Here is a 72089-nt window from a genome sequence, read left to right on the forward strand (position 1 = left end):
TCCCGCAGCAGCGCTCCAAAACTTACTTTTTCGTCAGTATAAAGTAACCCTTCAGTGTCAGGGTAGGTAATGGTTTTCATGAAACGTGACATTATTTTTGTTTGTCCAAAATTTTCCTTGACGCATTACAGGGGATGTCGTTTACGCAAGTGAGCATACCTTATGTGGTTGCACTCGTTGTTTTGGTCATATTCAAAACAATTGTTGTCCAGTTAACTGAAAAAGCGCGCTATACAATATTTTCGTCTGAAATTTTGGAATACACAATCAGTAATCATTATTAAACATTACATATCGGGTGATCGAAAGGATTATAAAGTTATTTTTATAATTTTAAGGTGAGTTCGTGATTATTTAGACTGAATTTGGCCAGATTTTAGTGATACCTGTAGTGTCTGTAGGCACAGCAGGCAATAAAAAATATACTTACTTAGTTCTATTCAAATAAGTATAAATAAATAATACCTCGCATCTTGTCACGTAGATTTTTCTAAGATGTACTAATTGAGTTTTTTCCTTAGATTGTGTATAACAAAGTAATTATAATTATCCGTTTTACCTACACTGATCTTCCGCCCTTTTGTGTCCTATACAATCGGCACACTGACGCTTGTCATTTAAACTTTTATTATAAGTACTCGTATTATACTTAAGTATGAATAAAAAATATCTAATAATAACTCAAATTTATAAGGTTATAGTTCAAATCCATTAAATGGATAATTAGCAAAGCGATCTGTTTGCAATTTATAATCTTTCCGTGCGTTTTTTGTGACATTGAATGAACTTAGGTAGCTGGTTAGATTTGTATCTTCCGTTAATGAGAGTTTTGTCACTTTGTCACTACATATTTAAGCTTCTGCCCTTGGGCAAATCAGTTAAGAATATGACTGTAGCCTTTGCACTACCGTGTACCGCGTCAGTCATTACCACTAGAGCCTTCTCCGTTGAACAGACTATAACTAGCTTTAATAAGTAAATGGTTACTCAATCGCGATTTGCAACAATTTTTCCATTAGTTGCAGATGAACTGTCGGAGCTGTAGTGAAATTAATTATTATTAACACTGTTTTATGTTGACTGGATTACAATTTAAAGAAAGTTTGTTTTAATCAAATTTGTGTGAAGTGATATACCTGTGACCTATGTGCGTTATAAAATTTATAAGAAATTTACGAGGTAGGTACGTATTTAAGAAAAAATAAGGATTGCAGTGTTATTTACTTGTGAATTCTCGAGTGCATAGGTTGGTATTTCAAAAACAGAGATACGGTACGGTAGACTATTTGTCTGTTAGGTTCAAAATGTGCAGCTTTAGTGTTATAACTACAAGACTATACGCATAGTAAGGAAACTTAAGAAGAAAACCAGAGTATCTAAAATTATAAAAAACACAAAATTGAATAAAACCGGGCAAGTGGGAGCCGAACCTATGCATGGAGGGTTCTGTATCAGTCACATAATAAGTGTACTTACTTTTTTTAAATGGCAGTTTTTTAAGACAGTCAAAATAGTTATTTTTATAAAATTAATAACAGTTAAGTAATTATTATAACAGAATATAGTTTTTTAAAGCTTCAAGGGACGTTAGACTTTAATAATCAATACCTTTATGCTTTAAACTAAAATCGATACATCGACGCGTTCCAGAGATAAAGACCCTTGACAGACAGATGGACGGACAAATAGCGATCCTATAATTATAAAGTTTTTTCTTCTGAGAAATGGAACCCTAAAAAATAGTAAATAGGCCTTAAGTTAGTGGCCAAGGCCGTGGTGGCCATATTATGAGTTGTGTTTTGTATGAGAATTTCCGAAAAAAATGAAATAAGTATATGATCTTAACTTTTGAATTAGATGTTGACTTTTTGCAAATTTTATAGTCAACCCTTGAATCATAAACCTTGGTCGCACAGACCGCAATTGATAGATAGAATAATGATGTATAGAGATAGCTAACCAAAACTTATTTATTGCTCTAAATTTTGTTTGCGAAATACGTAACACGTTTATAATAAGTTAATAACCATAACATTGTACTATAGGTACTATAAGTTCATAACCTGATATACTTAGTATAGATTTTGATAAAACGATAGATTAACCAGCAAGTTTTTTATTTAAAAACAACGAATAAAAAAAAGAATTACCTATAGGTACCTAAAATGAATACCTAAAAGGGTTAGCTATATCAAAATAGGCACAGTGGGTTATTCGAACATGAATGAATTCGTTTCTTGTCACATACTTTGATTCAAACTCTTATTAAAACACGAAACACAATAAATCTTCAACACTATTCACTATGTTTTAAGGTTTATTTTGTACTGATTCGAAATGCATTGTACCTACCATATCTTTTATACGCATTGTATTAAAACAATGGGTAATTATTCGCAAATTTATATAAATTATGAAAATTGGACTATATTGCATATTTATTCGTTGTTTAAGCCTATTCCGACATCAGTTTGATAACGCACTCGTGTTTCAGGAGTTATTCTGAAGACATTTAAACTTAGTTGAGGTTTTCAATTAGGTACTTACTTACCTACTTATTTATACTTAAGTAATTATTATTGGAGTTTAACTTAGCAATGGTAAAAACGGAAGCTATAGGAAATAAAACAACTGTTCAGCTGTGTACTAATGATCAATTGAATGTCATACATACCGGAAGGATAATGCATGACATAATTGGAATATTGCGTTTAATTAAATTGAGAATGTAATTAGGTAGAAATAAATACAACGTTTATGTTTTCGTGACGCATAACTGAAACTTTCAATAGGCCCCATTTGTTTTCAGACATTGGTGATTCAAAATGGGCATGATAGAGGATTCCGAGGATCTGTTTGACTTTTCCCATGATCATGACCACAGCCATGACAAGACTGAAGTAAAGCCGAGAAAGTATGAAGTGGTATATACTAATCTATTGACTTTTGGTTACGGTCATATCGGCGCTTTGTACGGACTTTACCTCGCTTGTACCGTCGCTAAATGGACCACGATATTTTTTGGTGAGTTTCAAGAATAGAGAGATATTTTTTTGTTTTACCATAATCATTTACAAGCACATTGCAAAAATGTGTTACCTTGCTATAACTGCAATTTTCTTTCAGCCCTAGGCCTGTACTACGCAGGAATCCTCGGCATAACAGCGGGAGCGCACCGGCTGTGGTCGCACCGCACCTACAAAGCCAAGATGCCCTTGCAGATAATCCTCATGATCCTCAACACGATAGCGTTCCAGAACACAGCCTACACCTGGATCCGGGACCACAGGCTTCACCACAAGTACAGCGACACGGATGCTGATCCCCACAATGCGACCCGAGGGTTCTTCTTCTCCCATGTCGGCTGGCTGCTGGTCAGGAAACATGAGGATGTCAAGAAGTACGGGAAGCTGATCGATATGAGCGACATTGAGAATAACCCGGTCTTGCGGTTTCAGAAGAAGTAAGTGTTGTTGGATGACTTAAATAATAGAAGGTTCCAAGGTTTTAAGCCTTGTGACTTCAACGTTTAGACATGGAGTAAGTAAACTCATTAAACCTTTTTATTTCAGATACGCACTGCCGTGGTGCGGGATGGTCTGCTTCGTTCTGCCGACGTTAATCCCGATGTACTGTTGGGGGGAATCCCTGAACTGCGCCTGGCACATCGCCGTGGTTCTCCGCTACGTGGCCAACCTCAACGTCACATTCCTCGTCAACAGCGCAGCCCACATCTGGGGCTACAAACCCTACGATAAAAACATGCTGCCAGGAGAAAATATCTCGGTAGCTATTGCCTCTTTCGGGGAAGGATTCCACAACTACCACCACACTTTCCCCTGGGATTACAGGGCGGCGGAACTCGGCAATAACAGGTTAAATCTGACGACTGCGTTTATAGATTTCTTTGCGTCTATCGGATGGGCTTATGACCTGAAGTCGGTGACCAAGACACACATAGAAGCTAGGAAGAAGAGAACGGGTGATGGGTCAAATTTTTCGTGGTTAGACAAGGAAACTGTTACGGAGGATCAGAAAGACAGATAGTTATTTAAAACGCCATACACTGTTCTTAGTAATCTTACGGAATTCTGACAGTTATCAATTTTAGACAAATCAGAGATCACAAACCTTTTTGGGCTGGGCACTTTTTCAATACGAGTCTGGACATCTGAGACTATAATATATTTTTTTTAGTCCCTGTATCCATTTTATTAAGTGCGGCGCTCCAAATTAAAAGGGGATTTACCTACGGTGAGAAATAATTACCGTACCTACCTAAATATATTACAAACAGTGAAAAATACAATTAAAGATAATCTCAATTATCTTATATAATTATCGCTGTCGTAGAAAATATATCTAAAAACAACTAGTAATTATTTTTGAAACGGTAGCCGCGCCGATGTCAGGGCGATGTTGCGTTCGTATTTGAATAGAGGTAAAAAAAAGAGATGTCGCTCTATAAAATTGTATTGTGTGCACTGACTGGCTTGCGTGTCGTCACAGCAAACTGTGAGTCTAAAATGTGCGGTGGAGGTACCAAATTAGCGATACAGGTGAAATTGTGTCAGCGACTCATCGCTGGGAGTAAGACAGCAGAACACGTTTACCCCATCGGTCATCGGTTCTTCGACAGATGTGACCAGCCCCGGTTCCCCTCATCTGGCCTAATCTTTATAGCCCTAAACTCGTTTCGCATACCTCGTAAGGTCTAAACTTTTTTGGTAGAATCATCACTTCGTCAAGACTTATGTGGCATAAGACTCGTTTCGTCTAAAACTCTTTTGGCACAAACTTGAAACACCTAAGTCTCGTTTGCTCTAATTGTTCGTATTGGTATAATCTTGTTTCTCCTAATATTATCTTTACAAATACTATATTAAGTATGTTTTAAATGTACAAATTGTGGTATTTTTCTCCTACATCCCGAAAATCACGATATTAAATTATCAAAATATCGAAAGTGAATGACCATTATAATTATTACAACCGCCATTAAACGAGGAGGACGAGCAAAGCGAGGAGGAGCGTGTTAGGTGCACATTATCGTCAAAAGCAAAGCGGAGCGCAGCGAAGCGGAGCGGAGCGGGCCCACATAGCGGCCACAAATACAAGGCACCAGTTTGCGCTATGTAGGGAGACGCTCCATCAAAGTTAAAGCCAAACGAATATGATTACTTTATATAGCCTATGCCATAGCATTATTAGGCTATTCAAGATTTGGCTATACCATTATTAGGCTAAACAAGATTATACGAAATAACTTTTTACTAAAAGAGATTTATGCCATACGATTTTCGGCGAAACGAGATTTTGACCAAACGTTACTATGCAATACGAGATTAGGCAAATAAATCTTAGGCCAAAAAAGGTAGAACCGACCAGCCCATTGCCACTTAAGCTTACTAACTCGGTGAGCTATGTCGGTGACTTTAGTTACTTTAGTGACTTTACTTTAAAAAGAATAGTGACAATCGGATCAATCGTTTCGGAGATATGCGTGGACAAACATACATACCAACAAGCATATAAACGTACATAGGTACATAAACATTTATAAAATTTTGAATATTTGTTTATTAGCCCTAATACTCGTATATTGTCATATGTCAATATGGTGCAGTTCCAATAATCTTACATACATACCGAACATATTATATGTACTTACCGAATAGACAATCTTTTTTTGAAATTGATTAAAAAGGTTTATTATCCCTGAATTTAGTAGGAAGTGATGCCATGCTAAAGAATAAAATAAAGCAATTAAAATTAATTCGATACATGGGTCGTGAGTCGTGATCCTACTTCATATTATAAATGCGAAAGTTTGTAAGTGTATATGTGTATGTATGTATGTAGGTATGTATGTGTGTATGTTTGTTATTTCTTCACATCAAAACGGCTGAACCGATTTTAATGAAATTTGGAAAAAAGTTAGCTGACACCCTGGATTAACACATATGTTACTTTTTATCGCGGAATTCCCACGGGAAAACTTATTAAGGCGAAGCGAAGCTCGCGGGAACAGCTATTATATTGAAATATTTGTTATTTTTGTATTAGTTTACTTGAGCAAGTAAATATTTAGATTTATCTTTTTGTATAAAAATATTAAGAAAAAATTATTGCCCAGAAATGGATCGCAATTTTTCATTTTTTCGGTAAAGAACTTTTTTAGTAGCATCACTTATAAAATGTCAGAATTCTTTCCAATTAAAAATCAGAGAGTAGTGTTTATGATGATTAACTAAATTGCATTCTATGTAATTGTCAATCGTAGGTATATGAGCTGAAATATTTTATTGCTTACATCATGTCTTACAAATGAATTTATGAGTTTTATGTCAATTTTTTATCAAGGTAAGCAATTACTCAAAATTTCACTAACAACCTATATAGTTAATGAAAAATAAAAAGCTTGTAAAAATATGGAGTAGATAATATCCAATCAGAATGAAATATATTTCCATTCTCTGTTAAATACTTTCCGATAAGTAATTTTAGCAGACATACGATCAATGCGAGTGCTAGTATTATTATTTATTTATATTTAAGTTCATAAAATATTATAAATGTGATAAGTAAAGGTATTGATAAGATTAAATAAATTTTAGTAGGTAAATACGGTTTCTTTTATTTCATCCACAATATTATACTAACAGGTAGGTCAAGTTATTTAATTAATTACTTATAGCAAATTTTGATAATTACATTCCATCTTTAGTGGTCCACTAATTAGCCAGTTAATTTACCATAGGCAGCCTTTATCAAATCAGCACCTCTCTCGGCCACCATAATGGTAGCCGCGCAGGTCTCTCCCGATATCTCTTTGGGCATGACACTCGCGTCTATCACCCTCAAGTTGCTGAAGCCATGAACCCTCAGCTCCGTGTCTACTACACCCTCCCCGTCCTCTCCCATCGCGCACGTTCCGACCGTGTGGAAGTTAGAGGTGGTCGTGGCTCGGACATAACACTCCCAGTACTCTCTACTATCCATACTCAACCCATCACACTCTGGCAACGGTAACTTCACCACATCCGTATCACCATCTTTAAAATATTTAGCATTCTTCAACATCGCCGCATTCATGACTGCATCAGTTAACTTTTCAAAGTCTTCTGGGTTTGTAAAATAGTCGAATTTTATAATTGGTGGGTCGTGGGGATCGGTACTTCTTAATGTGACGGTGCCAGTAGATTTGGGAAACTCTAAGTTGACCAGCGCGAAAGGTGTTTCATTAACAAGCGTCTGTTCGAGTATGGAAGTGCACACTTCAAGTTTAAAGTTGAATACATGTTGGCAAAACGTGAAAAGAAGTAATGATGAGGCACCAAACATGCATTGAAAATGCTGTATTTCAGGGGCAGTGCCGTTGAGACCGTAAAATCCTTGTATACATGGCAGAGGAAATGTCCCTGATTCCAGCAATCCAACAACATTTTGTGTGGCTGAAATAACAGAGGTTTTTCCTCTTAGTGCTACAGGAGAAAAAGCGTGATCCTGCATATTTCTTCCAACTGGAAGGTTCGCTTTTATTTCTATGTTTAACTTATTTAATTCCTCTTGCGGTCCAATTCCAGATAACATCAACAATTGAGGAGAATTGTATGTGCCAGCTGATACAATAACTTCAAGATTCGCAAATATTTGCTTTCGTTTACCCCAGCTCTCGATTTCTACACCTACGGCTCTGTTGCTGGATTCTTCTATAATAATTTTTGTGACTAAACTTTTTTTGAGGATGTGAAGATTATTTCTTCCTTTGGCACTCATCAGATAAGTCGAAGCTGTACTTTGTCTCACTCCAACGTAATCATTTACAGTGTAAGGTATTTGACCAAACCCTAGTTCTTCAGGGTCATTTGTATCAATTACTCTTTTAAAACCTACGTCTTGAAATGCTTCTAGAAGCGTGAACTCTTTTTTAAAGGCCGGTCGGTCTTCATGGCCTGTTAAAACTATCGGGCCATCATTACCATGAAATTTTGCATGTTCACTGTTCAATATTGTTTTATCTTTCATAGTTTCAGACTTTTTAAAGTATTTCAATACTGTGTCCCAGTCCCAGTTCGATTTATTCCATTCATTAAAATCATACTGCCGCCCTCTGAAAACAAAAACACAATTTAGGCCCATAGCATCCTCGTACCAGTAACACCGACAAGACTCTCCCCTAGCTACATATCAACTGTACCTTCACCACACCTCACCGAGGTGACACCGTAACCGGTACGGTGTTACCGGTATATATAAGAAGAAAAAGAAGAAGAATAACCTCGACCAGACGAGATGGTTAAGAGAGGAGGTTCCGCCGAGCATCTTCCCGGCCGTGACCAGGGGACGGTTTTGCCCCAACGCGCTGAACAGAGGAGGCTGCGGCTCCCCTCGGTAGTCCCAGTCATAGGGCGAGTGGGGAAACAGAATCAAAAGACCCGGAATCTGTAAATAATACAAAAAAATGCAAAAGTTTTTGAAAACAAGTTTCGGAAATTCCAGCTATTACCTATTCATTGCGGTTGTAGCTTGTATGAATTAAAATATGTAGATATATAATCATATTCATTAAATTAAAATGCATGTAAGAGTTTAGATTGATTGTGAGCACACAATAGGATTTAATTTAACAGATAACAATGGAGATTTATATTCTTTCCCACACAATTTAGCATTAAGTGTTGACTAAGCCTAGATAATTGCTTACCTAGGTTTAATTATAAGAACTTCCTCATAGGCATGAAACAAATATCAACAAACAAATAAACCGGCTTTCGGCGCATTATTAATTGTGTCCTAGTGATTGAAACCCAAAAAATATAAGTACACTAGAATCTGATAACAACCAAAGAGATCTCCGTCGAAATGCCTAGATGTATTTCGACAGTCACCTCTCTCTTTGGTCTCAAAAGTACTTAACAATGAAATGAAATTTTTAAAAGTTCTTTGACAGGTAACTTACAGTGCTGAAAAGGGGTGGGTCGCCTCCCGCCTCGATCAGTAGAACGGACCAGTCGCCCACTTCCGACAGTCGATTAGCCAACACGCAGCCGGCCGTCCCTCCACCAGCGATAATGAAGTCGTATGTATCTCCATCTGGCAAAAACCTATTAAATTATAAGCTTTGCTTATGATCAATCAAGCTTTGCTAACAGTCAATTATCTTATTTTTCTTTTTGCCTGTCACCGCGATGGAAACATTGGCCAGATTCGATTTCAAGCATATTTATGAGGTACACTAGTACCTACAGGGTGCAGGGGATCGACGATCATTGTATTGTGCGTGGCGATTGCGTGACAAATCTCGTTCGTCAGAGAGTGACACCCCCGTTTATTCGTCATTCGTGTAGACTTTTCTCATACAACTCAACGTCGCTGATGATTTACAAAAAGGGAGTGGATCGACAGATAGTTTTAATTTTCCTTACTAAACGTATATTTTCATGTACGAAGTAAATTTTATTTAAGTCAGCTATGATCGTGACTTGAAGTCGTGTTATTCGTGAACAGTAACATTTTATCACAGCTTGTTAAACTGTTTATCATCATTTCTTATCATGCTACAGGTTTGGATTCAACAGTGCTTTTGTTTTCATAATCCTGTGATCTCGTTTGAAGGAATATAATATCATGCTTTTTGTCAAACAAATCGTGTGAAAACTCAAAGACTTCCTTTAGTTGCACAATGTTCCTATCCCCAAATGTCCCATACTTTTTCCACGCCTATTCTTACCTGCCACTTGAGCGCTCTCAGGCCACAAAGGCTGCAGATCTTCCTTTCCCTCCGTAAGGACACTAAACGAAGCTAATATAGTTGTCAAATTTAAGGGAAACTCTAGTTGAGGTAAACTTGGGACCCCACTTTGTAAGTTGTTCGCTACATTACCGAGAAAACCCATTTTACTCAAATTAAATACGCATTACAACTGATGCAAATGCTATATACTGGCAAAGTAAAGGATAGTTTCCTTTTTATAAGGCCATCAAGTTTGTACAGCTGATCGTTTTAATAACAGATCAAAATAACGATAAAATTTAATATTTACTTATATAACAAGGTCATTTGCGGTGGAGATTTTAAATGGCGAAAATTAATGTCTTTGATCAACTGATGCTATTTTTGTAGAGTTATAATCGGCATCATTAATCAAGACAATTCAATATGTGAACATTGAAAATGTACCTAATCCTTATCCGGCGACTACAGAACTTCTAAAAGTCATCGTCGCAAAGGCCACCAAATTTTAAAATACAATTGGAAAAATAAAGACACAGTTGCAGTGTTCGGTCACAGACCGATTTATATTTATTATACTTATTATAATAATAGGTAGGTACTTAATTAAATATTTACTAACTTACAGTAATATGGTTATTGCATTTACATACGCCATAATATAAACTCTCATAACAGCATACGCGGATGCACAAACAGTAACCATTTATTTATAGACTATAGGTAGGTACTTAGTTAAATTTAACTGCTTTACTAAAACTCTCTTTGAAGACGGAGTTTCGTTTGCTCTTGTTCTTGTTGTAGCTCTGTCTGTAGAAGGACCCGAACAAGTAAATGAAGAAGATGAGGTTGATCAGGATGAAGATGGCCACTCCCTTGGAGGGGGGGCAGGCCGAGTACTTGAGTGCCAGCGGGAACTGAAGCATGATGGAGAAGAACTGGACCTGGAATATAACAAGTATTTATTACATACACTCATGATCAAGACTGTAAACTGCGAATGAGAAGTTAGAGGGGCAATTCAGTCAATTAGAATTTGTTTGAACTGGCACGGTGGCATCCTTGTATTAAGAGTCTCGTCATCAGTATCACGCCATGAGACAATCATAGACTATGATTCATAGTATTAACTATAAGGCACACATCTCCAAAGGCGTGCACTTGCACTTAAGACACTTGAGAAATTCGTGCCAAAATCGAAGCAAAATAAAATTCTTTAATACTTTATTGTTGGGGGACACTGATAAACAATATTTCAAACCAAACTCACATCACCAATAAACTTACCAGCTGAAGCCTAGTAATATACTTCTTATACGGGTTGAGATGCTTGGCTACTGCCGGCCCCAGGGCAGTCAAACCGTAGTAGGCGTACATGAACACATGCACCAGAGAGTTGAGCAGTCCCATGAACACCACGCTCTCTGACGGAGTGAACTTGAGGAAGGCCCAGCTCCCCACCATCATGAGGGAGTGGTGGTACACGTGGAGGAACGTCACCTGGAATTAGGTCGTATATTTGTAGATATTGATAAGCAGTTTATAAAATAACGTGAGTTTTCTCTTAGATAATTTTCATTACATTCATTTATCGCATACATGATGTAGTAGAAGTGGCCCAAGTTGCTATAGTGATAGCCGACCTCCGATAGTAGATGACACCTTAAGAAGGAGATCTAGTGTAGTAGAGCATCTTAAAGTCTTCGTGGTCAGTTAAAGGTCCGACACCTTTTATCTGGCCACGAAGACTCCTAAGATGCTCTAAACCTAGAGTTATTTTCATATGCTTAAATCAATTAGGTATAATAGAGTAAAATAATAATTACCTGGTTGTTTTTCTTGCGCAGTACGAAGAAGACAGTGTCGAGTAGTTCAGAGATCTTGGCGAGGAAGTACACGTAGATGTGTGCCAGGATCTGTGGAGAAACTGACTCAGATAATTATGATTTTTACTATAATATAATAGGTAAGTACATATATCCTAGATATAACATGTTTACTACGGTTTATATTAAAGGGTGATTCATTGTGTATTATAAATATTAACCGGTTGAATTCCGCGAAACACAATAGAAAATCTATTATATTTCTCGCGATATCGCGGGTCGCGACTACGGGACGCAAAATGATAAAGGAATGAAATTACCTCTTGCCGCAGACTGCTGCTGTCGGTGATGTTGCACTGGGTGCTTATGAAGTCCGTATTCACCAGGTGTCTGAAATACTGAAAAGAAACGATACCGTTGTCATAACCTATTATTATACACTCACGACTACTCACGAGAAATAAAAAAATCTCAGTACCTATACTATGAATCGTCAAAGGCAGGTGGAACTTTTCCATTGCTCTTGCATGGAGTGTATTTTGATGAAATGTAATTTAAAATAAATTAGGTATAACATATTTTGGCCCTTTTAAATATTTTGTAAATAGAAAAAGAGATAAAACATACCCTTTGAGCTAAATATGCGGAGTAAATAACTTGTGCTATGTTGTACACCATGAGTGTATTTTTAAGTGCAAACGGTTTTCTGTTCTGCATCAATGCTGGACCGATTTTGAATATAAACAGCAGGTACGATGAGATTATGAGTAGAACAGGCACCGGCGAGGACATTAGAGGATACGAATCTACTTCAGGATCTGTGAAAAAAAGTTATTGTTAAATTAAGTAATTCCAATTTAATATACTTATTATAAGTGATATGTTTTAAGTAACCTAATTAAAAAGTATAATTTCATGTAGAGTTATAGGTTACTGGGCTTGCTTTTTTAAAATAAATCCGGTTAGTGGGGCACTCATTAATTATGTAAGGATCCCGGTTTTCATTGTTATTATGGTACTTATGAAGGGTTTAAGGTCAAAGTCAAGAACTTTCTTATTCAATATATTTGACCCAGTTGTATATTTTTTTAATATTTGTTGAAGAAGAAAACAATATTGGAGATGGTTATACATATACACTCGCGAGCAACCAAATCGACTCAAGCCTTGACGGCGCAAACATACATTAATACAAGTAAAATTATGAATAGAAATAATAAAAATGATATGTCATTTAAAAGCTTAAGATGTCAGCTTTAATTTGATATCATTATTATTGAAATCCATTCATCATTTTTGAAATAAATGATGTCTGAACGCAATTGTAGGAAAAACGGGAATTTAGGAAAAAAGGGTATGGGTATCGTATTATACAAATTAAACAAAAAATGTTAAGATAAAAATTTATTTATTTAAATCAATACTTTGTATTGCCCCCTCTTGCCCTAATTACAGCCTGCAGCCTGTTTCTCATAGACCTTATCAACTTTTTGACAGTTTCCTGAGGAATGCCGTCCCACTCCTCTAATAAAGCTGTCTTCAGCTCGTCCACGCTTGCAGGGACTGGATTCCTGGCCCGAACTCTTCTTTTGAGCTCGTCCCATAAGTGTTCGATGGGATTCAGGTCAGGACTGAGCGCAGGCCAGTCCATCGTGCGCAATTCCTTCTCTCTCAGAAACTGCCGACTGACTCGTGCCGTGTGGCAGCGGGCATTGTCGTGCATTAGCACGAAGTCTTCACCGACAAATTCTGCATAGGGCACAACATGACCGAGTAGAATGTCGGTGATGTACCGATCAGCTGTTAACCCGCCTCCTCGGCCGCCTCCAGGCACGAAAACAAGTGCGGTTTTTCCCTCTAGAGAAATACCAGCCCACATCATGCAGGAACCGCCGCCATATGCTACTGTTTCAGCGAAACAACATTGGGCAAATCGTTCCCCCGGACGCCGGTAGACCCGGCCTCTCCTGTCACTGCCATGCAGACACACTCTGCACTCATCAGTAAACAGGACCGACCGCCATTGCGCAATGCTCCAATCGAGATGCTCTCGAGCAAACTGAAGACGCGCTTGTCGGTGGCCTGCAGTCAATTTGGGGCCTGATGCAGGTCTTTTTGGTGTCAAGTTGGCTTCCTTCAAGCGTCTTCTCACTGTCCACTCGCTGACAGCCACTTGTCGTACACGTCTCAGTTCTTGCTGCACATCAACGCCCGTAAGGTGTCGATTGCGCAGCGAGGTTGAGACAATGAAGCGGTCGTCTCTCTCTGAAGTGCAGCGGTGGCGGCCCGTTCTTGGTCTTCGATTGAAGGCACCAGTCTCTTGGAACCGTCTGTATACTCGGGATACAGCAGACTGGCTCAAGTGGAGCTGGGCAGCGACTGCTCGCTGACTTAACCCTTGTTGCAGCAAGGCAACAACTTGAGCAGCTTCTTCTGGTGTGGTATCCATGGGTTTGCGAAAACAAGGAATACAATGCAACGAGATGTGTACCGGTCAACTTGCAACAAGCGACTGATAAGGTACACCGGATGTGGAAAGGTTTTATAGCGGGATCAGGTAGCGCAAGGCGTGGATTCCTAATGAGGTAATTAACACTGACGGGCAATTAAAATGCGTCATTAAATCTGCGCTTAGTTTTTTTTTATGGTATTGATCTTAATTGAAAGCCTAATTCTTCAGCTTTCGAATGACATATCACTTTTATATTTACCATTTATCGTTTTAGGAAAATCAATGTATATGTGCGCCGTGAAGGCTTGAGTCGATTTGGTTGCTCGCGAGTGTAGGTAGAAGATGCCGAATACGGACTAAACATTAAAAATTTAAATGGTTCGATCCCAGTATAAAGTTATAATACTTATAAAACTTACATGTACTCGTGAACATGGAGACACCCCAGTCGGGGCTTCTTAATCCAATTTTCGTTGCCATCTTATATTTTATTCAGGTTACAAATAAAATTGCAATATATTCTGTAAAAATGATGACCTGAAAAAAGAAAGATGATATAAGTAAATAATATTTTTCATTATAGAGAAAGATTAATCTTGTATCGTGATAAGCTTACCGAGTTTGTTTATATCCTTGACTCCATCCAATTGTCTCTCGTTTGACTGCAAACCAGAGCATTTGCCACAACCCACCAGGTCTAAATGCAAACCTCTGTTTGGTGCTGCAGTCCAGGCAGAAATGATTATATTGAGGCTACGCCCTGCCAAATTATAGATGCCGACGTCACAGGAATAATTAGGTTTGTATTTCATGCGTACATTCGTACACGTTTAAGTGGAAAGTGTTTTTATTTTCGCACGGCTTTGGGTCTAAAGGGTATTCTACACTGCCAGCTAGTGGGCGAGCAAGCTTTGCGGGCAATAATAATATCAGGTAAGTCGATAGCCTCTGATGTGAACCGAAGTATGTAAAGGGAAACGATGTACGGGCGCTTAGCTCGCTCGCTTAGTTACCTTGCGGTGTGGCCTGTGCTTAAGCGCAAATGATGTGCAGCTCAAGTATGTACCTACCACCGACTCTGGTTTATGTCACTGACTATCACATCTAGTTACGCTACACTACGCATCACATAAACCTTGATCTACCTCTATGTTCGACACGTGTTTCGATTGATCACTCAGCCAATAGTTGATAGGTAACTTTCCTACAGACTGTGACGTTCAACGTTACCTACGTCAGTAGCTGACGTGTGGCTGTAGGTACATCCAACGTACCTGTGTTATTATTTACCCACTAGCAAAAAAGTGAGGACCAAGAGAAATATACCGTATTTAAAGTTTTATGGTCCCTCAATCGGGTAAGCCGGATCAGTAGTTCATTTATTGTTGAGAACTATAGATTGTATGTACCTATTATGGTATGGTATTGGTAGGTACTTGGAAGGGAATTATATCAATGGTACCCTTATTAAAGTATACTTTACGTATAAACATTTCATATGTCAACGCCATCTGTTAAATACACAGAGAAGTGATTTCAATTCAGATGGAAGCAGCAGAAAAGCGCTAGAGCGGGGCGCGGCGCCCGGTTCTAATAATTGTACTTACTTTGTTCAGTTGGTTTTATGCCGACGTCGACAGATAGCGTTTTTAAACAGTTTTTAAAAACAAGAAAATACCAAACCTAATTTTAAATAGAATATATCTGTGCTTATCCTATCTGAGAGGTATGGCTGGTCGGCCAGGTAACAAAGTAACATCCTGAATGAGATGCCTCTTTTCATGAAATAGATGCCGGATAATACCAAGAAATGCTATTATGAAAGACGTGCGGCTATAAGATAAAGGAAAACATTGTTAGAAAATCTACATACCTACATGTGTGAATCCATCAACCTGCAGTGGACTAGAGTGGTGGTAGATCCATAATCCATAAGTAATTTTACACCATTTTGGAAAGGCTCGCTTCATCAAACTCAAACTCAAACTCATCAGGAAAAAACATAAATATCGTTAATTATTTTTTATTAATTATCAATTTATCACAATTAGAGTTAGGTACTTGCTGTTAAATATTCATAAATATTGTTCAATACCTGAATAAACAAAAAAACGTATCATTTTATTATTTTCGGCAACGAACTATTTTACATTGTCTTCAATCAACAAAACAAACGCTTTACATATATTAACTATACTTTACATAATCTCTTAACTAAACATTTATACACAACTATTTTACATTCCTTTTTATTGACAAGTCTCCTTTCCTACTCGCAACCGCATGAACAAGCGACGGAGACGCCTTCTTCAGATCATAGGCCCACCCGATCTTAGCGAATATATCGATGATATAACTTGTGGCGTTCATGTGGTTCCCGAACTCCGCCGCCTTGTAGTCCCAGGGAAAGGTGTGGTGGTAGTTGTGCCAGCCCTCGCCCAGCGCGAACAATGACACCACCCAGTTCTCTACAGGCATTATTGATCTGGAAACAAATTAATAAGATCGTTATTAATTTGTTGTGACAGTATCGGCAGTATTTGGTGTTCCGAAATATGTGAATCAAAATCGAATGTTTTGTCAAAATAGAGCCTTCCCGAGTGATGTGAGTGTCTTTACTCTATTTCCTACCTACGTCGTGCACACTATGAAAAGCCAGCGAGTTTACGCTTACTGCTGGGAAATCCTTTCACTATACGATGACAGCCTCGTCGGGAAATGTTTTCTACATCTTACGCCTTACGCTTAGTTGTACGATGGAGTGTCATATACTTTAAATATAAAAGCCTCATAAAAGCAGAAAATTAAAAAATATATATTTATTTGAGGTCGACCTTACTCTATAGCTCCTCCGTGCTCTAAAAACCAAATAACTCACTTATCGTAAGGCTTGTTCCCCCACATATGGGCAAAACTATTGACGCTCCAGGTGTAGTGAAGACTCATCAGCACGCGGATGACGGTCTCCGTGTAGATCGTCATGAGCCAGGAGTCGCCGAACACGTAGTGACTGATCAGAATTGGGATGACGTAGCAGAATGCCAGCTTGAAGAACAAGAAGTATCTGTGAATGAGGAAGATAGTTGAGAAATAGAATAAACCGCTACAGGAGTTTTCTAGTCATGGGTCCTGGGACAAAACGCAAATTATAGACAAGATAATAATTGACAAAAAATATATAGAAATCCATCTAACATCGCCAGATTCGGTGCACGAAAGGAGCTTGGTACTGGGGAGTGATGGTATGGCTCACCTAGGATATTCTAAAAAGCTAAATAGATTTACTAGATTTAGCTCGATGGCCATCCAAAGCGGTACGGTTAACCGTTTTGAACTTTTTCCCATTCAGTTAGGTAAGGACAAAAACCAAGTAGTCATGCCCTATTAAGGCTTAAAAACATATAGTTCCAAAAAACTTACTTGGTGTGGAACCGGACAAGCGGATCGTTTTCAATATCGCTCATATCAACAACTTTGCCTTTCCTGACGACGTCGGGGTGCTTCTTCATCATCAGCCAGCCGACGTGCGCGAAAAAGAAGCCTCGGTTGGCGTTGTGAGGGTCCGCGGAGGTCTCCGAGTACTTGTGGTGCACTCGGTGGTCGCGGACCCACTCGTATATTGTGTTCTGAAATGGCAGGGAGGTTTAAGGTAAGCGTCCATCTATCGGTATCCTACTGTAAATGTAGGTGGACGCTTACGTTTAAGAGCCAACAATCCTGTTAATATTCAAAACGTGAAAGTTTGTAGGTTTAAATTATTATTACTCCTTCACCAGATCGTTTTTTTTTTAAATTCGGCTCTTAAGAAGCTGAATACCTGGATTAACTCATAGACTACTTTGCTTACCGGAATTCCCGTAAAGAAAACTTTTTAAGGCGAAGAGATGTTCGCGGAAAATCTAGTAAGTATTGTATGGATACCACCGCAAGTCAGATAAATTTAACCAAAGTCATTTCAACAATGAGAATGGGATGTAACTATGTACGTACTACGGGGTATTTCTGCACTGACGCAGATGAAACTTACCTGTCCAGCCATGGAGTAGCACACCAGCAGTATAATCTGAAGTGGTAGTTTGGCTTTGTAGGATCTGTGGCACCAGTAGCGGTGCACGCCCCCCGTCACGCCGAACCCCGCCATCCAGCCAAAGAACAGGCCTGAAACGACAAAAATATTTTAAAAAAAACTTCTGGAACTAACGACTATGGTCCGAATTTTAGATTTAATGGTCTGCATAATTTTGTTGTTGTATTAGTCTGTGATATTATTCCTCACATACAATTAATCTGACTAAAAAGTGAGCACAGCCAGTCATACTTTTTTTAATTAATCATAAATGCGGGTATACCAAAATTTTTGTACGTTAGTTTTTGCTCACGCATTCTTGTTATAAGTAATTCGGTATCTCGAGCGGTCGGTTTTGCCTGAGCATATCCTGCTACATGTAGTTATAATTATGTGGCTTTTGTGATAAATATCCCTACCAGCTGATAGACATAAAAATGAATATTAAGTATTGTAATAAATATTGGAAGAACCAGAGTGAGTGATCGGGAAGATTTTATCGAATTGGGCCCCACGCTCAGTCGTCGGCCAGCCTGGATAACTCAAGGTATATATTCATATTCTAAACTTAGATCATATCAAACATCTCCAAGTGGTTAGTCAGAGTTTCCTTCTCGCAAGCCAGTCACCCACTTTTCGCAGTAGATGCCTATATAAAATAGTATTAGCAATCACGTGGTCGCGTATGCCGTTTTGCAATGATTATTTAATTGTGCAAAAAAACTGTAGGTAATCGTAAAAACTGTAATCGGACATGGCCGTTTTTTTATTTATATAAAAAAATAAAAACTAAATGAGCTTACCGTGGACATAACTAATCAATGGAATATGTATCCTGTGCATGAAACAGTATGTGACGCATAGCACGTAAACCAAATGGTATGTCGAGATCAGAAATATATTAATCCACCTCAATGGGGTTTCAAAACCCACAACGTCTCTTTCCCATCTCCTGATGGTCTTCATGAATCTGTACTCGTTCTTTGGCAACATGACGTCATAGTTTTGTTGCTTTAGACGTTTTTCGTGATCTAAATTGTTATTGCTGTCTATGCATTTTGATTCGTTCTCTTTCGTAGTTATGAGACCCATTTCGACACCGATATTTATTTACTTAATACGTAATTTCTTCAAGTAATTAAGTATGTTTAGTTTAACACTATTTAGTTCAATATTAATAATGATTTCCTTTTCCTTAAGTGGAAGTCATAATCACAAAACTTTGTACACCGGAAAGAAACTTAAACGGGAGATAAAAATATTATCCCAACTATAAAACTCCACTAAATGCTGCCGCTTAGGCCGGTTGTAACTATACTAATCGATGTACTTAACTGTAATTTAATAAATTGATTATTATGCTAGGCACGGGGTCACAAGTCACTGGAATATAATTAAATTACCTAAGTATATTTATAATTAATTCAATATACCTACTTAAAAAAATTGCGCCGCCTAATAGGGAATTCGGCTATGTATATTTTATGGAAATTAAAGAAAAAATAAGAATATTTTAATCTTATTATTTTAATCAACTGTTCAACAGTTATAACACCTACGCCTTTTATTATGCTTTGTTTAATTTTCGATATTCAATAAGGCCTTATTCGCTATAAAGTAGCGTGAACACAGGCTGTAGTATGATTTTATCCCATTTTATCTGGTACCTTGTGTAAAATCTAATCTCCGACATAAAGGTATAGTATAGTTTATAGCGTAGGTAGCATTAGGGAATTTTCAAATTAGGTAATCTTGTTTTTCTAGTCTCTTCTTTACAACTTACAGGTTCATAGGTACATACATAAAAATCTTTACTTTTTTTAATAATACTTGTGTGTAGATTAATATACGTTCACGCCTGAAATATTAATACTAGCTAATGTATCATCAGACAGCGTTACTGTTAATTATATTTGGCAGGCGCTTAAGTGATAGATTATTCTTATAAACGAGATGAAGTACGTATTTTGTGCTCTAATACAACACAAAATTAATAAAGAGCAATTATTCTCACTCCAAGGAAGACAGCAAGGAAATTGGCGCAAGTTAAAAAATCTGTTCTTAAGCGTTCTTTTCCGGGGGGAAAAGAGAGTTTTTTTTTCTTTTGGCAAAGCAACTAAGTAAGTTAGTTAAGCTAGCCGACTAATGGGGTTGAATGAGTCCTCGTCGAAAAGCGTCCGCTCAAAAAAATTACCTTATTCGGGCCGTAATTCGTATTTATTTCGTAGCGACGCTTTTTATTTTCTCGGCTTTTACCGGCTAAATTAAGTTTGTTTTCACTTTGAAAGTACAAGGAGGTGTTTTAGGCAGTAAATTTAATAAGTACTTGAGTTTAAACAATAAAAAATATTCGATTTCTCTTAGAACTTTTACTGCTTCCTCCATAATCATTGGTGATGGTACTGAAATGGTATCATTTTTTGGGCTGGACATAGGTCTCTACCTAGGAATGCTACTCAGCTAATACGGACCTATACCAAGTAGCATCATCATATTACATAGTTAACTTAGAATTACAAATTGGAGCTACGTTATTATTAAAAAATATGTACATATTATTTAATTGGATTAACATTAATTATTTCAGTAGAGTAGTGAGTGTTAACTTGTCTACTGAAACAAATAGGAAAACTGTTGTCTAACACTACTTGAGAATGGTACATAAATAAAACATAAGTAATAATAAACCTCCCTTATTATTTCAGCAGTTAGAAGTTAGAAATATTATAAAGCAAAATGTCCAAGTAAACAATCATGTCCCGAACTATGAAGTTGGAAAATGTGGTTTTGTTGGAAAGTATTTGTAAATTCAGCGAGGCAATCACAGTTTCCATTAAAGGAGTTGAAGCGCCGGTCTAGATTCTAGACTCTAGTCCTAATCCAGTTTACACTCTGCAGCCGCGTCCAGTGGGGCTACTCTATTATACTGTAGGGTTTTGCTCCAATTTAATTTCGTTTTCCACATAATATGAGCAGAAATTTTTTATTCTATGGTGCTTGTAAGTTTTCCAAGTTATAAAAATAGTGAACTTAGGAAGGTACGTGATAACTGGATGTTTTTTTGCTAAAATGTAGTAAATGTGCTTTAATTTGAGTTTTTTTAGTATGTTACTATTAATAATTTAATTATAACTGAATGCATTATCATTGTCATGGTTGGATATACATAGTTATTAGTGTTATTACCGAAATAAAACATGACAAGGGAAAAAAATCAACCCTCGACTTTCACTTTCACTCTATTTTACGAAATAAAGCTCGCGAGCAAAAGCTAGTCGTACAGAATGATGGTTATGAAGTGATGTCAATCTCCAATAGTGGAGTGTTCCCGGCTGTGGACGAGGCTGGTAATTAATACTGTCTCTTGAAGGTTTCAGAGCTGCTTTGCCTCTTCAAAATATACCGAACACTTCAGCGTATATTGTCTGAAGGGACCAACTGGGTCTTCTTAAGCGAGTTGAGGACCCCTGAAATTCAAAGCCAAATTATCTTGAACCGATTTTCTATCTACAATACCATACATAGGTATAAGTATAAGTCAGAAACTTTAACTGATTAAATCTAGTCTAGATTTACCTAAATTACATAAAATGCATTGTAATAAATATAAACATTTTTCATAGATATACTAAGTATATACAAACATAAATAGCAAATGGCGTCATAATTATTCAAAATCAATACAAAGGATCGCTAATAAGTAATACATTTGAAAGTGCGTAATTGAAATAGACAGTGTTATTTTGCATCGTATAAACTATGTGTGAAATGTTGATTTCCCAGGCTAAGCTAGTTTTAGATTAGCTTTTCCCCGCAACCGCTTTGAGTTCAGTTTTCAGCAATCATTCATGGGTATAATGTGTATAAACGTGGCCTAATGCTTGTCAGTCCAACACATCCATTACTAATCCTGTCGTTAATCGAAAACGTTTATACTAATTATTAAAATAAACGAGGTTCGTATACTGCATCGTTGCCGGATTAGCGCGGGGCGCGGTCACCCGCACAGTGCGACCACTGTGGCTTTGTGACTGTAATACATACGATTAGTACCCATTAAGTCCACCAACCCGCACTAGGCCAGGGCGGTGGACTAGGCCTAAAACCCTTCCTTCATTGGAAGGAGACCCGTGCCCCAGCAGTGGGAACGTGATCGGTCGTGATGATTACCTATTAAGTAGGTAACGTGATAAAGTGGTGGTGACCGCCCCAGCTCTCCAAGGTATCGTATTTGCTAATCCGGAGTACACCGCCGGGCCCTTTCCCTAATTGATTCAAAATAATCTGGGTCCGTGATAAAATTCACGGTTTAATCTCATGAAGGGCCTCTAAGCGCTGTAAAATTTACATTTGCAGTAATCCAGCTGAAATTGTCGACACACCTTTCTAGCAATGAGAATAATAAATGTCTTCAAACAACAAAATGCACACTTTATTGAGAAATACACATAAATTACAGCAACAGGGCTAAGGCGCAATTTCTAATTTGAGCTACCAAGCCTGTACTTAAGTCCTACGTCCTACTAAACGACAACTCAGCCAATCAAAGCGCTGCATTCCATATTCAAGTTCAGCCTCAGGTGTGATGTGAAACTGAAAGTGCAATAATTTACTTAGCGATATAAGTAGGTAAGAGCTTATAAGCGGTAGGTACCTAGGTACGAAATGGATACAAAATCAATAATGTGTACTATGCAGTATAGTATATGTTTATGAATGGGAATTCTAAAGAAAGAAGATGAAACACTGTGATAATAAGTTTACTCGCCCTGAATGGTGATAGAATTCATCACGGGGAACCCTTCGGTTTTCTTTTTATTGCAGCTTTTACTTTTTCTCTCTCTCTCTCAGCCTTCTGTAGTCCACTGTTGGACATAGGCCTCTCCTAACGATATTTTACTTTTTATGAAGCGTGAAATTTAGTCAGTCGTTGATACAACAGCAAAATATTACTTAGGATATCATTTTTTTAAAACTTGTATAAGGGCTGATTTATCAATGGTCAAATAAAAGTTATCTGGGGAATAATTTATTTTGCCGTCGCGTCTATGTATGTATTCTTTTCAAAATTCTGCTGAGTGACCCGCTTTCGGTTTACTGTAGCATTTCTGCAACGCCGTGTATGCTTCGCAACAATAATAACAATACCAATGGCATAAAAGAGGCTGTATAAACTTATGAATTCACTGCGTTGCTACGTCGCGTCGTAGCACTCGTAGCTCATAGCTACGAACGTCTGCGTAGCAACAATCAAAATCCATGGCAAATTCTGATGGTTCAGAGGTATGATAGGCTTAACTTTCAACATACCGCAGCGCTGGATGCGGGGCGCTTACGAACGGACAAGGTGAGAAACATTATGGGAGGCCTATGCGCCCTATGGCTGAGATGATGATGATTATAAAATAAAGATCCCGACGAATTGAGAACCTCCTCCTTTTTTTAAAGTCGGTTAAATAGGTAGTATTATTGCTTTATACTCGTTGGTATGTGGAAATAAAAGTACAGTAATAGTTTATCTAATAATTTGTCAGTTGGGTAAATCTACCTTTATTACGTCAACTTAGTTCGTACCCCACGAATTCAGGGTTGAATCAATTTGGTGTATTTAGTCACCTAGAAAAAAATACAACAGGAAAATTCAACCGGAAAAATTTATGAATTTCAAATAAGTTGGACGGCGGTTTATGAATACTAATACTGAAGCTTATTCCACTCAAACTAACAACGCAGGTCACAATGCAGTCGCATCGGTAGTTCGGTAGCCTCCTCTGAAAACATAACGATTATTCTAAAAAAGTTAACCTGGTATTTAATTTTGTCCTTACATTCATATTATCATTGAATATTCGCTCGATGCAAGTAAGCAATGGCCTCATAGGAATAGGTATTTAATGCCAGTCACCATCTAATAGGTTTAAAAATATAAGGAAGAGCTGTGAGCATACAGGCAATAATTATGTCCTTTAGCCCCTGTTCCACAATGTCTGGTTAGTCGCTACCTGTCGGATAAAATACATGCTGTCACTGTCTAAAAAATATTAACAGAGAGTGACAGCATGTATTTTATTCGTCAGGTAGCCACTAACCAGACATTGTGAAACAGACCCTTAGTGCCAATTTCACCATTCTCGGTTATCTAACCTACAGGGATTGATTTATAAATTAAACGTCATCTCCATATAAAATTCATGACAGATGTGTCAAAAGTTAACCATTACTCCCTGGTTATGCTGTAACAGAGAATGGTGAAATTGGCACTTAGTATTATTCCTCATTTGTCATCTTACCTGGTACACAACAGTGTTCCCAGATACGTTAGCGCTTTCTAAACAGAAATCCGAGCTAAACGCGTATCCTTAAACTTTACTAGCCATAAATGTGTGCAGCGCAGCATAAAGACAAAACATGACGTCACGTCCCAGCCACTTCATTAGCGGCGTGGACGCGCATAATGCACGCTTACACCGCGCGTCCACCCATGCTAGACACGTGACGACACACCCACCACACAACAAAATACCCTTTATGTCCTTTATGATAAAGATCACAGAGCTAAATGTTTCAGCTACCGCGAGGGACAAACTGAAGGAACGGTTTGTTGTGAAACAACTTTGCATCGCTTAATGAATGACGTCACAATGCGAGCTAGAACGGGGCGGGATAAGAATCTCACGGGCGGTGCAACGCGGGTTGTGCTGAAGTCCCGGGTTCAGTGCCCAGTAGGTGCAGATTATGTCAAAACAGCCTGTCCTCAGCCTTGTAATGTGCACTCACAAACAGCCGCTGTGTGTACTAAATAATAAAAGCGTAGGTATTAATATACCAGTTAATAATACGGACTCACTATTGCTACTAGAATATTAAATGCTAATAATCTAACTGCAAATGTGTTATTATTTTACATCAATTTGTAATACAAAAGCTTCAAATAGAATGCCTAAATATAAATACAGTCCATTAAATTAATAGTGAGATGAAAATGTCCCGAGAGAGTACTAAAAGTAAAGACTTTCAGAAAATTAGGAAAAACTAAGTGCGTCTGTCGATTTGTCACTAAAATGAGCCTAAGAAATAGCAGACCTAAAATAATACCTAATAATTATGTAGTCATCGTATGATTGATAAAGTTTTGATTAATATTTTATGTTTATTTATGCATTCGCGTTCTCCATACAATAAATCAATATTGTTAACTTTTTTCCGTAAAAAATACTTTACAATAATATTGGAGATGCACTATTATGTCGGAGGGGAGCCATGAAAAGAATATCAAAGTCATTCATAAAACTTAAGAACTTGGCGTAACGGCAACAATATATTAAGAAACATGGAGATAAATTTTATGGATGACTTCCATTGTGTTCATATCGACAAGTAATTGACGTGACGGAGTGTTGGGGGATGACCCCAACCAAGGGGGTCACTCTATAATCTCTATACGACGAAAAACGCAGTTTCGTAACGCTGCTGCGCGAGCTATGACACGATCTCGTTGTATTAAACGTGCCGATTGCACGACAGCTCTCGTTCGTTAGTTTTTCGTCAGTATAGAGTAACCCTCCAGTATTGATCGCGAGACAAGTGCACTTGATCTAGCTGACTATCTACATATAACATTTTAAACAAGCTTTTCAACGCAAAATATTATATTAGAACCTTAAACGGTGACATTATTTAGATAAGTACCTATTTGCAAGCGGTGGGATTTTACATATTTTTTTTGTGCAACTTTTCAGTCTTGTTTAGTTAGATCATTAGACGCACCTACATTTTCAAACTCACACGATCCCTTTTATGACGTCGGGGGTTAAAAGAAGTTCAACTTTCCCACATACCTCAGTGCTTAGACAAGTCAACATTCCTGTGGAACATATTATTTATTGTACTTATTTAAAGTAAAACAAATATAATTATGTATCACTATTGTTTCACACATGTTCCGATTCAAAGCTTCAAAGCTAGTTAAAGGGATGTGGTTAAAATAACACAAGCGGCTTAATTACCATGAAACGATGATGGATGGGGGACTGGAGGGAGGATGAGCCTCTTGTGCATTTTGTTTTAAATATGCAGTTTATAGATTATCATTAATTTAATGTTCAGTGCACGTATTAACAGAACTGACTATCGATCGGGGGACCCTAAAATATTTACACACATTTTGAATATTTTCTAAAGCAATTCTTTTTTTTCTTGATTTATAATTTTGTGTCTCATTATATTTAGAACAACAGTAATTATTATCTTTATGTCCTGATTTCTCCCCATTCACTAACAAACTCCCCTTCCTTCCCTGAGTATAAATTTTCCAATTGAAAGAACACAGTAAAAGACAACCCATAAACATTGCAACAAGAAAGATACAAACCACCAACATACACTTACCTACATTGTAACCAACGATACTTTAATACGAACTATCTAGATGGAGCGTCAGTGCAATAGAAACGTCTCGAATAGTCTCGATAAATAACACCCCTCTGCTACCACTGGACTCTTCTTTTAAATTAGTTCGGTTAGAAGATATTATGTGACTTTATTCATTGTTCTCATGAGGTTAAACTTATAACGGTTTGGCAGTAAACAAATGAACATGCGGACATGTGTTTGCTTTGTTTTTGTATGTGACAAACCATCTTGTTCGCACATTGTTAATCTAAGATTGTAACATTTGTGAATGCACCCTCTTTGCGCGCGGACTGTCATGACCTGATGACGTCATCACTTCGTCACCCTCGCACGGAGCAGAATGATACTTAATTTTGTATCAATCATCAAGGGCACTCTAATGAGGGGAGGTTTCGAGTACTTCGTCAAACCGGGACAGAAATATAATATCGAAATTATATCGAACCGCGAAGTGAAATTAGTGTGTACTTATAGAATAGTAAGTTTTATAAAAAATATTAATGAATATTTGATACCAGTATCAATGCAAACAGTATCATGGATCATTTTACCCCTCTAATGGGACAGAATGCAGTCATACCTAAACCAGATAATAAAGTTGTTCATGTCTACAGAGCACACACGGTGAAACCTCAAAAGATGATCCGTATGAAGATAAATAAAGTAGCGCTATCTTCCACCACTCGCGGCAACTTCAGCCTTCTTCGCCTAGGAGCCTTATTGTCTGATTTTAATCGTTATAACTTTGCGTTAGCGAAAGCTGTTTATTCGACTTCAGTGAACCTACAAGGAGGGTTTTTTTTCGTAGTCAAGTAAGTTTAGAAAAAATATTTTTTTATTCCAAATGTAAACTTCTTCTCTTTTATTCTAACAGCATTTCCACTAAGTTACTCGTGAAGTTATTCGTCGACCTCTGTCATAGTGTAAGTACTCGAATCGTAATGATCGCAACTTATCCTAACTATCCTAACTAATATTATAAATGCGAAAGTAACTGTGTCTGTCTGTCTATCTGTTACTCTTTTACGCCAAAACTACTGAACGGATTTGAATGAAATTTGGTATACATATGGTCTAGACCCTGAGAAAGAATATAGGCTACTTTTTATTTTTTGTTTCCCACGGGAAACACGGGGAACTTTCAAGGGCGAAGCGGAGCTCGCGGGGACACAATACATGTAAAAACTGATCTAATAAGCCTTCGGTATTCAACATTCTGTATTCGTTCGCTTTGATAAACTTATTGATAACTTTCGCTGAGCCTTTCGACGGAAAGTTTAAGGGCCCAAAACTTCTGCGTCTTTAACAGGTATAAGTTGGTAATCTTTCTATTTCGGCCCCGTTTTGCGGTGTCACACACACAAGGGTCATACAAAAGTTGGTGTAAGCGTATCGTTTTAAGTTTTTCCATCTATTATTAAGTAATTATGCTCATGATCTATGAAGCCTGAAACCCTCCAAGAAATTATCCTGCCATTTTAGTGGTTTAGTTTTTGCAAATTAGCTATAAATAATTATTTACGTTAACACGTAGCACTCTTCATCTGAACACATCGTCACGGATAATTGCTTTCATAACAATCGTTGTCTCTGTATCACAGAGTACAATATCATTCAATTGTAGGTACCTATACGACACGTAGCTCACAAAGCATGAATTACTGATCATGAATGATTTTGTGCCAATCATTTTGTTTTCTGTGAAACATTTACTGGTAATTGAAGATATAATGGCCGTTTTCCGCTCAATCAAAACGATCCATTTCCTATATGTTTCATTTTATTCAGGATTGGTTTCGTTATTTGACTTAAAAGTAATTAATTATGTAAGTTATTATACCATTTCTTATTGGACTCGATTTGGTTTCAACCAGTGCTAGTGAGCCGATATAGGGTATCTAATATAGGAAGATTAGCTCATACGTGTGTATTGGGAACAGTACAAAACACCTAGGTACGTAATGAATATGTAGCAGTAAGATATCTGAGAATTTAGGTAACTGTATAGGTATAATATTGAAAGTGAAAACTAATATAAAGTGTATGAAGTTTTTCATTATTTTTAATTGTAAACGCTACCGCAATTTATGCAGGTACGGTTAGCGTCTTTACTGGCTATACACTATTGCTGTTAATAAAGATCAAACACCATTATAGAGCTTCCACTATGTCATTGTATTCTTGAGGTTTCCTTATGTCTGGTAAGTAAAGTTGGTTTTCCTTTGCAGTCGTCAAATATGTATGGGATTTTGACTGTCTAGAAACCAATAATATAATGGACAGAGTATAATGATTGAATTAATAGGTATTTTGTGAGTATGACAAGGTACAAAAGTGTAGACGCTCATGAAATTCTAACTGCTGTTCCACCATTAACATGTTACCTGACCTACCCTACCTACCTGACCTGACCTACCCCTAATAATTCCCACTATTTTGGCTAAACCACTGATAAACTTTACCCTTTACATCTACACGCTAATCTAATGACAAAACTAGCTGCATAATTATGTTATCGAATACAATGAGCTCTGGTTGTAGATATGTGCGGAATATCAAGCAATTATTACATTCCATCGCGTTATAGTGTGTAATTGCTAAAGCCACCCGATACTAGTGCTATTATTATGTATTATTTAGTACAGTCAGATACAAGCTAAACTTAATCTTTCCACTAACACATCCTTCTACTTTTTGATCGATTCTCCATAGAAACTTTGTCACGTGACTTTACGTTAAATATGAAAAAGCCTTTTGGCCTCAATTTCCAAAAGATGTTGATCAAAATTTTGTTGACCATATGAGTCATCCTCTTTCTGCTTACAAGTTGAAAGTGTTACTTTTACTGTGTCTTCCACTCTGCCACCATAATGAAAACTCCAGAAGAGTGTGTTAAACTTATATTCCTTGAGTTGGAAAACTTTAAAAATACTCAACGAAAAGTAGCATAAAATGTTACCGAGATTAATAATTTACTTACAATTCTTTGTGTTTTAATTCTCACACTGACAGAAGAGTAGCCTGTGGCAGACTCGGAACCAGAGCTCAATCATTCCCCTACTCTAGATCGTTTTATTCGTAAAACCGCTTGCTGAAAATGTAGAATAACTTTCCCCCTTTTCTTACTTATAAATACCCGTAGTACTGTGAATAAAACACTGAGAGACGTCTTGAAGAAATCATTTATAAAGAACGAGCAGTTCCCGCGCGCTTCGCTTCGCCTTAAAAAGTTTTTCCGTGGGAATTCCGGGATAAAAAGTAGCCTATGTTCTTTCCTATGGTCTAGACCGTATGTATACCAAATTTCATTCAAATCCGTTCAGTAGTTTTGGCGTGATAGAGTAACAGACAGACAGAAGGACACAGTTACTTTCGCATTTATAATATTAAGTTAGGAAGTTAGGATTAGGATAGAAGGAGTATTTCAGTCCCACCCATACGCATCATGTCTCCAGCCTATAATTATGTAGTATGAGTATGTATATTTCGTTAACTATCCAGTGGAATGTAGTAACGACGCAAATTATAGTTAGGTTCTTCTTTTTGTTAGAAACAAACACATGAGGTGGTCTAGGTTTTGTAACCGAGGTAAGGGATTAGCCAGTCGGACGGAATAGCGTCGTAGGTACGCAGTTATAGGACTAATGAAGTAAATACATAGAAAAGTCACCTCTTATCACAGTTAAACTTTAAAGCCCAAATATTCTAGAATACCGGCTGGGCTGGCGCTTGGCCAATACTCATGAATCATCACAGCCCCGCCGCCGCTGGCCATTTGTCTGCATTACTGGCGACCGTCGCGGCCGGGTCCAGCGCTTGTAGCTACATGACCATGGCCAGGTAGGGATTAGGTAAAAAGATAGTGTGGTAAGGTTTTCTGAACGCCTAGCATGGGGCACAACACAAGACATGACAAAAGTTTTGCGTCGCGCATCGCGCGGCTTTGAGAGCGAGTGCGACGTAAAAGTTTTTCCACGTCTTGATGTGCGCGCCTTGCACCCTGTAGGTACTTACCTTCAGGAAGTGGCCGGACCCTTTTATAAATACTTCAACCTCATTTTAAGATCCTATACTTATCTGATACATATTTCTGTAGTATGATGTGGGAGTTTTAGGTCCTGCACCCATCTTCACCAAAGTGTCGGCTTCAAAAACCATTGCCAATATCTCAAGCTGCAAACGTTTACCTACCTTTGGAAGGGCCACTAATAAATATCCTCTACATAATATTATTGTGTATACAAAACTTACTTATGTTAGTCGCTTGCTGTTTTTTTTAATGAAATTACTCCGACATACGGTTATATCATTGAAAAGAACCATATGGATATCTCTCTTCGAAACTTCTGCCGAATTATCGAACAGTTAGATAAAGAGAAGACACGAAAGGAACTTAAGACACGATTTATAAAACTGAGAGGCAACAAGACTACTAAGTATCACGATACTTCTCACTATCACGATAACTTCAAATATGAAAAGGGCTATCTAATAAATTGAGGACTTACCAATGCCAATAAGAGGGGGCGGTCAGGAACCCACATAAACATGTTATTTTCATTACACTCCTATTCATTATGTTGCTGCTCTTATCCACCCTCAGCTTTCATTAGTTGCACTCCACCTTACTTATATTCGACACATCTTTCCGTTTCGGGTTTTGCAACACTAATCCTATAATACGCTTCCTATGTATGTTCCATGCGTGGCCTCGCATCGATTCCAAAACTTTTGTTTTCGATCCGAAGTTTCGATTTAAACTGCTACATCGTGTAAAAGTATTTATCGTCGATTCTGAGTCCATAAAGTGTTTAATACCAGTGAAGTTTCAACACTTCGCCTGTCTCATACGAGAGGGGTAGAGGGGGATGGGGGTGATATTCGCGATGTAGCCCAAGTTTCCAAGCACTTCTTCCGGCTGAGTTATTTGGTGTTTTCTCGGTGATCGCGCCGATTATGTTCTGAGTTTTGACATTTATTGTCCGTGATAGAGTGTTGTGTAGTTGAATAAGTGTAGATGTCGAATAGGTGAATAGCTGTGCGTATAAACAAGAAAGAGTTTGAAATTTTCGGTGCACTCGGTCCACTGGCATACATACAGGGAGAGGGAGCCCTACGTTAAAGAGCACATCCGGAAGATGGTATATGTTTTTATCATATATCGTTTATATCATATATCATATTATTTTTTAGCCGCGTACCACCTCAACTCGCTGGTTCTGGCAGAATTACCAGCGCTGTATACTTTTTTGTACAGCACATGCTGAGTCAGAGCCATTTTACTGACATAATACGCACCACAATTATTGTTATTCTTTATGCCACTGTACCTACATTGTTGTTTTGTATTTGTGATGTGTATTTTGTGAGTGAATAAACGATGTGTCTATGTCTATGTCTATGTCTATATTTATAGTAAAGATAGATGGACAACCGATTGGTGTAGTTAGTGAAACTGACTGCTATGCCTAAGGTCCAGGGTTCGACGCCCGGCTGGGGCAGATATTTGTTTAAAGACAGATTTATACTCGGGACTGGGATGTAAATATGTATGTTTCTATGTACCTACCTGTGTAGATATAGTAGCTGGCCGATATCCATCAGCATCAGCATCTGCATAGTTTGGGATCGGTTGACAAATGACTAGTTGTGTCACACTTAACTTTAACGGCCTGTATAGCGCCCCTCTGTTTCCTTGCGTTAAGAATTGAAAGCCGCTCATTCCCACCATGTCTTCACCTCCTCAGTCCTCAGTCCGGTAGTTCACAATCGAGCTACATTTCCGGTCCGGCGCCGTTTCCGCGCCGTCCCTGTTTACACGGACACCACACCACCGCTAATTGTTTACTATATTCTGAAATGTAATTGGATTAGCGACCTTTGTTCCCACGGCATTTGTCTTCTCGTGTGATTGGGATGATGAAGATGGTGGTGGATAGATAGGAGTGTTTAAAGGGGTTCTACCTTTTTTGGCCTAAGATTTATTTGCCTAATCTCGTATTGCATAGTAACGTTTGGTCAAAATCTCGTTTCGCCGAAAATCGTATGGCATAAATCTCTTTTAGTAAAAAGTTATTTCGCATAATCTTGTTTAGCCTAATAATGGTATAGCCAAATCTTGAATAGCCTAATAATGCTATGGCATGGGTTATATAAAGTAATCATATTCGTTTGGCTTTAACTTTGATGGAGCGTCTCCCTACATAGCGCAAACTGGTGCCTTGTATTTGTGACCGCTATGTGGGAAACGCTCCGCTCCGCTTCGCTGCGCTCCGCTTTGCTTTTGATGAACATGTGCACCTAACACGCTCCTCCTCGCTTTGCTCGTCGTCACACCTATCTTTAGGTTTCGATCCCATGAAGTTTAATGGCGTTTGTAATAATTATAATGGTCATTCACTTTCGATATTTTGATCATTTAATATCGTGATTTTCGGGATTTAGGAGAAAAATACCACAATTTGTACATTTAAAACATACCTACTTAATATAGTATTTGTAAAGATAATATTAGGAGAAACAAGATTATACCAATACGAACAATTAGAGCAAACGAGACTTAGGTGTTTCAAGTTTGTGCCAAAAGAGTTTTAGACGAAACGAGTCTTATGCCACATAAGTCTTGACGAAGTGATGATTCTACCAAAAAAGTTTAGACCTTACGAGTTATGCGAAACGAGTTTAGGGCAATAAAGATTAGGCCAGATGAGGGGAACCCGTTTAAAGGTCTGCCTGAGAGGATGTGAGACGGATGATTGCATATCGGGAACATGACGCAGAGAGTTCCTATATAGGGTGGAAAAATTTAACGGCGTTGGAGGAAAAACCTCAAATCTTAAATTTAGCAAATTTTACTGAAAGGAAATATTTATTTAGCATAAATCATTGAAACGACTTCAAAGATCACTACAAAGTACCTAGTAAATAATTCAATTTTAAGTGAGAGTAGAACAATGCCATCTGTATATCGGTCCATAACTGGAAAAGATATCTGTGAAAAAGTTAAGTTGACTAACTTAATACCAAGGAAAAACTTTCATCAATGTCTCGTATTTTCATCAAGTGGGTATTCAGAAATCATATATATATACCTACTTATTATACCTATTAAGAGATAACCTCAATCCTGAATGGACTGTCCTATTTCTTGAATAATAGTAGACACTTAACCCATTTATGAATGAATGTGTAACTGTGATTGTAATTATGGCAAAAGCTTGTAACTTGTGTGACTCATTGTTTAGGCAACATCACATGAAACTAGCCAACTAAACGAGTCCATCCCACTGCGACCATTCGTGCCTTCTTCATTCCGTATAAAGATAAGCGTCCACATATTATCGGTATCAGATGCAACAGACGCATCGCATTCAGTCTTCTTTGTAGGTAGTATAGAAATTCACACAAGTGCATCCACTTCGGAATTGCCGACGCCGTGTCTCCCCATACATTTATAACAATCCGTTTGGTCGATAGTTGGCCGCTTACCTCAATCGGTCGCACCTAAGAAGCTCATCATCCTGTTTGCGGTTCAATAAGCTCCGCGCTTGGCTGAATGACGTTGAATCTTTGCTTCATTTTCGTGCGATGTGCATTGACAGGCGGCGGGAGGGCGCGCTGCAGTGTTGCCAGTGTGTGGTGGATTCAACAAACTGCGGGGATTTTCTGTCCGGTTGAGGAATGCGTTTGTGTGGGTACGATTCCACTAGAAATTTAATAAACTTTTTTTATAAAGGATATCTAAACTCATGGCATCTTTTCAATATTTTAAGATACCAATACATAAGGCATTCATTTATATTTCGAGTTTCTGCTATAGGTGTAGTGCATTTTAAAATCTCTATTTCCCTTGTTCACACACGTGAACAGTTGGCTCGATTGTGTTATTATTAATTTCTTTTCTTACTGCATCTATATAATATCTAACCCGTAACATTGAAATACGCAAACCTTTGAAAAATCTAAATCTTCATAAATATGTCCTGATTCAAATATATCATCAGCCTTTATCAACGCACTGCAAGGTATGGACCTCCTCGATGTATAGTTAAAATGTATATTAGATACATTTATTACTTACTTTGGAAAAATCCTGTGGGGAAAAGTTGGGGAACCCAGACCGTGGCAGTTGGCCACCCCTCGCTGGCGGCAGCGAGCGGCAGTGTTGTCGCGACCAGCGGGCGGTGCGGACGCGTCCCCACGGCTCTCTCCTGAAACTTTTACGAATTTTACGAAACGTCTCGTTCGTCACGGTTCAAGTGTCGGCGCCTGTGATGTTGAGTGTGAGTGACGCGGTGTGGCGCGACTGAAATTACGCTCGTGTGCTTGTGACATTTCGTGAGTTTTGTGATTAACGGAAGTTGACAAGGTAGGTGCCCGCTGTAATTTTCAGCGCCTTCTAAGAATTTTGGTGGGCGGTCGCGGTCTGGAGAGCTGATGAGCTTTTGAACTTTACTGCCTGATATGTTATTATGGACTTGTAATTTTTTTCAGTGTTAGGCTGTGGCTTTTGAGTAGGTAAATTAAATGACAACTGTCGCATGATCTTCAAGTACAGCTTGATAAATTCAGCTGCACAGTGCACACCGCTGCATATCATACATACCTGCTTAGATTCTGAAGTTCTCAGTTGTGAAATCGGTAGAACTAACCTACTCACTGTTTTGACTGTAAATGCAATGCTTTTAACAATGTTATTAGTAGGTAAGGTGCTTAGCTACATTCAATTTGCAACATTTTGCCCATTGTTCTGATTTGATAGGAATATTGCAGTGTTATGTTATATTCAGAAATTAAATGTTTTCCTACCTACATTTTTCATACCGATTTTCTAACTTTCCCAAATTATACACGAAAGGTATCGAAAATACCGAAACGAAATCGTGTAGTAGGCATGAATCTACCGAGATATGTGTAGATTGATAGTTTCAATCTTCGTAATAGCTCGTGCCTTGAATACTGATGTTGCCCTCAGCATCAGCGCCTGAAGCCGGTTATCAGAGACAAATGAGGGTAGATTCAAGTTCGGAAAATATCGATTTTAGTTTCGAAACAAGTCGATGAGACTTCCGTTTGATAATTATAGGGAAGTAAGTATGTATCATTTATTGAATAAGTACATCTATACACACAGTGATAAGAACCTAACTATAGGTTGTAGCGAAATGGATAAATAGGTAACAATCTGAAAGAGGGTACGTTAGGGGTACGAGTTGCTTCATTATGAATACGATACAGGGCCGGTAGTTTATTAAATATTTAAAAAAACATGGTAGGTATTTCTTTAACACTTCTAGTTACCTAATCGAATTAAATAAAAGTTATCGCTCAACAGTTACTTCCATTCGGATTACAACACGTACCTAAGCCGAAAGGAAGTAACACATCTCATCATTCTGATCAAAATTTCGGTAGGAGAAAACATAGTCCGATGGTTGTTTAATTAACAAATAGTATGTATAACAGATAACAGTCCATCACCAGGCCGTGTTCACATCACAGCTACAGATTGTACAAGTACTTAGGTTTCTCCCAAGGAGCACCACAACACTCTGGCCCAGGCCTTTCTCATCCAGCCACTGTATACTGGCCACCGGCCCAGGTACAGGGCGTCCCATGCTACGCTTGCCTGTTCAACTCCACTAGAGAACTCTGGCTTTCCACTCCCTTTGGAACAACCTGTACAACGTTGACCACTTAGCAAACATTAAAGCTCTCAATAAATAGGCAGAAACTCAAACTCTTCCTAATGATAATTTCATTTACGTTGCTATTCCAGACTAAATTTAATTTCAGCTTTGCAAACAGTTCGTTTGGCCTCATTATAAACTTCTTTATCCCTTTTTAGGTGTTCCACGTTATGGTGACCCATACAATTTTTACTCGGACTAAAAAGGGTTGAGTTATTTATAAATACGTTTGACTTGTGTGTGTGTCTTTCTGTTTTTAGTTTAAATGTGTTCAGTCAAATTCATAAGAACTATACATATAAATATATAGAACTATAAACTTTTTAATAGCCTATTCAAATATCCAGGGGTGGTTTGATATATTGCCAAGGACCATTTATGGTGTGAGTTGTAGTTAATTATGAAGCTGACCGTACTATATCCATCACCGATGAATCTCTCCCCTCCTCATAGAAAATAATTGTATTAACATAAAAATATGACTAAAATTAAACAGAATCAATTAAAATATACCCTCTTTGTAACAGATTAAAATTACCTACATTTCTACCAAATAAACGAAAAAACAGGTCGCTCTTTCGCTCCGCTTCCGTGGATTAGGTACGGGATTAAATGTGAAAATTTTCGGGGCAAATATTTTTGTAATAATAAGATCATCTCCGGATCAGCTCAGAGCTACTCGACTGGTAAATAAATGTTTTCGAAGATCAAAAAGTAAAAAAAAACGCCATCTCTACCAGAATCCGCTTCTACATTTATTCCTCTTTCGTTCGGCATTAGTGGCGACAACACATTAGGTAAGTACCTACCTAGGCTCGTGGAAATAAATCTTGTGGATATTACGTACTCTTTGTGAAGGATTTAGGCAAAGGTACCTTAGCGATACTTATTTGCTAGTTTCCATGCCTTTAATAATGTTCGTAAATAAATTAGTAAGTAAGTACCTAAGTAAGTAAATTTTACTGTGCCCTCTGTATTTTACAACAGCGGATCTCTAAAAACCGGGCTAAAAATAATTTCGCGGCTCACTTGCCCTTTGGTTGTAATTTTTTCGTGTTTTAATTTAGCCCCTTCTACCTCATTCGTGGATGGGGCGGAGTGTATCGGGCACGTGGCTTTGATTTTGGGGATCATTTTACGGTTTTGGAACAAAAAAAATTTACAAATCATGCACGTTTACAGTCAGCCACATGTGTCCAATGTGTTTTATGACTCATCTGTGGGGAGTTGCATCTTCTTTGGCCAAATACGGTGTGTATTTCAATACTTTCTAGTAATATTTCTGGAGCTAAATGTGGAAAAGCATTTTAAGGTCAATCCTGTTTTTTTAAATACGAGTGAGTATAAGGTTCAAATTAGGTTGGCGAAAAGTTTCGTGTCGATGTATTTTTTTTGTTTTAGTTAAACTTAGTAGAACAGTCAGTCAGCGTCATGGTAGCATTATTTGTGCCAAACTATCATTGTTTGAATTGGTTTTTTCTAGGTAAATAAGTACCTATATTGCTGCTTATGACGCTGCATATTGTAATTATTTTAATTATGTTGCATCAGTAACAATCTGTAAGTAATAAACTTAATGACATCCTACAAATTACAGTATGATGTATTAGAACACAGGCCGAGGGTCTACTCTGGCATAGTCGTGGCTTAACGATATTGACACTTTTATGAGTGGCGCTAAAATGCCCTTCATGTAATATCACTAAGAAAAGAACCCTCGTTGGAGGCCTGACATCTAAATCATGATTTTCCGGTAATGCTTTAGAAGCCTGTCACGTATAATATAAGAGGTAATTTACCTACTGTGTTTATACCTACCTGCACTACCTAACCTACCTGCAGGCCTAGCACGGGGCGCAAGACCAAAGATTTCCGTCGCACTCGCTCTCGAAGCCGCTCAATGTGTGTCAGCGCGACACATAAATAACTTTTGTCACTTCTTGGCATGCGTGTCTTGCGCCCCGTACTAGAGCTTCCGATACAGATGTAGTAGTTATACATACATAATATAATCTGGTTGAATTTAGCGTTTTTGACGCATGATTTTTATTTCTTTTTAACTCTAGCTAAGTGCATGAGCTAGAATAGAAACCTACAAACAAAACACAAACCGTTGAACAGAAACTGCCTTTAGCCTTGTCGTTTATATTAATCTAACAAAATTTACTCGCGTTTTGCGACCTGCGTGAGTTACCGCCGTCTTTAAAGCGGTTTCAGACTAGCGTATTTATACGCGCGTGAACGCTCGTTTTTGAAAGCGCGTACGCATATTAGCTGGCGTAGGCGTGCATTTTGGTTCACGCTCAACTAGTGCGAGCGTTGCCGTTGACGCGCTTCCGGCACTGGCGGTTTGAGCGAATACATGGAGATATGCTCGTATACGAGAGTTTTTTTAAAGTTTGTGTATACATGTAGGTAGTATACACCTTCCTCTTATCACGCCGATGAAAAACACTCTTGTGTTAGGATAGTTTGTCGCCGTAAAAAAGATTGGCCGGACAGATTAGCCTGACTGCCGCTAATCGATAGGTTGCTTTGGAAGTAGGTAGGTATTATAAGGAACAAATGATACGTCTCTAGAGGAAGCTACTTCCGTTCTGCCCACGCGCCGAAAAATACGCTAGTCTGAAACCGCCCTTACTCTGAAACCCTTTCGAGTTTGACAGATATACGTGGGCAGGGCGCACTCGAGAACTTAAATTTATAATCCACGCTCCAGGGATCGTCAAGTTGGCTTGATACAGTGGAGTTGTAAATACCGTCAAATTAAAGACGCGGTGGCGGGGAGGGAGGGGGGGGGGGCGACTCTCCGGTTCACGAGTTCATTCTATATTCGGAAGCGGCTGATATTAGATGCTTCTATCTCGCGCGTCTAATTCCGAAACTTGTTAGGACTTTGAGAATAGCATCCATGCAGTAGGTATGCGTTTGTGCAACAGTAATAATGTGACAAAAGGGTATAGATACATTTTTTTATATAGTATAATGTAACTTATGAAAACAATACAATTTTAGAGTTGTTATAGCGATGAATGTGATTATAATGAAATTATAATGAGGATTTAGTCAATCAAATAGGTGTTACATAATAGGATAAGAATGAAATAAATAACCACTTTAAAACATTTTGAAAGTCAGCCTTTCAGCATCACAGCATATTTATCTTTAATATTCACGCAGACTTGCATCCAATTAAATGTAACCTCTTTTCAGGCGAGTAAATATCCGTAACTTCAGCTAAAGTAGTGAGTTGTGAGTGATTTCTTCAAAGTCGGAGCGCGATCGTCAAATCACGGAGCCCCGGCTGTTACGTACGATTTGGGAGGCAATAGATGCATTAGGACATGAGTTAGGACCCAAATTAAATACATGGTACTTATAAGTACCTACCTAGCAAAGATTTTTTTTTTCTATGATAGTCGTAACGTATCATCATCATCACGACCCATTACGTCCCCACTGCTGGGGCACGGGTCTCCTTCCAATGAAGGAAAGGTTTAGGCCTAGTCCACCACGCTGGCCAAGTGCGGGTTGGTGGACCCCAACACAAGCAAGCTTGTGCTGGGAGAGTTGTCGGGTAAGTGGGCAACCCGACTGTCAGATGTTTTCAGCCGCCCGAAGGCCTCTGACTAGGCTTAACGACTGCTGCCGAAGCAGCAACCGGGACCCACGGCTTAACGTGCCGTCCGAAGCACGGAAGCGTCCAGAAAAGCACCACTTGAAATTGGTCACCCATCCAATGTCTGACCGTGTCAGTTGTTGCTTAACCTCAGCGATCAGTTACGATCACTGAGGCCCGCTTGACTACGGACGCTTCAGACGTAACGTATCAGTGCGTATAATTTACTCGTGCGTAAACTACATAGCTTGAATGTAAATATAAAAATTAACTAAACTAAATATAGTTCGACAATTATCTATTTCAGTTAGGTACCTCTACCAATTAAAGTATTTGAAATTTAATAAAAATGAATGTTGATGTTTCAGTTGACATTTCCATTACCGCAACATTGCGAAACGTTGAAAATAGCAAGCAAAAATAATAGGACACTTTTTGAATCCGGGGTCAATCCTAAGCCCGTTAACCTACCCAAGTCTGACGGGGTCGAGCCCGGGACGTGAAGGCGCCCGCTCCTTGCAAAGCATTCTCTTTGATGCCGGCGGAGTATAGAGAGAGTAGGGACAATCGATCGCCGATTGAACCAGTGCTTACCAGTCGATCGACGATATAATAATGGTAGGAAATTCCGCAAAAAGGTCGCCCACTGCCGTGCTGACTCGGGAAGTCCGTTCCTTTCGATATTTTATATTTTATTCAGGTACATAAACAAATATTTGCTGACTATTAGGTATTTGGAGTCCTAGGAAGTGATTATGATTGAAAAAAAATACGAACATTAAACGAGTGGCAAAGCGTAGTGTGGGACACAAGTGGTAGGTGGTGCTTGGATGTGGAATGGCGAGTACAGAGTGGTGTGACCCTCCTTGGGATAAATGTCCAGCAGTAGATAAATATCCATAATAAGTAACTTAACTATCAATGTCTTTTCATTCATACACGAAGTTCACAAACAACCTGCCATTCAGTCCTGCTATTTATGTCGGCTTGGTTGTAAGTACTTATTTACCAAAGCCAACAATCATTAGTCAAGGTAATTGAATACCATAATTCTTGCCAAAATTAACTGTTTAGGGTTAAAATTCATGTTTTGCTGTAAATCACGTTTCTTACTCATGCTAGCCCCGTGTCGACTCGGCCACCCCTGTCAAATGGGGTCGCCGGTTGAACGTAAAGTGGCCTTAGCAAAAACGCACCATTTCATTTTGACACCTTTTTGCAGGGTTCACTATATCTCATTGGTTTTCATATTATTATTTTGGCTATTACTTACACCTAAATTATATAATATTATTTATTATATTGCCTCGGGTGGCCGCCCAAATTTAAATACAATAATTGTCAGTATCACATAACCATTACCCATTTCACATAAAAGCATGAGGGATTAAGCGAAATGTTAAATAAATTACCCAAAACGTCACTCAAAGTAATGAGATGGGTTGGGTTGGGTTGGGCTGCATTAATCTTGTTTTATTTCATGTAAAAAAAAAAAACTGATTAAAAGTAAATTTTTAAATACTTTAAATCATGTATAAATATATTTTTTATATTTTTTTCCACTACATCTTTCTAAAATAAAGCTAAAAAACAAACGAGCATGAATTACATAATAATAATATAAACAATGGAAATACCGGAACTGTACCACTCATTTGTAAATGGAACAAACATTTTATAGCAGGAAGTCAGCTCTCTTTTCTTTTTCAATAAACTCAATTGATTGACCCACAGCAAAAATCAATAAATACTCAGCGGAATACACCTTGAACTGACGGCGACCGGGGCGCTGCCTGGAACTACTATAGAACTAACTAGTGCTGCGCTATTTCTTATCTCAGAGTTGGCGTTTTTCATAGCTTATTTACTGGATTAGATTAGTGAAGACACGTCGTACTGTAGTGTAAAAGAAAGACTTTTATAAACTAATAATCCTGCCGAGGAGGTTAAAATGACGCTTTTCGATACATTTTATTCACCAGGGCTAACCTCTAAATCACGAGAATCTTTTGAAGAATTTCCTTATGAGAAACTTTTTCGTGTTATTATAGTTTTAGGACGCGTTTTTGTAATTTGAAACTCACATCCCAAAATAAAACTTTCCATGTGCATTCAAACTTTAAAATCGATTCCATCATTTCAATAGCTACAAATCGGTATTACCATGCACCAGGATCGCATATATTCTAACCAGCACTATTTCCCGACAAGTCAAACGGAAAAAGCAGGCGAAATGAAACCGTGCTGCCGCGGCTGTCTCCTCGAGTGGCGACGTCCGCTTTATTAAACCTCCGCTCGCTCACTGCGCGCCTGGTACCTATTGGTCCATTTGTGAGAGAATGGCGATTGTTTTCGCTTTAAATATTTCCTTTCACTGATTTCCTTTTGTAAATATTTCTATCACCATTTTTATTCGAGCAGCCTGGCAGCATTTTTTTATTTTATTTTTGTTTGGTTTGATAGTACCGCAACAACTTATTTCACTACCTTAAACATGGATTCGTAATAATAATATTAGGTAAAATAAGAAAATAGTCGATGAATAAGTCTAAATATTTAATATTCCCATCTTTTAATTCTTGCACCGAACGAAACGCACCGGGACATATTAAATTTTAATAAAACACGCAACGTTTTATATGACAGGCACCTATTTAATAAGTTCATTTAACGTACAAAGTATCCTCCATACACATATTTTATTAATATAAACGTCAACTTACAAAACTGAAAAAATACGTTAAATATCCTTATATAAAATTGTAGGATACTAATATTTATTATACAGGGCCCAACCATTTTAACAAATTATACATACATAACAGATAGTCTATAATCTCTGATGGTGACAGGTGACCTCGTTTCCCACTAAACAAATTATAAATTGGAATATCATCGATCAATATCAATCGTTCATTGCTGGATAAGAGAAATACTCTTATTTTTTGCAGTCCAATTTTTCTTTTGAAAAATGAAATTCATGTTTTATTTGGTTTCTTGGTTTCACTCACCGCTCGCCGTTACAGCCAGCCATTCTCGTCTCCTTCAAAAGATTACTTCCGATATTTAAAGCAAGTAACATAAAAATGCTTTTAAAATATTGTACGCAGTCCTTGGATTTTCCTCACAATTTTCGTCTTCAAGTAAACTAAACCCACATAGAGTAGTCAACGTAAATTACTAGTTGTATTTAAAGCTAAACATAGATTTTGTACTAAATAAATAAACTTATTTTTCAGCGCAAAATATTAATGTATTTCAGTTCATAGAAAAACATAGTTTTACATACAGAAAACGTTCGCGTGTATGGAAATTTCAATGGAAAAATGTCGTTTCTTTTCACGTCGGCAACAGAAATTTGACTTTTAAACGCAAATAAATACGCGTGTTGCATCCGGGCACACATTCGTTGGGACTTCTGAATAAGAAAACTTTAGTAGCTCTGTGGCTTCCTTTTGTTAACTTGTCCTGTGACCTGAGAGTGAGAATTCAGAGTCATGACCCCTGTTACAGATCGATCGTTTTCAGTTGTAAATGTAAATTAACAAAACAAATGTTACAGATTTTCCCTTACTATAAAATATTGCCCACATTAGATAAATTACATCACTAGCAATTATAGTTCTTTATACCTACATTCAAATTCAAATTGATTCTCTATTGTTCTACGACTTGTAAAAAGTCATGTTTTTTTCGGTTTCTATAGAAATTTTGTTGATAACGTCACACAATTTTTTTGGCGAATTTCCAAAACTCGTAGAACAAAAGTTGTTTAGAATCCCCGAGTCATCCCCTGTCGGCTTAGTATACCACTTTTGCGACACCCTGTACCTGCATACATATTTTTCCCAAGTCTACAAGAATACTGTCACAGTCACACGTATTCACTAAACATGCTACAAGGTGGCGCGAGTACCAGGGCCCCATAACACTCGACGGTAAACGCTCTCGAGACATGCGGAGTATTGCGGAGTACAGGAGAGGTTGTGGAGCTTGAGCGCTTAGCAAAGAGAGCTCCAGAAAACCATGTTGCCTTAGTACATTTTGGCTACTGGTATTTTTCAATCTTTAGTCCTGAATTTCTGAAAAAGTTGTGACCACTACTGAATCTGTAAAAAACTGTAAAATGTACCTACTTAGCTCTGAGGTTACCAAGTTACAAACTTATATCTGTTGTCTAATTTAACTGCTGTCAGATTATCTACATGCTTAAGAAGTTTAGTGTCGGTCTATTCCTGCGAGCCCGCGTTGTTCTATGTGTCGGTCAAACGTTTAGAGTAGGCAAATTTTACACATATAATCTTTTATACACATGTATTGATAAATATGATTAAAAATGAACCAATCGTAGCCTAGCAGACCTACGATAGTCTTACAGAGTTACATAGGTAATGAAAACGATTTCTTCTTTAAAATTTTGGTTAGGAACATCTCACGAAAGAGGTTTTAATTCTCCAACTCTAACTAAAATGGCAGGTCAATTTATGGGTGCGGATCGCGAAGGTGCGCAAAAGTTTTATAATATAAATCATGGCGGCTTTGGAGCGAAAATGCTCGGATCACGGCCTGCATTATTGATGCACCGAGGAGCTTTCGTGCCAAGCTTTTTAGATTTTACAACCAATATTTATAATATACCTAAGTATATTTTTTTAAAATTTTACTGTGTAGGTTTATGGGAGTTGACTTGTATTTAAATGAAAGAAAAGGGTTCGTTCTACTATCAATAGGTAAGGTAGATATAAATATAAGTTGTGGCGAAAGTGTTTTTCTTCAGTTAAGTATAATATAAAAAATATAAACGTTCACGGAAGGCGAAGCGTTAATTTTAAGAGACTCCATTAAACTCACATTATTCCAATACTATTTTCTCTGAAAACTTTTATATCTGCAAACAAAATGCAGCTCTAGGAATATATAATGACCTACCTACTTGCGTATATTTTAATCCTTCCCTCGTAGATTGCACAAATGGTGTAGGTGAGCACAAAAGTTTCTCAATATAAATCAATGTGGCGCCCCCGCAACGGAGCGGGTCAGAATTGCACTATTGATTCCACGGGGGTTGCTGTAGCTTACTAAAGGCTGATTTTTCAATAGTCAGATAAACGTTATTTGAGGAATAAAACTGTTGCTGTCACTGTCACATACAAACATTCTGACGCATCAGAATTATTCCGCAGATAACTTTTATCTGACCATTGAAAAATCAGCCCTAACTGCGGGTTTCAATAATTCTATCTATCGATAGCAGACAGTTACTTTATACTATTTTGACAGAATGCAACTTATGTGTCAAAATCGTATGATAGTAACTTTACTGTCAGCTATCTATAGATAGAGTATTGAAACTGGCAGTAAATATACGGTTTGTTTAAAAGGTTGTCTGGCTGGATCTTTTATAAATAAGTTACTACTTTCTAATAAAGTTACACCTTTTCTGATGAAGTTACAACTTGTTAATTTCACCATTATTTTTAGTGTTCAAATAAAGAGTAATCTATCTTTCTAAATACAAAGTTTTGCGCTGCTGCTATGCTAACTCGCTTCTATCCCGTTGTATACATGTATCTACAGAATGTTCCAAAGGTGGTATAGTAAGCCGAAAGAGGGTCACTATGAGAGAAACCCTGAACAGCTCTAGTTTTAGGGCATTTGGTAAATCTCTAAAAAATAACAGTTAAAAGTTACGTAACCGAAGATTCCAGGAGAACCTAATTTTCTTTTGAGAGTTTTTTAAAGTCGTAGCTTAAAAGTTTTTTCAGAATTACCCCCTTTTGCACTACTATACCTTTTATGGTGTACGATGTGGTGTGGCAACACTGGTGGCTGTCAGTTTTATTTTCAAAGCTCTCGAGTCTTTAAATTAATAAAAATAGTAAATAACGGCTATTATAACAACAATCGATCTTTATAATATAAAAAAGTGCGTTATTCATACCTACAAGTGTATCCAAGTGCTCTAAATAAAGTGAAAAAAGGAAAAATCAAAAATTCCTAGTGGACCTAACGGTCGCTAGAACAGTGCTCAATCCAAAACAAAAATACTGTAAATCAATAGCTACATAGCTAGAATCCAATTTTATTCAAGACAGGAACACATGAAAAGAAGTAAATAGGATCTCAGAATCAAGGTATTTACAAAGAAAGTGATTATTTTTTGAGTGGCAAGATCATCAAATCAAGTAAACAAAATCACGACATCTGTTTGCAGAACACAATATTAACTTCATCAAATATTTCCTTGCCAATAAGAATTCCAAGAGGTGCCGCTACTGCCCACTAGGTGGCGCTAAAAAATTGTAGAGATTCCTAAGAAATATTGTAGAGACAACTTACATTAACTGTAGAGACAACCAAAGTATTGTAGAGACCACGCACAGAAAATTGTAGAGTCTCCTAAAAGATTTGGTAGAGACATTTTTGAAGAAATCTATTAAATTTTCCGGATATCAACATGAATAGTGAAGACTTTAAAAACCTACTAGAAGATTTTAGATTGAAAATAGGCAAAGATATGGTTGAAAAGATGCAAGAGTCGGAAAACAGAATACTTCTAAATATAAACGAAAAATTGGATGCAAAAATTTGTCAACTCACAGAGGAAATGGAACATTTGAAAAATATTAATGAAGAAAATGAAAAAAGACTCGACATCCTCGAGAAACATTCGAGACAGAAAAATCTGATTTTGTTTGGAATGAAAGAAAAAGAAAAATCATACGAGGAATTAGAAATACTTGTGAAGGATACAATTAGAAATACTTTGAACATAGATTGTGATAAAAATGAAATTGATTTTGTAAGACGTATCGGAAAACTTACACACGATCGCCCAAGGCCAATTCTTTTCGGACTAAATACACTAGGCAAAAAGATAAAAATTATAAAAAGCAAGAAAAAATTAGAAGATATCGGAGCTTACATAACTGAAGACTACCCTAGGAAAATATTAGAAAAAAGAAAATCCTTGCAATCTCAGTTACAAGACGAAATAAATAAAGGCAACAAGGCAAGGATTGTCTACGATCGTTTAGTTGTAACAAACAAATCAAATAAGAGAAGTCTCTCTCAGAGCCCCGAAACGAAAGAAGGGGATAAACTACCAAATTTGAATACAAGGCAAGCCCCCAAAAAATCAAAACAGCAACCAGAAACATCAAACAGACAGACTATAACCTCATATCTAAAAGGGAAAAAAGATGCAGCATAGCAAATAGATAAAAGAATCCCCCCACAAATAAAAACGCAAGCACACATATCAAGGAAAACTGACAAAAACTATAAAAGACAAGCACAAAATAATATTGCTACTGGCAAAACCAGTACCTCTCCCAATACGGCCGGTCCCCGCGGGAGCAGTAGACTAGAACCCTCCATAAATAAAATCAAAGACACAAAAGAAAAATACGAATTAAAACTAAAAATATGCACTTACAACACAAGATCTCTTAAAGCAGAAAATCGACTGATTGAATTAGAATATGCCCTAGAAAAAATTAATTGGGATGTATTGGGAATTTCAGAAGTTAAAATAGAAGGCCACTCTATGATACAAAAAGAAAAATACATTATAATGTACAAAGGTATTAAGAAGGGAAGAAATGGTATTGGCTTTATGATAAAACCTCACCTGAAAAACAATATACAAGACTTTATAGCATACTCAGATAGAGTTGCAAGAATTGATTTAAAGTTTGAACACACTACATTAAACATAATACAAGTATATGCTCCGACAGAAAAAGCAACAGATAAAGAAATAAGTTTATTCTATAAAGATATCGAAAGTGCATTGAAAGGGACAAATAGAGACACAATATTAATGGGAGACTTCAACGCTAAAATAGGCTGGCCAACCAAAGAAGAATACTTAATATGTGGTCCTAATGGATACGGCGATAGAAATGAAAGAGGAAGCATACTTATCAACTTTTGCTTTCAATATCAGTTGCACATAACGAATACACTATTCAAAAAAAATGAAAAACAAAAATGGACATGGATCTCACCGGACGGAAAACACAAGAATGAAATCGACTTCATATTAGTGAAAACCAGAGAAAAAGTTCAAAATAATGAAGTTATCAATACAAAATTCCCAAGCGATCACAGACTTGTTAGAATTACATACAGCCTGGATACAAATATAAGAAGAAATAGAACAAAGTTCACGGTTAAATCGAAAAACTTCACAGAGATTGAGGCTGAGTCCTTAAAAAATATGGCTAAAGAAATTATGCATACCATCTATTCAGAAGATATAGACGAAACCTATAAAAAAACTATCCAGACCATCAAAGGATGTGTAGAAGATCTACCAGTGGATAAAGAGAACAAAGACATGAATTTTATTACAGAAGAAATACAAATTCTTATGGAAGAAAGACATAGATTAAAAAACGTTAGCCAGAGAACACCGGAACAGAAAAAGACATTAAAAAGGCTCTATAAGAAAATTAGTAAGAAAATTAAAGAAGTAAAGAACAAGAAGAAATTAGAGACTTTGGAAAAAGAACTAGAATTAAGGAGCTCTACAAAACACACAACTAAAAGATTTGGTAAAGGCAAAGAATGGATTACTTCCTTATCTAAAAATATCACTAATAGGCAAGAAATTTTAGAAGAAGCAACTTCCTTCTACAGAAATCTATACTCCAACAAAGATAAACCAATTTCAAGCACTCTATCGGAATTAGATTTTTTAACCGACGAAACTGTTCCTAGTATCTTAAATAGAGAGGTGGAAAATGCAATTGAACAACTCAAAAAAGAAAAGAGTTCGGGTGAAGATGGGATAACTAATGATATTATCAAAGCAATGGTAGAACCACTTACTCCTCACCTGACCAAATTATTTAATAGCATAATAATCCAGGAAAAAATACCCAATGATTGGAAAGAATCGATTATCACCTTGATATACAAAAAAGGAGACCCGTTGTTGATCGACAACTACAGACCTATATGTCTTCTACCAACAATCTATAAACTATTTTCAAAAGTACTGCTTAACAGAATGTCCGCACAGCTAGAAGCACAACAGCCAAGAGAACAAGCTGGGTTTCGAAAAGGATTCTCAACTACTGACCATATATTCACAGTCACCCAAGTTATGGAGAAATTTGTAGAGCACAACAAGATACTATACCTGGCGTTTGTGGACTACACGAAGGCATTTGACTCGATTTCACATGAATGCGTCTGGAACTGTCTAAGAGAACAAGGTATACACACAAAGTATATTAACATTCTACAGACCATATACAAAGAAACGCAAGCAAAAGTCAAATTAGAGAGAGTAGGCACAACATTCCCTATAAATAGAGGTGTAAAACAAGGAGACCCAATTTCTCCTAAATTATTTACGGCTCTCCTTGAAACTATATTCAGGAATATGAACATTGAGGACCAAAGCTTCGGAATCAACATTAACGGCGAGAGACTTACACACTTGAGATTTGCAGATGACATCGTCATTTTAGCGGAAAACCACGAGGATATACAGGCAATGCTGACCAAGCTTGATACCGAAAGTCAGAAAGTAGGCCTCTACATGAACCCGACAAAAACCAAAGTAATGACAAATGGAATAACGAAGCCCATCTACATAGATAGCGGCATCATAGATTATGTACCAGATTATATATACTTAGGTCAGACTATATCATTTCAAAATCCCATGAACAAAGAAATTGACAGAAGAATAGCATCAGCGTGGAAGAGATATTGGTCAAACAAAGATGTCTTCAAAAGCAACCTGCCAATAAATCTTAAGAAAAAAATAATGGATAACACCATCCTACCCGCATTATTATACGGATGTCAGACATGGTCACTTACAAAAAACATAGTACGTAAAATTATTACATTCCAAAGGGCTACAGAGAGATCCATGCTCGGGCTAAAACTTCAAGACAGAGTCAAAAATGCAGAAATACGACGCATCACCAAAATAACAGATGCAGTAGGTATGCTCTGCAGACTGAAATGGAAATGGGCCGGACACGTAGCAAGGACCACTGATGGACGATGGAGCGAGCGCATTCTCCACTGGTACCCGAGAGACACGACCAGACCACCTGGGCGCCCGAAGAGACGCTGGTGCGACGATATCGTGGAGATAGCCGGCAATACCTGGACAAGACGAGCTAAGGACCGACGAGATTGGCAAACTATGGAGGAGGCCTATACCCAACTATGGGTGACCAAATAAAACATTATGTTTATTTAATTAATGCATGCACTACACCTTTAATATAAATTATCTTTCTATAATCTTTCTATAATATCTTTATTAAGTAAGTTAGATCTTAATTATTTAATCTTAATGATATTATCTGAATAAATGAATACTTATATAATTAATAAAGAAAAAAAAATGAAATAATTAATAATAATAGTTGTAAGTTGTAAATTAAGAATTTTGTTATATATATGATGCATGTATGAAAATAACTTAATTATTTGGAAATAAATGGCTTTTGTATTTGTATTGTATTTGTATACCTTTTTTGCAACACCCTATTTTATGTACAGATTGCATGATTGTTCTTATACGTGTGTCGTTTTATTGACGTTCATTAGAAAGTTTTATGTTTATACCATGAATAAAAGTATTTGACTTTGACTTTGTATTTTCTGAAACTAGAGTGACCTTTAAGCTCTGAGTGGCCGGCGGCGTGCGGTGCAGTTTTATGCACTTTCAGGACTTTCAGAAATGAACCGATTCGTTGCAGAGACAAAGGATTCGTCGCTGAAAGATCAATAAAATGCTGCAGAATTTGGCAGTTGTCAGAAAGTTGGGACTAATAATAAAGTCCTGTTGGCGATGGAGAATGTTATAATTTGCGGTATTTTTTATTGGAATGACTTAGGCATTAATTACAAATTTATCTATTCTAAAGCATTAGACGGTGCTAGGTTTTGATTTAGGTACTTGAGATGGTTATGCGTTTAGTTGAAAGCTAAGGCCCTGAAAAGATATTGTTAGAGTTTTAACTCGATACACGTGAGGTGATCCCGAGGTAATTATTTTGACGGAAATAGAGATGTTGAATAAAAAAAAAAAATGAATTTACTTTAAAATACATTATCATCCCTAATCAAGGACATAGGGCTCGAAGTGTATAATATATGAAGTATATTTAAAAATAAGTAGGTATATTATACTATGTTCTCATGATACGGTGTCTCAGCGTGCAGCTACAATATCGTCCTCATTTACATCGCGAAACCAATTTTCGTAAGCTTCAACAAAATCATCTTCCATGCAAACTTAAATAGATTTTCGTTCATTTACATTTATATTAAAACATGTCTCGTCTTGATGAAAGTGAGTAATTCCAGAAATTGGTGTCAGTTCCTGTGGAAAAGGGTAGATAAAACTGAAAATGAAAAAAAAGACCTGTACTTCTATCAATTTCATATGTTTGCTACAGAAAACTGCAAGCTTTATGATTAAAATTACCTCCATTACCCGTTACAAAAACGCTTTTTCATAAAATAAACACAAAACTAAATAAAACAGTGCAATGAATATATTTTCCAAATGCAAATTGCCCAATTCAAATAATTCAACAAAATGCACAAATTGTTGAATTCCATTCGGAATGTGTGACACGGGCGCGCGGCACGGGTCACCACGCACGTATGTGTCCTGAAAAATCACTGAAAACATGAACAAAAAAGCAGTTTGACGTAGTGAATGACTATTACTTATAGGCTTTTTTGCGAAATGTTTTTATTCGTAGTGTATTATTTCCATTTGCCAGTCAGATATAATAATTTATCATGTTAGGCATAAAAATGTATGAGTTTTGAACGCAACCGCGACTGATACGTCTTGGGTGGTCATTTCTGAATATAGATAAAATTATGTGCAAGATTTATTTAATCTTTTGATGCTCACTGATGGTTTATGATGCAATGGTTTATTATGTTTGTTACAAGTAACGTGTATCCAATTACTACATATTTATAAATTTCTAACCCTACATCAGTAAATTGTTCTTGTTTCCTTATCGCATTATATGTTTTATATTAAACATGTAAAGTTAAGACTCTCTGTAAAATTCCGTCATGTGTCTCACAATTCCAGCATTTATCTCCAGTATTGATATTGCGATAACTTCGCATAAAATAGCGCTTTCCTTTTTGTTTGCGAACTTCACATTACGTTTGTTTCATCTACAAAGCCTAGAAAGCTCTGGAAAGAATAATGTCCCCATTCTAGGGCTGAAATTACACATTTTACTCTGGACTAAGTAGTCATGCAACATCAGGACATAGCCTTAGAGAGAAGTGACACTAGAACGCCTGGAATATTAACGTTCAACAGTAGTGCTGATAACATGATTATCAAAATTGGTAAACACATTAAAGTTATAACAAATATCCTGTTTTTATCAGTAAATGTTTGAAGTACCTGTTGCTTAGAAATACACGTAAAGAAAGACAGAGCGGTGCATATGTTTGTTATATAGATAAAATACATTTGTATTGCTTCCATAAAGATTAAAGATTCCATTCCCAATTTAGTACTATGCCATGAAACAAAATGTCGCTTCCACTTTAGTGAATGTGCAAAGAGAGCAACAAACTTTGGTTTACTACATTTTATTTGCAAATGGACGCCGACACGTCCCGAGTGGAGATTTAAAAAGTTCTATTTACTTAAGTTAATGCGTCACGTCCTAGTCATTACGCTGTAATAGTGCCGCTCAGTAGTTAGTGCCTTTTTCTCGATGGATATGGATGCGACGGATGACTTTTGATTCGGGATTTGGAATTCTTTCGTACGAAGTTTCTAGCCCACGATTGTATAAATCACTATGACATTGTTAGTGGTTTTTTAAAGTTACTCTCCCATCTAAGGCCAACAGCTCACTGCACCAGAGTTAAGGCGTAGATTTTCAACATATCCTAACTTAATATTATAAATGCGAAAGTAACTGTGTCTGTCTGTTACTCTTTCACGCCAAAACTACTGAACGGATTTGAATGAAATTTGGTATACATATGGTCTAGATCCTGAGAAAAAACATAGGCTACTTTTTATCCCGGAATTCCCACGGGAAAACTTTTTAAAGCGAAGCGAAGCTCGCGGGAACAGCCAGTGTATGTATATAGAGAAGGCGCGCCTGACGACGTTTACTGAAGAAGTCGAGGCAGAGTCGCGGCTAGGGCGAGGTCTAGGCGAGACGAGAACTTGACATTGTAAATAAGACATTATTCCCTGCGCCTTAAATTCGATGAGACGATACCGCGACGCCGCCTCGACTCTAGCAGAGGGCGAAGCGCATACCGGTCATTCCCTGACAAATAATTAATAAGAAAACAATACCAAAAATGCAATAGCATTGAAAATAGTCCATTGTTTTATTTCTATTAGGTAGGTACCTATTCAAGCGAGAAGTGTTACCGAACAATACCGATGGAAAGTTACGTAAACGATTGCATTTTATTACTTCTAATAATATTTCTGGTATGTTCCTGTAGGAACAGTTAGATTTCATATCAAGAAGTCTCGTTAAATTTACCATCTTTTTCCCTTAAAAACTTTAATTTACTGCTTACCTTACCTTTACATTAGTGTCTAGTTTCAAGTCTAAACTAGAAATAGTGTTTCTTAGTTCTTCTAACGTACTACAAAGTCTTAAATACGTGCACAAATTTATCGCGGCCCACAACAGTTGCATCTTCACTAAAACTTTAATGAACAAACAAACTAAAATGGCCGCGTTACAATTCAGCTTAATCTTCTTAAACGAAACAACGACGAAAACCTCTTAAATAGCATTAAAAGTGTACTAAAGTTTAGTAAATATCTAATAAACTTCATTGATACAAATCTCGAGCAACCTACGTGGGAAGTTTTGGTAGTGCTTGCTACCTTCCCCAGTTTTCTAGGAAGTTTAAACATTGGGACAGTTCCAGTATTTGGGTTCAGTTTTGACGTATGCGGAATTAATTTATTTTTTTATACTCATCAAACAACTATTCGTAGGTGTTATAAAAGTAATAAGTACTAACGTAGTAAGTGTTAAGGGTTGCTACAGTCATAGATAAATCAAAACAGTTCTGATGTCTCCGAAGAAGGCATTAACTCTACTTCTCTCTCTCAGCCTGCTATAGTCCACTGTTGGACATAGGCCTCTCCTAACGATCGCCACCCCAAACGGTCACCCGCCATCTGCATCCAGCGGCTTCCCGCTACCTTCCGCAGATCATCAGACCAACGGGTTAGGGGGTGACCAACTCTACTTGGTCTCTCAGAATAAGGGTTACTCTGCGTTATTGCATCATAGACAACCAAATATAGTATTGGCTCTCAGAATAATGACGCTAACTTCCTTTGAAAATGTTGCGGAACCCTTAGAGCAAAAATCCTAATCACGCTTTGGCAGTTGTTAGGTTTAATTCTCTAAAACAAAAGCGTTTTACTGAAACAGCCCCTCCGCGGAATAAAGACGATACTCGGCCAACTTTCAAACTTTAAAACTGTACGTGCAAGTATTTCTACAAGTTTCCAGAACACTTGCATTTCCTTCTAAATTATAGTTCGCCACTTTTGGCAATAAACGTTTTATTCGCGCTGGAGTTCATCGCGACTTCAACTTTCTGCATCAAAACTGGCAGGAGCTAGGGGATAATAACTGACCCAATTTTTTACGATATACCTAATACCATAGACTAATACACTAATATTGTATTAGTCTATGCTAATACTTAGCTAGGCAAATACGAGATGCTGGGAGCCTATAATTTTCTAGACTGTTCCCATGCAAGTTTAGCTGGTAAACAAAACGTTTCAAGATTCACATTAATAAAGACTAACTATGTGTGAGTATTATTGTTGATGCTGAGGGCTAACCCCGGCCTGCGCAAAACTAAGTTTCGGAGCGCGCCACGACTCTTGTCATAATATTATGCTCTCGTTCGTTTGTTCGTTATTTTTAAAGCTAGAGTTAACCTCCCGTCATGTTTGAATTTACAGGGACAGCGACATAACTTATTCCTCAGTTAACATTTATCTGGCTAATTAAGCACGCAGGTACAAATTTTAATACTGAACTCCTGAAGCCATAACAGATACAATTGATCCTCTCATACGTTTTACCCCTAAATCTACAGTAGCCTAGAGAGGGCACAAGGTAAGAGTCGCAACTCAGATTTCACTCGGCATTTTCCCTTTGAATATAGCGTTGGAAGCCTTTTATTGTAACGATATTTATAATATTCTATTTCTGGGATGTCGCGGGATTCCTTTGTTCGATTATGATAAGCGCTGGTGGTGAAATATGGGCTATATTGGTTTCAGTCGCGGCGCACAGATAGAATACTAAGCGGTGGCGTGAGAATCGTATAAACTACTTCGGAATGCGAGGCGGTAAAATTGACTTCCACTACTGCTATTATTATTTAGTTTACTATTTATTACGTGGTATTACCGTAGTAACGTAGGTGAGTACGTATTTTATAAAAAAAAAATATAGCAATGTATTGCGAATCTTATAGATTTTATAGTTATCTGTGCAGCTATTTCGCATTTGATTATGCTAGATTAGCGGAAAATTGAGGGCTGATGATGATAATTAATTAAACTATTAATAAATTATTCGTTTGCCTCTATACTTTTTAATCCTCGCTTGATAGGTTCCGAGTTACAAAATTTATCGTGGTAGCAATAAAAAAAAATACAGTTAATTTTAGATAACAATTCAAACTTAAATTTAAACTGTATACTTACGTAAGTAGGTACTTTTAAACCCGAGCCGACGATGAAGCTGAATTTAATTTAGACTGTCCCTTAGAAATAATATAGGGTGAAGATTCTCTAGTGGATTGTTTATTTTTAGGGTGAAGTGACAATATTCTGGAGTGGGCATTCGCTTCCAAATTGCTTTTTCCAATACTTTCAGATGATTTTTAGGTTTCTATACTTTGCTTATGTAGCTAAAAAGTACGTTTTAAAAGCTACCTCCTAATAGCTGTAGTGTAGAGTATATAGACGATCGTTTCATCTATACATTTCGAAGCTACGATGCTACACATATACATACAAACTTAACAACTAATGTACTTACCCCTCCCCTAGTTAAGGGTCAAAGAAATAGTAGAAATAGCTATCACACTTAACAATACCCCCCCCCGCACCCCCGCGCATGCGTCAAGGCAAATAGAGTCACCGCAAGATAAACATTTAGATAAAGACGCTATATTTCAATAAAATTGAGCATTGTAAATCTTCGTTACAATCACAGTGCCGTTTTATTGTTCAAAGTGTTTATGTGGGGGTTTGTGTTTATGGCTCACATAAATAACTCAACATAACATATAGCATGATTAGGTTTGGGCCCATAGGAATGGCAAAATATTAAGTACGAGTACCTACCCAACATTATTTTAGTAGCAAAAAATAGTAAAAGAGTAAATAAGATGTATGAGTAATAAGAGTTTTTTTAACGATCAAAAATCATTACTTAATAATTTGATATATTGTATCGATGGAAGATTAATAAATAATTTACTAATGGTTCACAGCAATCAATTAGCTGAAGGATTGGATTTTTGCCATATTTCATCCTTCTATTAGGTTGGTGTAGGAACACCAACCTACCAATAATAAGTTTACAAAATATTCATGAAAAGACGTCCGCCGCAATTCCGCTGAAATATGGCGATGTCATCGGTTGCCTAAATTTTAAAAGGGTTAATTCCCGCGGGTGGTATGGGCTCGAGGCCACGTAACGTTTTAGGCTGCGTGTCCACCGAACAACTGCGAGGCAGCTGAGAAAACCACCCTGTATTATAGGTACTCTTATTACACCTACCGAGTATAGTGGCGAGACAGTACCTCGGCCGATCCTCGACCAATGAACGGCCAGCAATTGACCGAGAGCTCAGCTGAGGACACTGTCTCCGCCACTAGGAGTCAGGGTATTACAGTCGTACTGTGCCACCATTGGTGGATTAAAGAGACTCTCGCTCAGCTCAGCTTATCTCCACTGGACACGCAGCCTCGCGAAGTGGGGTGGGTGGACATAATCACTTGTTGGGAAGCCGAAATATAATATCTTTTAAACCCGCCCGCAATGGTATTTGTGGAATCGTAGCGGCGGCATTTTGTGCACGATTTGTTACTTTTATAGAAATGCGACGGCGAAGGCTAACGGGAGGCTTGGGTTTTCCATTGTCATGTAGACATATTACGAACTAGCTGTTCCCGCGAGCTTCGCTTCGCCTTAAAAAGTTTTCTCGTGGGAATTCCGGGTACACAATAGAACACAATATTTTTTATTAGATGTAAAATTTTACAATTATTTGTCCATTAAATGGGATAAAAAGTAATCAGGTCTAGACTATCTGTATACGAAATTTCATTCAAACCCGTCCAGTATAGTTTTGGCGTGAAAGAGTAACAGACAGACAGACACAGTTACTTTCGCATTTATAACATAAGTTAGGATTTTAAAGTCTTAAAGCAATGCAATTCAATCGCAATTAATTAATATTTTTTTTTATAAATGAATTACTATGAATTGTTATATATAGGAAATATACAATATAATCCGTCATTGTATTCAATTCCTTGGAATTTTACCTATACTATTCCTACATTCGATTCTAAGCGAACGGTTACCTACTTCAAAGAAAATAGTTAAATGATTTCAGATCTGTGGTTTCCATTGCATGTTTATACTATAACCCTTTTAATTACATAAACAGTGTAGGTCCTCCGCATGCTATACACATTTAAACCCAATTACAATGGCTTAGCCATGTTTTTACACTGTAACTGTAGGTTTTTATTGTCGGGTGATCTGTTTTGTACATAATATTGAGATCTTGTGTTGATAGTTTAAATATTACGGCCATAATTCGGAATGTAATAACCGTTAACAAAGTTTCCTAACATTATGATAAAAGACGTTAAAACAACTTATTGGAAATTATCTTACTGGAAATATTTGTATTCATCAAAGGTAAATTGATACTTGATATTAAATTCCTGAAGACTTGCTTCAGTTTGGCTTCTTTGAACGTTATCCGGAGATCAGTGAGGGCGGTCAATACCCTCCTTGTAACACTCTGAATACACCGTGGCTGCCTACCTATCATTAGGTATACTATCAAATTTACAATAGCTTAACTGAAAATAACTAGAAACCTTTTTAATTTAGTACGCCGAGTAATAGTGGCAATAGGCAAGGCAACATCTGTCAAATACTGTTGAAAATTGAGATAGAGAAACTCTTTTAATATACCGAACCTTTTGTCGCTTCTTTGTATAAATACTCAACTAGGTATTTACAACACAGAAAGCATAACAGCTTTTCCGTTCTTAAACTCTTACCACGCACTCATAGGGTATGTATTATGTATACAGAAAACTAAAAGGGGGAAACTTAGGTCCTCACTCTGAAAAAACATTCTGTAGATCACTGCAGATTGTATGGTAGGCGAAGTAGGACCTCTATACAGTTCCGTATATGACACTCACGTGCAATGAAAAGGTTTCACTTGCAAAATTCCGATACCAACTGCCAGTTTCAATACTCTATCTATCGATAGCTGATAGTTACTATCATACGGTTTTGACACATAAAAAGTCGCATTCTGTCAAAATCGTATGAAAGTAACTGTCAGCTATCGATAGATAGTTATTGAAACTGTCAGTAAATAGCATGTCATTATTTATAGGCTAACTAAGTTTTTCCGTTGATGAGTGATTTATGTGCAATTCTGTCACTGAAACTTTTTCATAACTCGCGAGTGTACTTGATTTTATTTAGAAGCAAGTTACATTGTAGGCAAAATGTATCAATGGGGCACATTATAAGTCGAAACACAGTGGTGGGGCGAAACAACTGAACTGAGACACGACATTCGATGAACCGTAACAGAGATGGCAATAAGTTATGAACTTTAGCTCGTGAAGCCAAGCCATTATACCCTTTATGTATAATGACAGAGGGGGTACTATACAACAACGGCCTAGTCATGTGAGACGGTGTATATTTCTCGGCAGTACAAACAGAAGTTATACTTTTTACGTGCATAGTATGATTTACTTTTAACGTTTCCTGACACTATTTGCCGGCAAATTCGAGTTGGATTTACGATTTCCTGTCGCATTGAGCAGTTATCCTTTTGTATATTTGATATTTTTATAAGACTTATTACAATATTCCTGTATAGTTTCCATTTATGGTATAATCTTATAGGTCTGATTGTCGGACCCTTATCCAACCACCTCTTCAGTAATCTTAATTAATTGTTACGTATAAATATAGGTAGGTAACTGGAGGTTCGCTGGCCCCACACACATCATACAGTGATAGGTGACATTCGATGAAACGAAACCTTTCATATTATTATTGAAGTTCAACCCGGACTTTGCCGTTTTTTGTAACTCCGTGTGTAAGTACAGCTTGTAGGTAGGCCCGGCTCAGCCTCGCGGAGTGTGTAATTCAAATCAGCACGCCTTATCCCGTGTCTAAACAAAGGACCATCGACTTTACGTTTTTAGACCGGGAGTGTCCGGGAGCTCTCAGATTTGATATCTATCACACAGCTCTGAGATACTTGTGAACTTTTAGTGCAGTTGCATTTTACAACTAGCTAATCCCTCGAGCGTTATTCAGTATGTAAATCTTTTTTTGTGTGTAATAAATAGAATTTTATTATCATTATCTTTTATGGATGTGACTGAGCATGGTTCTGAAAAAACGATGGAACGACGATGTCACAGGTAGTACAGTCATCGCTAAAAATACGGTTACATTATCATGTTATCATAGTTATTCGATATTCAGTACTTAACTGAAAATCACTTAATTGGTGGACAATATGAAATTATTTTTGGAAAAAGTGTGTTTAGTTTATCTCATAGTATCGCTGGACAACGTCCAGCTCCCGTCCTACAAGGGTTTCTGACAAAAACCACGAGCTCAGATAAGGCCGGGTCAATAGGTCGTTCTTTTGTCGAGCCCGAGGCGCCTCAGGACGGACCTCATTTGAAAAGGATTTGAATAGATTGTGTATTTTCATTACATTCAATTTGTGTTTCTAAAGCCCTGTTTAAATTGTAAATTTGGTTGATATGCGAGATTATGATAATTCAGCTTATTGTTTGTGAAAGATAAACAAGGGAATGTAAAAATATAATATAAAATTTACATAAAAGAAGACTCATATTTTTCATAAAATTTCAGACACGTTACCCGGCAAAGTAACAGAGTATCTAAATCTGAACATTAACAAGTTATTCATCCCAAGTGACTTGTCGACCATACAATGTACAGCAGACAGTATAGAAATATCAAACAATGCTGGTACAATGTGCATCATAAATCTTTGACATGTCACGTCATGCCCCCCCACACCCCCGTCTGGACCCGTCTCGTCACGTTGTGTATCAGTGGACAAATTTCATATTCTTTCTAAAACATAAAAGGACAAAGGACTGTTTTCTAATTTATAAGCTTGTTTTGTTAAATACTTAAGTTATTTTGCGTGCGTTATGTACATCACAATTTCTTTAAAAACTCTAAGGCAAAATCGAAATAATCGTAAGTCATTGAAGTACAAAAACGTATCTTTAATGTTAGATATTATTCAATATTCTGTATGCTTCAAAAATGTTTAAAACCAACCCAATAACAATCTATCAGCATCACATAACAATGTCGTATGGGAAAATGATTAATCTCAGATTTTCCGTGATACATAAAAAATATTAATACAGGTTCTATTTACTGTACCAATGCGTTCTTTAAGATTGTTCGTAAGATTTTTTTTTTTTGTCTAAGTCAGTTTTGTCTGCTCTGATGTTTTTTTTTTCTGTGCGTATTATTCTCTGGAGCACGCCTTATGATATTTGACTTATAAGTAGTTAATGATTTGAAGTATTTCAATCAGTTCTTCCGGTTGATATCTAGAAACATATACAATTATAATGATAAACTACTAAACTACTATAAGTTATAAGTTCAAAACTTATTGTGAGATAGTTGTTTAAAAGTTCGTTTAGTTTAAACTCGACGATACCAGAATGTCGAAACTAGAGCTGTTCCGATCTCATCAGATCCAATAAGCAGCCAATTTCAGTTCCCAACTTTACTTTCATTCCATTCCACTGTGTTAAAAGAGAGAACCGCAACAATAAAAGAATTCCTTTCTTTTTCGTAAAAAAACAGACTTCCTGAAAGTAATTTAGTATGTTCCCTTATCTGTGAGGTTTGTGTGGACTCGATCCAATACTTTAACTGATCCTCGTGACTTCTACATTGTTCTTAGAACTACTTGAGGTAATTTTAGATTGAGAGGTAGTCTACAATGACGTTGATGGCGTAAAACGATAAATTTGAAATATCATGTTCGTTGAAACAAATCAAAAAGTATAATTAAGTATTAATAATTCATTATTTGCGAGAAACATTACTTTTTACTTAATTTTATCTTTCTATTGTTATTTTTAAACTACACTCACGGGCAATGAAAAGGTTCCACTGAGAAAAGTACCAAATTACTTCCAAATGGGAAAGGCTAGCTTAATTACTACTTCTGCGACATTGAAGTACATTTATCAGAGCATCAGGATATTACCAACTAAAAACGGTAACATTTTGTTACACTTTTAAATTAAATCTTTAAAAAAATTGGGTTCGTTTGGTGACGGCATTTTGTGAGTGGAACTTTTTCATTGCCCGGCAGTGTACTTACTCCATAATGTTTTCGTTACAAAATTTTTCATTAAACAAAGCTTAATTTATTTCGAAGCGCATGTGGGATTTCCCGTAGTCCATAAAACATTTAAGATTGGACGGAACAGAGTACTGAATGTGCACGTAATCTTGGCCAACTAGTTGTGACTTTCGCGTTGTTTCTTAAAGTCCAGGCTTTGTTGCAGGCAAAGTCGGTCCCTGGGATTATCTGTCGCATCGTGTCGGACAACTTGTCGGGCGACTTGTCGCATTACACGAGTGTGGCCGCGGCCTTACCGCCTCCCTCCCGTACAATAGCGGTGATGTGATTTTCGACTTTATTCGTAGTTTTATTTCTAGTTCGTCGGCCATATTGGATTCCAGAAGTGTTTATTAGCCTTCGGGTGAGTTGCTCGGAGTGGGGAAAGATTACAAGAATCTGTTTTTTGTTACTGAACCCGTATGTACTTACCTAAATGTCTCGTAGCAGGTTTTTGTTGTAATTCCGAAGTGGTTTTGGTTCCATTATTTTTATATAGATACTCCACTACTCTAGCAGTAGGTATATTCATATTATGGACTCACTTATAGAAAAAAATACAGATACAGGTACTTAGGTAAACAGGAAGCTTCATAAATTTTAATCTGTGCACTATCGTTAAAATCTTGTATGGTCTTTAAATATTATAGAATCCAGCTAGAAAATCAAAATAAAAGATGTACGTGATAAATTGTTTCTGTATATTTATATTCTTTATGTATCTAGTCTGATTTACTTGACTTCTTATCCTAAATGCTTAGCCCTCAAAACACTAAGAGGATAACATATTTAAAGCTCCATTCAGTAAGTAGGTAGGTACATATTTTGCGAACCCAGACATCATTTTCTAAGGCTTATCGTGACTTCGCAGCTTCGCACCCACATCGGAGGTGCAACATTCACTAACATTTTCGCGTGTGTAAGTGTTTGCAAGAGTACTCCGCCACTCATTCTACCTTACGAAAAACTAAGTTTCAGAGCCCCATGTGCTAACCGCGACTCTATCTCCTTGCAATAAACCTGCAAATTGCATGGCAGCTCTCATTCGATCGTGTTTTGTTAAGCTAGAATGACCTCTTGTCGCGTTGAGATTACTTGTCTGCTTCAGACCGCGAGCGCTTGTTGGCGCAGCCAGATGGACTTTTCAATGCTCGATATTTGCCTGATATACGGAAACCAAATCATGCTACGACATACAGTCAACAAGATGTCAGGTATAATCGACTCTATAAAAATCTGTATACTTTTGTAACCCATGTTTTTATTTATTGCAGGTAAGCAGAAGCATTTGGATGGTTCTTGCCCAAATCTTGCAGAAATATTAAGCGACCTTCACGTATGTATTAAAGTTATGTACGAGTAGGTACAATTATTAGGTATGTACCAACTAGGTAGCTTAATAAATTCAGAATTTGATGAACATTGTCTCATGTCCGTATCATTAAGCTGTAGAGAAAAGAAAATGGGTAAATTACGGGGTAAGAGCGCTGAAGGAATATTTACCTATCTTTTTCATTTAACATCGTATCATCACCATAAAACCACAGAATCTTAACCGTATCTATTAACAGTCGAGTAAGCAGTTCCAACGTTACAATAAAGTACAAGAGAGCCCATACTAGACACCAATTTGTAACGAGGCTATCGGGGTTTTGTCAAATGAAGTGTAAAAATGCGCAGAGACCGCCACGGCCATTCTTCTAGATTACTGACCAAAGAGATAGCCTTTAGAAGACTGGCTATTTGTTACAAATTGACTACTCGCTCTTCAATTTTTTAGCTCGTTCCTGTTAGTTGAAACTACCGTGTGGTTTGTGTTGAGAGATTTATTATCAACTAGCTGTCCCCGCGCGCTTCGCTTCGCCTTAAAAAGTTTTCCCGTGGGAATTCCGGGATAAAAAGTAGCCTATGTTCTTTCCCAGGGTCTAGACCATATGTATACCAAATTTCATTCAAATCCGTTCAGTAGTTTTTGCGTGAAAGAGTAACAGACAGACAGACAGACAGACAGACAGACAGACAGACACAGTTACTTTCGCATTTATAATATTAGTTAGGATTAGTTAGGATGATTGGAGCAAAGCAACAGAGGTCTCTGGCATAGGTCGTTAGTTACAGAATACAAAAATATGGCCTCGTGCGAGTCGATTGTATTTTCATAGCCTCAAAAGACCATAAAATGATTAATTCTGTATATCTCCACTCATTCGGGGTCTTGCTTGATAGAGGGACAACCGGACGGATAACAAAGTAAGCTTTCTTTTTTATGCTTTAAGGTACGAAACCCAAATTAAAGGACCTTGATGTTTATAATTTTTTCCTGTATCAGATACGATAATCAGTGATAAATTTCCTTCTACGTTGGTGTATGAACCAGCGTCTCTGTGAGTCTGAGTGAGGTCTTCGGTTCCATTTCCCGGTCAAGTTCTCAAAGAGCTTTTTCTAATAGATTAAGTTTTCTGCTCGCAGTTGTACACTCAAGTACATAGAATACTTGGGACCAGTGGGGTCACTTAATGTACCTCTGTTACTTTTCAATCATAATTTATGTCAAATAACTCAAAAGCGACAACCAAGAAGCCAACCTCGCGGGAAAATGCTTGTATTTTATAAAAAATGGAAGTCAACATTCAATTTAAAAAACTGTTATTGAAAGCTTTCTCTTAACGAACCACCAGACCATCTATCATTTAACAAATATAATTAAGAAGGTGTGCAGCAAAATATTGGAGAAATGTGCAGATTGTGCAGCAGTGTCTTCGCAGAATGAACTCTGCAAGCGGGCACGTAATCCGCATAGATTGCTGGCTTTAGCCCGGAGCTAATGAACTGCTGTTTTTGTTTACTCGCGCCGCCCGCAATGGACACGTAAGCCGTCATGATTGGAAAAACTTTTTTTAACGACGATGGTTTTTAAACACAGGCGTATTAAATACTGAGTGATTCGGTAGGTCTAGTACAGGTTTCATAGTTTGTCCAAAACTATAAAAGTTTACGTTTTCTCGCATAATAAGTGGCGCCTCTAATGGAAACTATCATGAAACTTTTGACAGACTTTTTTCGTTTTCATAAATAGCAAAACCTGTACTAGAGGGTCTGGTGACATGATCAGGTACATGACATGATCAGTTCGGTCCAAGCAACTTGATAGTTCTTGAAGTTGGCTGCGATTACACTTTTGTGCTTTGTTAAACTAACCAACTGTCAATCTATGAAATAATCAATAAGGCGGTTTGTAAGTACAAAAGTGCACTCGCTACCAACTTCAGAACTACCAAGTTGTTTGAACCGCATATTAGTCCTTGAACCTATTAGTGTACCAAAAACAAATACGAGATGTCATTACTGCATGGTTAGCTCTTCTTTAAAAGTAAGATACATTATGGTTATTAAGTGTAGTTATATGAATTGATTGACTTTAATCATACCCATAAACATAATTTACCAATCATCGGTCAATCTTTTGTAGTCAAGCCAGTTAATTAAAACGAACTGACTGGCCGATCCTTTCACAATAGTGAGAAATAGTCTCAAGTCTGGGTTAAGAGTTTGTCACTGAAACACCCACAAGGGCATGCCAGATGAATTCATCACTACAAAGTCAAGTGACCCCGCCAGGCAACATCGTATCGCTCAATAACAATAACATGTATTCGTTAACATTTGTAACACTGACTGGCAGTGAATTCCTCTCGCGATGATAAATAAATACAATTTTTCATACGATTCTCGGCTGCCTGATGCACTTTAATCCAAACAAATGGGCGAATGGACGTCGCTCATGATTCACTGGATTACCGGCTTTAGACACGCGAGTCTGCGAGTCTGCAATCGGTAATTAAATGACTCTTTATTATACAGGATGGAACTTTATCAGTCAACTTTCAGTTGCTAGGTATTTTGCCAATTTCAGTTAGGGTGCTCCCACATGACCGACTTTTTGTGGGACAGATAAATGAACCGATTTTTCTTTCTTCTAATTTGCATACTATTTCTTACCGGCTGCATAGAGCTTGAAAACTATGTTAACCAAAAACCAAATTAATACTGAAAACGCCAAGTTAACGCCAGGTTTCACATTTCAATCTAGGTACCTAAGCATGAACCAAACTCCTAGTCAAAAACCATTCAGCCAATCAATTAACATTAACTTGGCGTTTTCAGTAACCTAAAGTAGGTACCTAGATTGAAATGTGAAACCGAACGATGGATTGTAGGAGATAGTATACATTTTAATAAACAATATAGATACCTACGTACTAGTAAGTTGGTAGAGTCTGAATCATCTGTAAGCCGGTGCCTGAGAGCGAAGTGTGAAGAGATGAAGTCTTGTTTATGGTAAACGCGGATTAAGATTACGCTCGCTCCAGTGGTCTACTCCGTATGATTCATGTATTGGCAAATCGCCATCGAGTCAATATTATGCAGCAACTAATTAGTTAGCATTGATATTTTAAGTTAGTCATCCATTTATATTTGGAGTTGAGCACCTGTGAATTCAATTGATTATTTGGTTCCCTCGGGGCAGACACCTAATTTGCCTACCGCAGTCCCAAATAAATATACAGGCCGTTGCAACAGTGGTATATACTAAGTCGAAAGGTGGTGACTAAGGTGGTCAATCTGGATAAATAAATAAGTTTTGGGAATTCACTAAGAATTTATTTGCTTCTCCATCCTAAAAAGTCACTATTCTCTTTTATTCTGAGAAGGGGCGAAGCTCTCTTGAGTGGGACCTATGTACATGTACCCTTAATTTCAGCTCAGCCAGCCTAGCTCCCGAGTAAACTGGAGCAGCAAGCCTGGGTGTTGCAATAGCTGAGATAGGCACTAATGCGTATTTATGAAAGCTCAGGTAGGTACTTACTACCACAACCGAAGTATCTAGTTGACAGGGAAATGGGTTTTAATTTTTAAGGTTTACATCCCACTTATTCCTCTCAATTATTCATGAACGGATTCGAGTCAAGTACGATGCACAAATATCTGAGAGTCAGTTTGGATTCAGATCTGGAGTAGGAACCAGAGAAGCTCTGTTCTCGTTGAATGTACTTGTCCAGAAATGTAGAGACCTGCAGAACGACGTCATCATATGTTTTGTTGAATACGAAAAAGCCTTTGACCGTGTTAAACACGAGGTACTGATGCGTCGTCTGCAGGAAATCGGAATTGATAGCAGGGACATGAGGATAATACAGAACCTATACTGGAACCAAACCAGCACTGTGAGAGTGGACGGTGACGAAACCGATCTTATAGCGATATGTCGTGGAGTGAGACAGGGATGCATTCTGTCCCCGCTCCTGTTTAATCTGTACTCAGAAGCTGTCATCTGCGTTTAATGAATGAATAGAGAGGAGTATGCAAAGCTGACCGCCAACCTCCAGTAGTGGAGAGGCACCAGAAGAAGAAGAAAAAGAACATCCCACTTGCAGTCTCTTCAGCTGTGCATAATGCAATCATTTATAAACATTACGCAATGAGAGCCAATCAAACAGAAACACATCTAACTAATTACTAATCTATCAAAGCTCTTAGCCTACTTTATAATAAAACAGACGAAGATATCACGTTACATGTAAATGTCTGTTGATTCACTCACAGTAACCCATTCATTAGATAGTTTAGTTGTGAGGCGTCGGGAAACATAATTGGTACGTTGGAGGCACTTGAATGTTTAATATTTAAAACCCTCATTCTAAAAAAGAGTTGATATAGCTATAATGCCATGATGTTAAAGAAATCCGATCCAGTAAGTGCTATGCTATGTGGACCAATGAATAATATGATTGTTGGATATCAAACGCATCTACAGGGTGTTGCAAAAAGGGTATACTAAGCCGAAAGGGTGTCATCTGAACCACTTTTGTTCTACGAGTTTTGGAAATTCAGAGTTGTTCAGATGACCCCCTGAGTCACCCCCTTTCGGCTTAGCATACCCTTTTTGCAACACCCTGTATATCATCGTAGCATAGCACACCTCTGCAAGCAACACTAGACAAGATGTCTGCAAAAAGCAACACTAAAGACAAGCGTCCAACTATCGGTATCGTAGGCAACGGACGCATCCCATTCAGTATACATATTTACACAAGTGCGTCCGCTTCATCGGCATTGCCGACGCCGTTTCTCCATACATTTATGAAAATCCATTTGGTCCGATACGTACGATACCGATAGAACGCTTACTTTGAAAGGCTTACAGCGTGTGCTTCATTTATCCTAACTAATACTATGAATGCGAAAGTAACTGTGTCTGTCTGTTACTCTTTCACGCCAAAATGACTCAACGGATTTGAATGAAATTTGGTATACATATGTTCTAGACCCTGAGAAAGAAGGCTACTTTTTGAGAAATAGGCTACTTTTTATCCCAGAATTCTCACAAGAAAACTTTTAAAGGCGAAGCGAAGCTCGCGGGAACAGCTAGTTAGAGAATAAATAGTCAAATCAATGAAAACTAATCATTCAGGTTCCGCGCGAGCCGCCAAATTAATATCAAAATGGCAACGTGTCGCCAAATAACTACCTGTCAATTTAATCACCATTTCCTCGGTTTAGAAGCCGTAATTAATGTTGGCAAAGCCTACCTTTAGTAACGAGTAACGAATCGATTCTCAATCAAGTAATGAAAATGTTTTAATTTTGAAAGTTGTTGAAACAAGTAGAAATGGTTATGTAGGTATTTAGTTATTCTTTGACGTTAGAGTTCTAGATCTTAGTATAAATAACTGTTTTATGTACTTACTCTCATTAGTCTTTGAGTGTGAAGTAAATTAATAAACTATCAATGAATATGCGCATTTAGCCCAATTAAATATATAGTAATAGGTATTTGAGTATTATGTATACGAAATTTCTATATTTCCAGCGTAGCTACTATGAATTTTCACTCTCATTACAAAATAAAAAGTTTGTCTTTATAATGCATGATTACATAAAGTTTTCAAGTGATTCATGTTATAAAATACAAACTGAAATGTTAAAAATCTATCCTAAAAATACTTGCTTTACGTCGGGAATAGATGGCTCCTATGTGTTCCGTTCGCAAGCTGAAATTTAATAGATTTCCTGATAGAGTGGCCATTTTAAAACAATACTTAAGTAATATTGAGCACAAACAGCGCCCATATTTCAGTCCGACATTAGGTCATTGGTTGCAATAGCTTTCCCCGTTCAATGGCTTGGGAAATCGTATTTCTTATTATTGCTAACATAAGTGCTATATTTCTTGTACTAGAAATTGGTCTTGTCATTTTGAAAATTGAAGCGGTTTCAATATACTTTTGAAGATTTAAGATATCAAAATATTATCTAATCTTTCAGATTGTATTTCGCGATTGGGCGTTCGTAGTTATATCTAGTTATTTTATTTAATTCCGGTTAAGTAAGTTCTGTCCTCTGCCTTTCTTATGCAGCTACCGGCTAAATGTTCAAGGTTATCTGTCCCACGGGTTGAAGGGCGTCCCATGTTACGTTTGGCTGGTAAGTATACCCACTACCACTCGAGAACCTGTCTACTATTGATTATTGTCACCAAATAAGTAACTAGTTATAACTTACGCATATAGGTACTATAAAGAAGTTAATAGTTTAGTTGCAGCTGCCATTGTTACAAAATTGGGCCTCGCGTTTGTTTATCACATTTATGATTTTAAAATAAACCGAAAAAAGATCTTTTTTTTATTTTTTCCTTCCTTTGAAACAGATGACTGCGACGTCTCGGCGGTAATTTCAGTCATTTCTCGGAATGGCCGGTGATTGAAGTTAATTTTATTCTTTCTGGGAATATATTTTGCATTTGTTGCTTTCCGAATCCCACCGGCTGGATTTTATTTGGCGTGTTTACTTTTTATTATTGTCATACCGAGATTCCTTTTTCATTGCCAAGAGACATTGTATATTGAATGTAAAGAAAATTTGCCTCCATTCCGCACATTGATAATCTTGGATTTTTATTATTATTAAAAAATATACAATGAAGACACTATTACCATCAAGACGATACCAATAAACAATTTAAACCAATCTTCATAAAGCTACTTAACATCCTTTATTTAATCAAACAACAAAAGCTCAATATAAAAATAGAACCCCAACTTAAGTAATTGACGTAATGATAATCCCAAATTATCCCAACCCCATTTCGTATCATAATAAAAAGCGTATCATTAAATAACATCTTAATCATAGGAGCGTCACAAAAGGGACCGATTCTAAAGGCAAGTAATGGATAAAGGAGACAATTGACCCCCATCGATCACTTCAATTGAAGTAGTGAAGCGAATGATAGCCGATCGATTGCGACTGCTAGTTGGAACGTACGTATGTACCTACCTATGTACGGTGGCCTGCGCCAAAAAGTATACAGGCGCAGTTTTTAAAATAGCGATCTCAAGCTCACATGCTGCTCAAGCACATCCACATAAACACCACTGCTACACACATCACACATAACACGTCCCCGGATTTATAACAGACGTAGCTGGTCCCTTCATCATCTGGGATCGCTATTTTAAAAACTCCGCCTGTATACTTTTAGGCGCAGGCCACCGTACGTATGTACCTACCTATATACATAATCGCACATAGGTGATACGCCAGCAGTTCCAAAAATCGTCATCCATTACGAAATGTCGATATGTGCGTTTTTTTGTATTCAGAATGTTTTTGTATTAATCAGTCCCATTACATTGATTGGCAAGGTGTATTTAATCGTGCTTGCGCAATATGGATTCATATTATCGTGAAAAGTTTTAATTGAGCGGTGCAATAATTAAGTCATGTTTCATTTATTACATTCATTTCAGTTTATTATATTCAACTACAGGCAAGCTAAATGGACTTTTTTGAAACATCTGATAAATGATAACTGCTAGATACGTGTACACAGGGTGTTACAATAAGGGTAAAACCGCGAAACGGTAGTCATCATCATCACCATTATAAATAAGTTCTACAAATTTTCGAAAATTTTGCTTCTCCATGAACACTTTATAAGTTACGTAAATTTCCTAAACTCGCAGAAGAAAATAGATTCAGTATGATCCCCTGGGTCACCTCATTTTACTATACCACTTTTGCAACACCCTGTAGCAACTAGTCGACAGGAAAAAAAAAAAAAAAACACGCACTCACGCCTTGTACTAATGTACTCCCTTGCGGGGTAGGCAGAGGTGCATTGCTGCACCCACTTTTCGCCAGAGTGTTATGTTAGTCCCAATGTAATAGGGGGCGGGCCTATTGCCATTTTACGGGCACATCCAAGACCCGAGAACAAATATCTGTGTTTAAACAAATATCTGCCCCGGGAATCGAACCCGGGACCATCGGCTCAGTAGTAAGGGTCACTAACCTCTATGCCATTCGGTCGTCTAGTCGACAGGAACATGCCTCAAGTACGTAAACCGTACGGAATAAATGAACAGAAGCCGCATTTTATCTCACTGAGACAAATGGTCCCCGTGGTGAAATATACACTCTAGGGGAGGTCACTCTACAGGGTGTTGCAAAAAGGGTATACTATGCCGAAACCTACATGTGCAGCATGGTATATCTAAGCTCAAAATTGAAAACGGAATTTCAGAATTCGCGAAAAAAAATATTTATTTTCCATAGAATCTTTGTTAGTCACGTGACTTTTTTACTATGGAGAATGATATATTTTTTCGCGAATTTTGAAATTCTGATTTCAGTTTTGGGCTTAGATATAACATGCTGCACATGTAGGTTTCGGCTTAGTATACCCTTTTTGCAACACCCGGTATATGCCGAAAAAGTAAGTTTAGGAGCGCTGCTGCACAGGCCCCGACAATATTTCGTCGTATTAAACGTGCCGTTTGTACGACAGCTTCCGTTTCGTTAGCATTTCGTCAGTATAGAGTAACCCTCTGTGCTTCTGACACCGGAGCCAATATAAAATGGTTCGAATGTTTCTTTGACAACACAGTTTATGGATCCTATCTTGTTTAGCACTTATTTGAATAATTTTATTTAAAACAGGGTTTATAAAGAAGGATTTTTCCGCGTACGGTCCACAGACTACTGAGCGGTTGAAGAGGAATTAATGTTTCTCGGAAGAGGCTGAGTGACAAAACACTGGTAGCTCATTCGAATCAGTCGATGTATCTGTTCATGCTTCTTTAACCTCATCATATTTATACCTATATATTATGAAGAAATATTTATTTGACAAATTGAACGACAAAATAAAATATAAATAGGTACATAACAAATTATTACTTAAAGGTTGCTGTCCAGAGCGTCAAAAGGCACCAGCTCAGCATGTACTGTAGGCAACAAGGCCACAGCGGTGGTTTTCAGCTGTCCCTTTTAAGTTGACCGCTGTCAAAATGTATACCTATTCAAAGTAAATTAAAAGTAATTTATAATAATTTTATCAGTCTTAGTTAAATCTATATATCTAACTAATAGTTCCGCGGCACAACTACTGTTTATATCTCAGCACGTTCTAGCCATAAAGGCACATACACAATTACACATCCAAGATTAATCCTCCCGGGAAAAGCCGCTCGCAGT

General features: G+C 37.4%; 4 protein-coding genes across 9 annotated transcripts; 1 reads left to right on the forward strand and 3 right to left on the reverse strand.

Moving 5' to 3' along the window:
• The first annotated feature begins 216 nt into the window (after positions 1-216).
• LOC105382121 (acyl-CoA Delta(11) desaturase) lies at positions 217-6619 on the forward strand. Of its 6 annotated transcripts, none has more exons than XM_048629162.1 (5): positions 217-338; positions 2810-3024; positions 3127-3463; positions 3573-4062; positions 6232-6619. In XM_048629162.1, exons 2-4 carry the CDS (start codon positions 2826-2828, stop codon positions 4045-4047), a joined length of 1011 nt encoding a protein of 336 aa, XP_048485119.1. In that variant the 5' UTR covers positions 217-338; positions 2810-2825; the 3' UTR covers positions 4048-4062; positions 6232-6619. The 6 variants fall into 6 exon arrangements, with proteins under 6 accessions (XP_048485119.1, XP_048485121.1, XP_048485120.1 ...); XM_048629164.1 differs by lacking the exon at positions 217-338 and adding an exon at positions 737-1183; XM_048629163.1 differs by lacking the exon at positions 217-338 and adding an exon at positions 737-1179.
• Positions 6620-6721: 102 nt separating this feature from the next.
• LOC105382120 (ecdysone oxidase) lies at positions 6722-9118 on the reverse strand. Its single transcript, XM_011551950.3, has 3 exons — positions 8963-9118; positions 8282-8445; positions 6722-8113 (listed from the first exon to the last, which is right to left on the reverse strand). The coding sequence occupies exons 2-3, from the start codon at positions 8323-8325 to the stop codon at positions 6739-6741; spliced, it is 1419 nt and encodes a 472-aa protein (XP_011550252.3). The 5' UTR covers positions 8326-8445; positions 8963-9118; the 3' UTR covers positions 6722-6738.
• Positions 9119-10360: 1242 nt separating this feature from the next.
• On the reverse strand, positions 10361-14764 carry LOC105382119 (elongation of very long chain fatty acids protein 7). The gene is made up of 7 exons (XM_048629168.1): positions 14631-14764; positions 14434-14551; positions 12190-12380; positions 11883-11960; positions 11563-11652; positions 11024-11236; positions 10361-10680 (listed from the first exon to the last, which is right to left on the reverse strand). The coding sequence occupies exons 2-7, from the start codon at positions 14492-14494 to the stop codon at positions 10468-10470; spliced, it is 846 nt and encodes a 281-aa protein (XP_048485125.1). The 5' UTR covers positions 14495-14551; positions 14631-14764; the 3' UTR covers positions 10361-10467.
• Positions 14765-16125: 1361 nt separating this feature from the next.
• Positions 16126-19412, reverse strand: LOC105382118 (stearoyl-CoA desaturase 5). Its single transcript, XM_011551948.3, has 5 exons — positions 18884-19412; positions 18042-18172; positions 17435-17640; positions 16893-17078; positions 16126-16499 (listed from the first exon to the last, which is right to left on the reverse strand). The coding sequence occupies exons 1-5, from the start codon at positions 19170-19172 to the stop codon at positions 16247-16249; spliced, it is 1065 nt and encodes a 354-aa protein (XP_011550250.3). The 5' UTR covers positions 19173-19412; the 3' UTR covers positions 16126-16246.
• Positions 19413-72089: the final 52677 nt, after the last annotated feature.

This window comes from Plutella xylostella, chromosome 22, assembly GCF_932276165.1.
Source record: "Plutella xylostella chromosome 22, ilPluXylo3.1, whole genome shotgun sequence".
In the NCBI taxonomy this organism is placed as follows: Eukaryota; Metazoa; Arthropoda; class Insecta; order Lepidoptera; family Plutellidae; genus Plutella; species Plutella xylostella.

Bases quoted from the DNA above. Each gene is read 5' to 3' on its own strand.
- LOC105382121 (XM_048629162.1), top strand. From the start codon at position 2,826: ATGGGCATGATAGAGGATTCCGAGGATCTGTTTGACTTTTCCCATGAT. The intron at 3,025-3,126 runs GTGAGTTTCAAG...ATTTTCTTTCAG, and splicing joins ATGGACCACGATATTTTTTG to CCCTAGGCCTGTACTACGCA. The intron at 3,464-3,572 runs GTAAGTGTTGTT...TTTTTATTTCAG, and splicing joins GTCTTGCGGTTTCAGAAGAA to ATACGCACTGCCGTGGTGCG.
- LOC105382120 (XM_011551950.3), bottom strand. From the start codon at position 8,325: ATGCTCGGCGGAACCTCCTCTCTTAACCATCTCGTCTGGTCGAG. The intron at 8,114-8,281 runs GTTATTCTTCTT...TTTTGTTTTCAG, and splicing joins AACCATCTCGTCTGGTCGAG to AGGGCGGCAGTATGATTTTA.
- LOC105382119 (XM_048629168.1), bottom strand. From the start codon at position 14,494: ATGGCAACGAAAATTGGATTAAGAAGCCCCGACTGGGGTGTCTCCATG. The intron at 11,961-12,189 runs GTATGTTTTATC...GTTTCTTTTCAG, and splicing joins CCGCATATTTAGCTCAAAGG to TATTTCAGACACCTGGTGAA. The intron at 11,653-11,882 runs GTAATTTCATTC...GTTTCTCCACAG, and splicing joins GCAGCAGTCTGCGGCAAGAG to ATCCTGGCACACATCTACGT.
- LOC105382118 (XM_011551948.3), bottom strand. From the start codon at position 19,172: ATGGGTCTCATAACTACGAAAGAGAACGAATCAAAATGCATAGACAGC. The intron at 18,173-18,883 runs GTAAGCTCATTT...TTGTCGTTTCAG, and splicing joins ATTGATTAGTTATGTCCACG to GCCTGTTCTTTGGCTGGATG. The intron at 17,079-17,434 runs GTAAGTTTTTTG...CCTCATTCACAG, and splicing joins CTTGTCCGGTTCCACACCAA to ATACTTCTTGTTCTTCAAGC.